Source organism: Pristiophorus japonicus, chromosome 3, assembly GCF_044704955.1.
Source record: "Pristiophorus japonicus isolate sPriJap1 chromosome 3, sPriJap1.hap1, whole genome shotgun sequence".
NCBI classification, from domain to species: Eukaryota; Metazoa; Chordata; class Chondrichthyes; family Pristiophoridae; genus Pristiophorus; species Pristiophorus japonicus.
The window spans coordinates 330,789,060-330,860,797 of NC_091979.1; the positions used below are offsets into that span (position 1 = coordinate 330,789,060).

Genomic DNA, 71,738 nt, shown 5'->3' on the forward strand with positions numbered 1-71,738 from the left:
CCAGGGGAGGGGAACCAGTGAGTGCAGAACTGAACCCAGCCAGAGTCAGTATCTCCAGGGGAGGGGAGCCAGTGTGTGTAGAACTGCACCCAACCAGAGTCAGTACCTTCAGGGGAGGGGAGCCAGTGAGTGTAGAACTGAACCCAGCCAGAGTCAGTACCTTCAGTGGAGGAGAACCAATGAGTGTGGAACTGAACCCAGCCAGAGTCAGCATCTTTAGGGGAGGGGAACCAGTGAGTGTAGAACTGAACTGAACCAGAGTCAGCACCTTCAGAACAGGGGAACCAGTGATTGCACAACAGAACACAGCCAGAGTCAGTACCTTCAGGGGAGGGGAACCAGTGAGTGTAGAACTGAACCCAGCCAGAGTCAGCACCTTCAGGGGAGGGGTACCAGTGAGTGTAGAACTGAACTCAACCAGAGTCAGCACCTTCAGGGGAGCAAAACCAGTGAGTGTAGAACTGAACCCAGCCAGAGTCAGTACCTCCAGGGAAGGGGAACCAGTGAGTATAGAACTGAACCCAGCCAGAGTCAGTACCTCCAGGGGAGGGGGACCAGTGAGTGTAGAACTGAACCCAACCAGAGTCAGTACATTCAGTGGAGGAGAACCAATGAGTGTAGAACTGAACCCAGCCAGAGTCAGTACCTTCAGGGGAGGGGAGCTAGTGAGTGTAGAACTGAACCCAGCCAGAGTCAGTACCTTCAGTGGAGGAGAACCAATGAGTGTGGAACTGAACCCAGCCTGAGTCAGCATCTTTAGGGAGGGGAACCAGTGAGAGTAGAACTGAACTGAACCAGAGTCAGCACCTTCAGAACAGGGGAACCAGTGATTGCACAACAGAACACAGCCAGAGTCTGTACCTTCAGGGAAGTGGAACCAGTGAGTGTGGAACTTAACCCAACCAGAGTCAGTACCTTCAGGGGAGTGGAACCAGTGAGTGTACAACTGAACGCAGCCAGAGTCAGTACTTTCAGGGGAGGGGAACCAGTGAGTGGAGAACTGAACTCAACCAGAGTCAGCACCTTCAGGGGAGGGGAACCAGTGAGTGTAGAACTGAACCCAGCCAGAACCAGCACCTTCATGCGAGGGGAACCAGTAAGTGTAGAACTGCACCCAGCCAGAGTCAGTACCTCCAGGGGAGGGGAGCCAGTGAGTGTAGAACTGCACCCAACCAGAGTCAGTACCTTCAGGACAGGGGAGCCAGTGATTGTAGAACTGAACCCAGCCAGAGTCAGTACCTCCAGAGGAGGTGAGCCAATGAGTGCAGAACTGAACCAGGCCAGTGTCAGTACCTGCAGGGGAGGGGAACCAGTGAGTGTAGAACTGAACCCAGCCAGAGTCAGTACCTTCAGAGGAGGGGAACCAGTGAGTGTAGAACTGAACCCAGCCAGAGTCAGTACCTTCAGTGGAGGAGAACCAATGAGTGCACAACTGAACCCAGCCAGAGTCAGTCCCTTCAGAGGAGGGGAACCAGTGAGTGTAGAACTGAACCCAGCCAGAGTCAGTACCTTCAGAGGAGGGGAACCAGTGAGTGTAGAACTGAACCCTGCCAGAGTCAGTACCTTGAGAGGAGGGGAACCAGTGAGTGTAGGGCTGAACCAAGCTAGAGTCAGTACTTACAGGGGAGGGGAACCAGTGAGTGTAGAACTGAATCCGCCAGAGTCAATATTTTCTCGAGAGGGGAACCAGTGAGTGGAGAACTGAACTCAACCAGAGTCAGCACCTTCAGGGGAGGGGAACCAGTGAGTGAAGAACTGAACCCAGCCAGAACCAGCACCTTCACTCGAGGGGAACCAGTAAGTATAGAACTGAACCCAGCCAGAGTCAGTACCTTCAGGTGAGGAGAACCAGTGAGTGTAGAACTGAACCCAGCCAGAGTCAGTTTCTTCAGCGGAGGGGAACCAGTGAGTGTAGAACTGAACCCAGCCAGAGTCAGTACCTCCAGGGGAGGGGAACCAGTGAGTGTAGACCTGAACCCAGCCAGAGTCAGTACCTCCAGGGTAGGGGAACCAGTGAGTGTAGAGCTGAACACAGCCAGTATCAGAACCTCCAGAGGAGGGGAGCCAATGAATGTAGGACTGAACCCAGCCAGAGTCAGTACCTGCAGGGGAGGGGAACCAGTGAGTGTAGAACTGAACCCAGCCAGAGTCAGTACCTTCAGTGGAGGAGAACCAATTAGTTCAGAACTGAACCCAGCCAGAGCCATCACCTTCACCAGAGGGGAACTATTGAGAGTAGAACTGAACTGAACCAGAGTCAGTACCTTCAGAAGAGGGGAACCAGTGAGTGTGGAACTGAACCCAGCCAGAGTCAGCACCTTCAGGGGAGGGGAACCAGTGAGTGTAGAACTGAACTGAACCAGAGTCAGCACCTTCAGAACAGGGGACCCAGTGAGTGTGGAACTGAACCCAGCCAGAGTCAGCACCTTCAGGGGAGGGGAGCCAGTGAGTATAGAACAGAACCCAGCCAGAGTCAGTACCTCCAGGGGAGGGGAACCAGTGAGTGTAGACCTGAACCCAGCCACAGTCAGTACCTCCAGGTAGGGGAACCAGTGAGTGTAGAACTGCACCCAGCCAGAGTCAGTACCTCCAGGGGAGGGGAACCAGTGAGTGCAGAACTGAACCCAGCCAGAGTCAGTATCTCCAGGGGAGGGGAGCCAGTGTGTGTAGAACTGCACCCAACCAGAGTCAGTACCTTCAGGGGAGGGGAGCCAGTGAGTGTAGAACTGAACCCAGCCAGAGTCAGTACCTTCAGTGGAGGAGAACCAATGAGTGTGGAACTGAACCCAGCCAGAGTCAGCATCTTTAGGGGAGGGGAACCAGTGAGTGTAGAACTGAACTGAACCAGAGTCAGCACCTTCAGAACAGGGGAACCAGTGATTGCACAACAGAACACAGCCAGAGTCAGTACCTTCAGGGGAGGGGAACCAGTGAGTGTAGAACTGAACCCAGCCAGAGTCAGCACCTTCAGGGGAGGGGTACCAGTGAGTGTAGAACTGAACTCAACCAGAGTCAGCACCTTCAGGGGAGCAAAACCAGTGAGTGTAGAACTGAACCCAGCCAGAGTCAGTACCTCCAGGGAAGGGGAACCAGTGAGTATAGAACTGAACCCAGCCAGAGTCAGTACCTCCAGGGGAGGGGAACCAGTGAGTGTAGAACTGAACCCAACCAGAGTCAGTACATTCAGTGGAGGAGAACCAATGAGTGTAGAACTGAACCCAGCCAGAGTCAGTACCTTCAGGGGAGGGGAGCTAGTGAGTGTAGAACTGAACCCAGCCAGAGTCAGTACCTCCAGGGGAGGGGAGCCAATGAGTGTAGACCTGAACCCAGCCAGAGTCAATACCTGCAGGGGAGGGGAACCAGTGAGTGTAGAACTGAACCCAGCCAGAGTCAGTACCTTCAGGGGAGGAGAACCAATGAGTGTGGAACTGAACCCAGCCAGAGTCAGCATCTTTAGGGGAGGGGAACCAGTGAGTGTAGAACTGAACTGAACCAGAGTCAGCACCTTCAGAACAGGGGAACCAGTGATTGCACAACAGAACACAGCCAGAGTCAGTACCTTCAGGGGAGGGGAACCAGTCAGTGTAGAACTTAACCCAACCAGAGTCAGTACCTTCAGGGGAGTGGAACCAATGAGTGTTGAACTGAACCCAGCCAGAGTCAGTACCTTCAGGGGAGGAGAACCAATGAGTGTGGAACTGAACCCAGCCAGAGTCAGCATCTTTAGGGGAGGGGAACCAGTGAGTGTAGAACTGAACTGAACCAGAGTCAGCACCTTCAGAACAGGGGAACCAGTGATTGCACAACAGAACACAGCCAGAGTCAGTACCTTCAGGGGAGGGGAACCAGTCAGTGTAGAACTTAACCCAACCAGAGTCAGTACCTTCAGGGGAGTGGAACCAATGAGTGTTGAACTGAACCCAGCCAGAGTCAGCACCTTCAGGGGAGGGGTACCAGTGAGTGTAGAACTGAACTCAACCAGAGTCAGCACCTTCAGGGGAGCAAAACCAGTGAGTGTAGAACTGAACCCAGCCAGAACCAGCACCTTCAGGCGATGGGAACCAGTAAGTGTAGAACTGAACCCAGCCAGAGTCAGTACCTTCAGGTGAGGAGAACCAGTGAGTATAGAACAGAACCCAGCCAGAGTCAGTACCTCCAGGGGAGGGGAACCAGTGAGTGTAGACCTGAATCCAGCCACAGTCAGTACCTCCAGGTAGGGGAACCAGTGAGTGTAGAACTGCACCCAGCCAGAGTCAGTACCTCCAGGGGAGGGGAACCAGTGAGTGCAGAACTGAACCCAGCCAGAGTCAGTATCTCCAGGGGAGGGGAGCCAGTGTGTGTAGAACTGCACCCAACCAGAGTCAGTACCTTCAGGGGAGGGGAGCCAGTGAGTGTAGAACTGAACCCAGCCAGAGTCAGTACCTTCAGTGGAGGAGAACCAATGAGTGTGGAACTGAACCCAGCCAGAGTCAGCATCTTTAGGGGAGGGGAACCAGTGAGTGTAGAACTGAACTGAACCAGAGTCAGCACCTTCAGAACAGGGGAACCAGTGATTGCACAACAGAACACAGCCAGAGTCAGTACCTTCAGGGGAGGGGAACCAGTGAGTGTAGAACTGAACCCAGCCAGAGTCAGCACCTTCAGGGGAGGGGTACCAGTGAGTGTAGAACTGAACTCAACCAGAGTCAGCACCTTCAGGGGAGCAAAACCAGTGAGTGTAGAACTGAACCCAGCCAGAGTCAGTACCTCCAGGGAAGGGGAACCAGTGAGTATAGAACTGAACCCAGCCAGAGTCAGTACCTCCAGGGGAGGGGGACCAGTGAGTGTAGAACTGAACCCAACCAGAGTCAGTACATTCAGTGGAGGAGAACCAATGAGTGTAGAACTGAACCCAGCCAGAGTCAGTACCTTCAGGGGAGGGGAGCTAGTGAGTGTAGAACTGAACCCAGCCAGAGTCAGTACCTCCAGAGGAGGGGAGCCAATGAGTGTAGACCTGAACCCAGCCAGAGTCAATACCTGCAGGGGAGGGGAACCAGTGAGTGTAGAACTGAACCCAGCCAGAGTCAGTACCTTCAGTGGAGGAGAACCAATGAGTGTGGAACTGAACCCAGCCTGAGTCAGCATCTTTAGGGAGGGGAACCAGTGAGAGTAGAACTGAACTGAACCAGAGTCAGCACCTTCAGAACAGGGGAACCAGTGATTGCACAACAGAACACAGCCAGAGTCTGTACCTTCAGGGAAGTGGAACCAGTGAGTGTGGAACTTAACCCAACCAGAGTCAGTACCTTCAGGGGAGTGGAACCAGTGAGTGTACAACTGAACGCAGCCAGAGTCAGTACTTTCAGGGGAGGGGAACTATTGAGTGTAGAACTGAACCCAGCCAGAGTCAGTACCTCCAGGGGAGGGGAACCACTGAGTGTACAACTGAACCCAGCCAGAGTCAGTGCCTCCAGGGGAGGTGAACCAGTGAGTGTACAACTGAATCCAGCCAGAGTCAGTGCCTCCAGGGGAGGGGAACCAGTGAGTGCAGAACTGAACCCTGCCAGAGTCAGTACTTTCAGAGGAGGGGAACCAGCGAGTGTAGAACTGAACCCAGCCAGAGTCAGTACCTTCAGTGGAGGGGAACCAGTGAGTGTAGAACTGAACCCAGCCAGAGTCAGTTTCTTCAGTGGAGGGGAACCAGTGAGTGTAGAACTGAACCCAGCCAGAGTCAGTTTCTTCAGTGGAGGGGAACCAGTGAGTGTAGAACTGAACCCTGCCAGAGTCAGTACCTTGAGAGGAGGGGAACCAGTGAGTGTAGAACTGAACCCAGCCAGAGTCAGTACTTACAGGGGAGGGGAACCAGTGAGTGTAGAACTGAATCCGCCAGTCAATATTTTCTCGACAGGGGAACTAGTGAGTGTAGAACTGAACTCAACCAGAGTCAGTACCTTCAGGGTAGGAGAACCAGTGAGTGTAGAACTGAACCCAGCCAGAGTCAGTACCTCCAGAGGAGGGGAGCCAATGAGTGTAGACCTGAACCCAGCCAGAGTCAATACCTGCAGGGGAGGGGAACCAGTGAGTGTAGAACTGAACCCAGCCAGAGTCAGTACCTTCAGAGGAGGGAAACCAGTGAGTGTAGAACTGAACCCAGCCAGAGTCAGTTTCTTCAGTGGAGGGGAACCAGTGAGTGTAGAACTGAACCCAGCCAGAGTCAGTTTCTTCAGTGGAGGGGAACCAGTGAGTGTAGAACTGAACCCAGCCAGAGTCAGTACCTGCAGGGGAGGGGAACCAGTGAGTGTAGAGCTGAACCCAGCCAGAGTCAGAACCTTCAGGGGAGGGGAACCATTGAGTGTAGAACTGAACTGAACCAGAGTCAGCACCTTCAGAACAGGGGACCCAGTGAGTGTGGAACTGAACCCAGCCAGAGTCAGCACCTTCAGGGGAGGGGAACCAGTGAGTGTAGAACTGAACCCAACCAGAGGCAGTCCCTTCAGTGGAGGAGAACCAGTGAGTGTAAAACTGAACCCAGCCAGAGTCAGTACATTCAGGGGAGGGGAACCAGTGAGTGTGGAACTGAAACCAGCCAGAGCCACCACCTTCAGCGGAGGGGAACGATTGAGTGTAGAACTGAACCCAGCCAGAGTCAGTACCTTCAGGGGAGGGGAACCAGTGAGTGTAGAACTGAACCCAGCCAGAGTCAGTACCTTCAGAGGACGGGAACCAGTGAGTGTAGAACTGAACTGAACCAGAGTCAGCACCTTCAGAACAGGGGAACCAGTGAGTGCACAACAGAACGCAGCCAGAGTCAGTGCCTCCAGGTGAGGGGAACCAGTGAGTGTAGAACTGAAACCAGCCAGAGTCAGTACTTTCAGGGGAGGGGAACTATTGAGTGCAGAGCTGAACCGAACCAGAGTCAGTACCTTCAGAATAGGGGAACCAGTGAGTGTGGAACTGAACCCAGCCAGAGTCAGCACCTTCAGGGGAGGGGAACCAATGAGTGTAGAACTGAACCCAACCAGAGGCAGTACCTTCAGTGGAGGAGAACCAGTGAGTGTAAAACTGAACCCAGCCAGAGTCAGTAGATTCAGAGGAGGGGAACCAGTGAGTGTAAAACTGAACCCAGCCAGAGTCAGTAGATTCAGGGGAGGGGAGCCAGTGAGTGTAGAACTGAACTGAACCACAGTCAGCACCTTCAGAACAGGGGAACCAGTGAGTGTAGAACTGAACTGAACCAGAGTCAGCACCTTCACTCACTGGTTCCCCTGTTCTGCAGAACTGAAACCAGCCAGAGTCAATACTTTCAGGGGAGGGGAACTATTGAGTGTAGAACTGAACCCAGCCAGAGTCAGTACTTTCAGGGGAGGGGAACCAGTGAGTGTAGAACTGAACCCAGCCAGAGTCAGTATCTCCAGGGGAGGGGAGCCAGTGTGTGTAGAACTGAACCCAGCCAGAGTCAGTACCTCCAGGGGAGGGGAACCAGTGAGTGCAGAACTGAACCCAGCCAGAGTCAGTATCTCCAGGGGAGGGGAGCCAGTGTGTGTAGAACTGCACCCAACCAGAGTCAGTACCTTCAGGGGAGGGGAGCCAGTGAGTGTAGAACTGAACCCAGCCAGAGTCAGTACCTTCAGTGGAGGAGAACCAATGAGTGTGGAACTGAACCCAGCCAGAGTCAGCATCTTTAGGGGAGGGGAACCAGTGAGTGTAGAACTGAACTGAACCAGAGTCAGCACCTTCAGAACAGGGGAACCAGTGATTGCACAACAGAACACAGCCAGAGTCAGTACCTTCAGGGGAGGGGAACCAGTGAGTGTAGAACTTAACCCAACCAGAGTCAGTACCTTCAGGGGAGTGGAACCAATGAGTGTTGAACTGAACCCAGCCAGAGTCAGCACCTTCAGGGGTGGGGTACCAGTGAGTGTAGAACTGAACTCAACCAGAGTCAGCACCTTCAGGGGAGCAAAACCAGTGAGTATAGAACTGGACCCAGCCAGAGTCAGTACCTCCAGGGAAGGGGAACCAGTGAGTATAGAACTGAACCCAGCCAGAGTCAGTACCTCCAGGGGAGGGGAACCAGTGAGTGTAGAACTGAACCCAACCAGAGTCAGTACATTCAGTGTAGGAGAACCAATGAGTGTAGAACTGAACCCAGCCAGAGTCAGTACCTCCAGAGGAGGGGAGCCAATGAGTGTAGACCTGAACCCAGCCAGAGTCAATACCTGCAGGGGAGGGGAACCAGTGAGTGTAGAACTGAACCCAGCCAGAGCCACCACCTTCAGGGGAGGGGAACCAGTGAGTGTAGAACTGAACCCAGCCAGAGTCAGTACCTTCAGTGGAGGAGAACCAATGAGTGTGGAACTGAACCCATCCTGAGTCAGCATCTTTAGGGAGGGGAACCAGTGAGAGTAGAACTGAACTGAACCAGAGTCAGCACCTTCAGAACAGGGGAACCAGTGATTGCACAACAGAACACAGCCAGAGTCTGTACCTTCAGGGAAGTGGAACCAGTGAGTGTAGAACTTAACCCAACCAGAGTCAGTACCTTCAGGGGAGTGGAACCAGTGAGTGTACAACTGAACGTAGCCAGAGTCAGTGCCTCCAGGGGAGGGGAACCAGTGAGTGTAGAACTGATACCAGCCAGAGTCAGTACTTTCAGGGGAGGGGAACTATTGAGTGTAGAACTGAACCCAGCCAGAGTCAGTACCTCCAGGGGAGGGGAACCACTGAGTGTACAACTGAACCCAGCCAGAGTCAGTGCCTCCAGGAGAGGGGAACCAGTGAGTGTACAACTGAATCCAGCCAGAGTCAGTGCCTCCAGGGGAGGGGAACCAGTGAGTGCAGAACTGAACCCTGCCAGAGTCAGTACTTTCAGAGGAGGGGAACCAGCGAGTGTAGAACTGAACCCAGCCAGAGTCAGTACCTTCAGGGGAGGGGAACCAGTGAGTGTAGAACTGAACCCTGCCAGAGTCAGTACCTTGAGAGGAGGGGAACCAGTGAGTGTAGAACTGAACCCAGCCAGAGTCAGTACTTACAGGGGAGGGGAACCAGTGAGTGTAGAACTGAATCCGCCAGAGTCAATATTTTCTCGACAGGGGAACCAGTGAGTGTAGAACTGAACTCAACCAGAGTCAGTACCTTCAGGGTAGGAGAACCAGTGAGTGTAGAACTGAACCCAGCCAGAGTCAGTTTCTTCAGCGGAGGGGAACCAGTGAGTGTAGAACTGAACCCAGCCAGAGTCAGTACCTGCAGGGGAGGGGAACCAGTGAGTGTAGACCTGAACCCAGCCAGAGTCAGTACCTCCAAGGTAGGGGAACCAGTGAGTGTAGAGCTGAACCCAGCCAGAGTCAGAACCTTCAGGGGAGGGGAACCATTGAGTGTAGAACTGAACTGAACCAGAGTCAGCACCTCCAGAACAGGGGACCCAGTGAGTGTGGAACTGAACCCAGCCAGAGTCAGCACCTTCAGGGGAGGGGAACCAGTGAGTGTCGAACTGAACCCAACCAGAGGCAGTCCCTTCAGTGGAGGAGAACCAGTGAGTGTAAAACTGAACCCAGCCAGAGTCAGTACATTCAGGGGAGGGGAACCAGTGAGTGTGGAACTGAAACCAGCCAGAGCCACCACCTTCAGCGGAGGGGAACGATTGAGTGTAGAACTGAACCCAGCCAGAGTCAGTATCTTCAGGGGAGGGGAACCAGTGAGTGCAGAACTGAACCCAGCCAGAGTCAGTACCTTCAGGGGAGGGGAACCAGTGAGTGTAGAACTGAACCCAGCCAGAGTCAGTACCTTCAGAGGACGGGAACCAGTGAGTGTAGAACTGAACTGAACCAGAGTCAGCACCTTCAGAACAGGGGAACCAGTGAGTGCACAACAGAACGCAGCCAGAGTCAGTGCCTCCAGGTGAGGGGAACCAGTGAGTGTAGAACTGAAACCAGCCAGAGTCAGTACTTTCAGGGGAGGGGAACTATTGAGTGTAGAACTGAACCGAACCAGAGTCAGTACCTTCAGAAGAGGGGAACCAGTGAGTGTGGAACTGAACCCAGCCAGAGTCAGCACCTTCAGGGGAGGGGAACCAATGAGTGTAGAACTGAACCCAACCAGAGGCAGTACCTTCAGTGGAGGAGAACCAGTGAGTGTAAAACTGAACCCAGCCAGAGTCAGTAGATTCAGGGGAGGGGAACCAGTGAGTGGGGAACTGAAACCAGCCAGAGCCACCACCTTCAGGGGAGGGGAACTATTGAGTGTAGAACTGAACCGAACCAGAGTCAGTACCTTCAGAAGAGTGGAACCAGTGAGTGTAGAACTGAACCCAGCCAGAGTCAGTACCTTCAGGGGAGGGGAACTATTGAGTGTAGGGCTGAACCCAGCCAGAGTCAGCACTTACAGAGGAGGGGAACCAGTGAGTGTAGAACTGAACTGAACCACAGTCAGCACCTTCAGAACAGGGGAACCAGTGAGTGCAGAACTGAAACCAGCCAGAGTCAGTACTTTCAGGGGAGGGGAACTATTGAGTGTAGGGCTGAACCGAGCCAGAGTCAGTACTTACAGAGGAGGGGAACCAGTGAGTGTAGAACTGAATCCGCCAGAGTCAGTATTTTCTCGAAAGAGGTACCAGTGAATGCAGAACTGAAACCTGCCAGAGTCAGTACTTTCAGGGGAGGGGAACTATTGAGTGTAGAACTGATCCCAGCCAGAGTCAGTACCTTCAGAGGACGGGAAGCAGTGAATGCAGAACTGAACACAGCCAGAGTCAGTACCTCCAGGGGAGGGGAACTATTGAGTGTAGAACTGAACCCAGCCAGAGTCAGTACCTTCAGAGGAGGGGAACCAGTGAATGCAGAACTGAACACAGCCAGAGTCAGTACCTCCAGGGGAGGGGAACCAGTGAGTGTAGAACTGAACCAAGCCAGAGTCAGTACCTCCAGGGGAGGGGAACCAGTGAGTGTACAACTGAACCCAGCCAGAGTCGGTGCCTCCAGGGGAGGGGAACCAGTGAGTGCAGAACTGAACCCAGCCAGAGTCAGTACCTTCAGGGGAGTGGAACCAGTGAGTGTACAACTGAACCCAGCCAGAGACAGTACCTTCAGGAGAGGGGAACCAGTGAGTGTAGAACTGAACCCTGCCAGAGTCAGTACCTCCAGGGGAGGGGAACCAGTGAGTGTAGAACTGAACCCAGCCAGAGTCAGTACCTCCAGTGGATGGGAACCAGTGAGTGTAGAAATGAACCCAGCCAGAGTCAGTACCTTCAGGGGAGGGGAACCAATGAGTGTAGAACTGAACCCAGCCAGAGTCAGTACCTTGAGAGAGGGGGAACCAGTGAGTGTAGAAATGAACCCAGCCAGAGTCAGTACCTACAGTGGAGGAGAATCAGTGAGTGTAGAAATGAACCCAGCCAGAGCCACCAACTTCAGCGGAGGGGAACTATTGAGTGCAGAACTGAACCCACCCTGTCTCTGTTTATATTACATTAGACCCTGTCTCTGTTTATTTTACACTCGACCCTGTCTCTGTTTATATTGCACTAGACCCTGTCTCTGTTTCTATTACACTACACCCTGTCCCTGTTTAAATTACACTCGACCCTGTCCCTGTTTATATTACACTAGACCCTGTCTCTGTTTATATTACACTAGACCCTGTCTCTGTTTATATTACACTAGACCCTGTCTCTGTTTATATTACACTAGACCCTGTCTCTGTTTATATTACACTAGAACCTGTCCCTGTTTAAATTACACTCGACCCTGTCCCTGTTTATATTACACTAGACCGTGTCTCTGTTTATATTACACTAGACCCTGTCTCTGTTTATATTACACTAGACCCTGTCTCTGTTTATATTACACTAGACCCTGTCTCTGTATATATTACACTAGACCCTGTCTCTGTTTATATTACACTCGACCCTGTCCCTTTTTATATTACACTAGACCCTGTCTCTGTTTATATTACACTAGACCCTGTCCCTGTTTATATTACACTAGACCCTGTCTCTGTTTATATTACACTAGACCTTGTCTCGGTTTGTATTACACTCGACCCTGTCTCTGTTTATATTACACTAGACCCTGTCTCTGTTTATATTACACTAGACCCTGTCTCTGTTTATATTACACTCGACCCGGTCTCTGTTTATATTACACTAGACCTTGTCTCTGCTTTTTTTTCTCGAGACCCTGTCCCTATTTATATTACACTGGACACTGTCCCTGTTTATATTACTCTAGGCTCTGTCTCTGTTTATATTACACAAGACCCTGTCTCTGTTTATGTTACACTAGACCCTGTCTGTTTATATTACACTCGACCCTGTCTCTGTTTATATTACACAAGACCCTGTCTCTGTTATTATTACACTAGACCCTGTCTCTGTTTATATTACACTACGCCCTGTCTGTTTATATTACACTAGACCCTGTCTCTGTATATATTACACTAGATCCTGTCTCTGTTTATATTACACTAGACCATGTCTCTGTTTATATTACACTCGACCCTGTCTCTGTTTATATTACACTAGACCCTGTCTCTGTTTATATTACACTAGACCCTGTCTCTGTTTATATTACACTAGACCCTGTCTCTGTTTATATTACACTAGACCCTGTCTCTGTTTATATTACACTAGACCCTGTCCCTGTTTAAATTACACTCGACCCTGTCCCTGTTTATATTACACTAGACCGTGTCTCTGTTTATATTACACTAGACCCTGTCTCTGTTTATATTACACTCGACCCTGTCCCTTTTTATATTACACTAGACCCTGTCTCTGTTTATATTACACTAGACCCTGTCTCTGTTTATATTACACTAGACCTTGTCTCGGTTTGTATTACACTCGACCCTGTCTCTGTTTATATTACACTAGACCCTGTCTCTGTTTATATTACACTAGACCCTGTCTCTGTTTATATTACACTCGACCCGTCTCTGTTTATATTACACTAGACCTTGTCTCTGCTTTTTTTTCTCGAGACCCTGTCCCTATTTATATTACACTGGACACTGTCCCTGTTTATATTACTCTAGGCTCTGTCTCTGTTTATATTACACAAGACCCTGTCTCTGTTTATGTTACACTAGACCCTGTCTCTGTTTATATTACACGAGACCCTGTCCCTGTTTATATTACACTAGACCCTGTCTCTGTTTATATTGCACTAGACCCTGTCCCTGTTTATATTGCACTAGGCCCTGTCTCTGTTTATATTACACAAGACAGTATCTCTGTTTATAAATCGAGGTATAGAGTACAAAAGCGTGGATATTATGATGAACCTGTACAAAACACTGGTCCGTCGTCAACTGTTGTATTTTGCCCAATTCTGGGCACCACACTTTAGGAACAATGTGAAGGCCTTCGAGAGGGTTCAGAAAAGATTTACAAGAGTGAATCCAGGAACGAGGGACTTTAATTACCGGGACAGACTGGAGAAGCTGGGATTGCAAGGGGGATAGAGTATAAAAGCAGTGAAGTACTGCTAGAACTGTACAGGGTATTGGTGAGGCCACACCTGGAGTACTGCGTACAGTTTTGGTCTCTGTATTTAAGGAACTATATACTTTTATTCGAGGCAGTTCAGAAAAAGTTCACTTGGTTGAATCCTGAGATGAAGGGGATATCTTATGAAGAAAGGTTAAGTAGTTTGGTCCTATACTCATTGGAGAATGAGAGGTGATCTTATTGAAACATATAAGATACTGAGGGGGCTCGACAAGGTAGATACAGAGAGGATGTTTTCACTCATGGGGGAATCTAGAACAAAGGGGTATAGTTTCAGAATAAGGGGTCACCCATTTAAAATTGAGATGATGGGGAATTTCTTCTCTCAGAGGGTTGTAAATCTCTGCCCCAGAGAGCTGTGGAGGCTGGGTCATTGAATATATTTAAGGCGGAGATAGACAGATTTTTGAGCGATAAGGGAGTAAAGGATTATGGGGAGCGGGCGGGGAAGTGGAGCTGGGCCCATGATCAGATCAGCCATGATCTTATTGAATGGCGGAGCAGCCTCGAGGGGCCAAATGGCCGACTCCTGCTCCTATTTCTTATGTTCTCCTTAGAGCAGGGAAGATTGAGAGGAGATTTGATCGAGGTGTTCAAAATCATGAGGGGTCTTGCCAGAGGAGATAGAGAGAAACTGTTCCCATTGGCAGAAGGGTCGAGAACCAGAGGACACAGATTGAAGGTGATTGGGAAAAGAACCAAAGGCGACACAAGAAGACACCTTTTTGCGCAGCGAGTGGTTAATATCCAGAATGCACGGCCTGAGAGGGTGGTGGAGGCAGACTCAATCACGGCTTTCAAAAGGGAATTGGATAAATACCTGAGAGAAAACATGAGCAGGGCTGTGGGGTAAGGGCGGGGGAGTGGGACTAGCTGAGGTGCTCTTGCAGAGAGCTGACACGTGCTCGACGGGCCGAATGGTCATGTTCCGTGCTGTAACCATTCTCTGATTCTATGGTTCTAACTCTCTCAGCACAAGCCTCTATTCCCTTCTCCCTCATATACTGAACCTAAGTGCATCGATACTGGAAACACAGAGAGACCAATCCAGAGCCGCTCTGTATCAGGGTGGACACTGGATACGGAAGTCGCTCCCTGGCCTCCTGTGGGTCTGTTTGTTGCATCAGTTTGAGCTGGAGTGGAGAGGGAGGAGAAGCTGCTGGGTTTCACCCCCAGTACCTCTGGGCCCAGTCAGGCCCAACAATTTCCAATGAGAGACTGTCAACGGCGGTGGATTCTAGGGGAGATTACTGTCCTCACAATGTAGAAGAGTATTGTTTTAGGAACAAGTATTTCTGTCGAGGCTTTCAATGTACAGATTTGTTTTAATCCATTCTTGGGGTGTGGGAGTCGCTAGTAAGGCCAGAATATATTTCCAATTTCCATTTGCCCCTTGACAAGGTGATGGTGGGGCTTCTCGAACCGCTGCAGTCCGTGTGGTGAAGGTCCTCCCACAATGCTGTTAGGTGAGGAGTTCCAGGATTTTCACCCAGTGACGATGTAGGAATGGCGATATATGCCCAAGTCAGGATGTGAGACTTGGAGGGGAACTTGGAGGTGATGGATTTCCCATGCACCTGCTGCCCCGGTCCATCTAGGTGGTAGAGGTTGTGGGTTTGGGAGGTTCTGTCAAAGTTCTGGTTGAGTTGCAGATGTATAAAGTCCCTCACCTGGCCACCTCTCTCTCCTCCCATAGAGGTCAGAGTCTTGTCTAGGCCCAGACCGGGTGGTGGGTTCCTGTCCCTGAAGGACATTAGTGACCAGTTGGGTTATTACAACAATCCGACAGCTTTCATGGTCACTTTTTTTCTGCTGACGGCCGCACAAATAACCAGGTTCTTTCAGCTCAATTTCACAACCTGCCTTTGTGTTTTTGTGAGTTCTCTCTCACCCACCCTTTTTCCTGTTTGAAATTCACTTTACAGGGTATTAAAAGGGGAGGATTTGTCGACCAAAGGTTCAAACCAAGCATCACATTAAGATCTGACGGAGTCACTCGATTCATCGGGAACGGAATATCATCGGCGTCTGACCATGGAAGCAAAAAGCACCGTTCACAGCGGGGAGAAACAGTACACGTGCTGTGTGTGGACAAGGCTTCAGCCGATATTCTAACCTGGAGAGACACAAGCGCAGTCACATTGGGGAGAAACTGTGGGGACTGTGGGAAAGGTTTCAACTCCCCGTCCCAGCTGGAAACACATCAGCGAGTTCACACCGGGGAGAGGCCGTTCACCTGCCCCGTATGTGGGAATGGATTCACTCGATCATCTGACCTGCTGATACACCAGCGAATTCACACCGGGGAGAGACCGTTCACCTGCTCTGAGTGTGGGAAGGGATTCACTCGGTCATCCCACCTGCTGACACACCAGCGAGTTCACAAGTGACTGCAGGGGTTGGAATCTGCTGTTATTGCTGCTGTTAATCATATCCCAACTGAACCATGCTCATTCTGACAGTTGGTGTTTGTTTCCGCTGATGTTAATAACCCTATAACTGGGCTGGACTTTAATATTTGGGATATAGACAAATAAATTAGTGTTGCTTTCAACACATTGCTATGGATGTTTGTCTTTCCCACCCGAGTGTTTAGCATCACCTAGCTGGAGCTCAGAGAGGACAATCTGAGGGGAGGATCAGATGGGGGGGTGCGGGGGGAGAACTTCAGCCTGGACACAGTCCTTCAGGACCACACTGAGAGGGGCAAACGGGACTTTGGTCTTTCTCATCTCTCTTCACTGACAGCAAAGTCGCCGTGTGGGTTAATCTTGAAACGTGTAAGGTGTGGATGATATCCACCCAAGGGTGTTTAAAGAGATGGGACGGGTGCTCTGTCAGCCCCTTGCCCATATCTCCAACAGCTCAGTAGAGTCATGGGTTGTTCCCTGAGATTGGAAGGAAGCACATGTAGTTCCCATTTTCCAAATTGGGCACAAGTCTGAGCTCGGGAACTGAAGGCCCATCAACGTGACCTCGATCACTGGGAAGGTGCTCGAAGGGATCCTGAGAGATGCTGTTTTCCATCATGGGGAAAGGGAAGGGGCCATTAGAGATACTGAACACAGATTCCAGTAAACATGGTCATCTCTTACTTGAGTTTGTAAAGAAGTTGTTAGGTTGGTGGATGGGGGAATCTGGTTAACATTGTCTACCTCAGGGGGTCAAACTCATTTTTTACGGTGGGCCTGATCCAATATCCTGGCACTTGGCCATGGGTCACATTCAGCAAAAGCTATTAAAATAGGAATAAATGAAGATAAACTACATCGGAATTTACATTTAGATTGTATTTACTTCCGCTGCTCCCAATCCCTGGCACCTCTTAACTTGAGCATTCATGAACTGACCCTGCTCAAACTATAACCACAAGGATATCGGGACATTGTTCTGCCTGTGACCACAAGGCTATGTCACTGCCACACACAGATAGCGTTTCCTTGTTTCACATCTCCATACAAACACCATCACTTCACACATCCCCTTTCTACACAATGGCAGCAGACATGAGCAAGGACATGAGGCTTATTAAAAGACACATTTCATTACAGCAAAGGTTACACTGGGAGAAATGTTCAGTTATTTCCCATTACAGGCAAAATGCCGGACAAACCAGCAGCACACTGGCACCTGAACAGTGTCTCTTCGGCCTACAGGCTTTTCTTAAATAGATTTGGATATAAACTTAAACCAGGTTTGCAGGCGTGATGCTCTATTCACACATTGAAGGTGGAAGAGATGCTGTGGGGCACACGCTAAGTCCAGTAGCTGGAAGTGATTAACAGACTGGGTTTTGTGTTTAGTGATCCCGGGCATGTTACCAATACCAGCAAAGATGAAGATCATGGAATAAAAGGGACAGTAGCAGCATGGATACGCAGTTGGTTAAGTGACAGGAAACAGAGAGTTGTGGGGAAGGGTTGTTTTTCAGACTGTAGGAAGGTACACAGTGGTGTTCCCCAGGGCTCAGTACTCGGGCCACTGCTTTTCTTGATCAATATTCATGACACAGACTTGTGTGTACAGAGTACAATTTCCAAATCTGCAGATAAATCAAAACTTGGAAATATAGTGAACAATGTGGAGGATGATGATAGACTTCAGGAGGACACAGACAGGCTGGTGAAATGGGCCGACACGTGGCAGATGAAACTTAACACAGAAAAGTTTGAAGCGATACATTTTGGTGGGAAGAACGAGGAGAGGCAAAATAAACTAAAGGGTACAATTTTAAAGGGGGTGCATGAATAGAGAGACCTGGGGGTATATGTGCACAAATCACTGAAGGTGGCAGAGCAGCTTGAGAAAGTGGTTAAAAACGCTTACAGGATCCTGGGCTTCACAGAGACATTGGGGACAAAAGCAAGGGCGTTCTGATGAATTTTTATAAAACACTGGTTCAGCTTTAACTGGAATATTGTGTCCAATTCTGGGCACCGCACATTAGGATGTGAAGGCCTTAGTGAGAGTGCAGAAAAGATTTATGAGAATGATTCACGGGATGAGGGACTTCAGTGACGTGGATAGACTGGAGAAGCTGGGGTGGTTCTCCTTGGAGCAGAGATGGTTGAGAGGAGATTTGATCGAGGTGTTCAAAATAATGAGGGGTCTGGACAGAGTAGATCGAGAGAAATTGTTCCCATTGGTGGAAGGGTCGAGAACCAGAGGACACAGATTTAAGGTGATTGACAAAAGAACCAAAGGCGATATGAGGAAAAACATTTTTACGCAGCGAGTGGTTAGGATCTGGAATGCACGGCCTGAGAGGGTGGTGGAGGCAGACTCAATCACGGCTTTCAAAAGGGAGTTGAATAAGTATCTGAAGGAAAAAAATTGCAGAGCTATGGGGAAAGGGCAGGGGAGTGGGACTAGCTGAAGTGCTCCTGCAGAGAGCCGGCACAGGCTCGACGGGCTGAAAGGCCTCCTTCTGTGCTGTAACCATTCTATGATTCAGTACCCCAGCAACTTCCTCGTTTACCATCACTTTGGCAAAGTCCTGTTAAACACCGATGTAAAGTACTCATTTAGTACCTCAGCCATGCTTTCTGCCTCATCAATAGGTCTCCAGTTTGGTCCCCAATCGGCCTCACCACTCCTGACAACTCTTTTACTGTTAATATGCCTTCAGAAGACCTTTGGATTGACCTTTATGTTAGCCGCCACTCTGTTCTCAACTGTCTCTTTGCCCCTCGTATGTCCTTGTTCACTTGTCCTCTGTACTTTGTATATTCAGCCTGATTCTCCCTTGAGGGTGCTCCAAGATGGTTCCTGGGGTGGAAACTCCTTTCTGAGCTGCTCAACTGTATCCGTGATCATCCTCTGGGCTTCTTCCCCAAATCTCCTTTCTTCCACTCCTTATGTTATCCTGCCCCTGATCGTGAAGGTATTTCAGTCCAAGTTCCCAGTTCCCCAAGTTCCAAGTGTTTTATGTCTGAGAGCTTGCATCGGCTGGATCTCTGAACAAACTTGATTATACTTCACTGTTGAACAGGACTTTGTTGCTCTGCCGACGACACTGTTTGACTCATCGGCTGTGGCTTTGCTCTGCTTTTAGTCGCTTCAAGTCTTGGCTCTGAATTCTTAGTCACATTGGTTCCCGGTCTACTGGACATGGGTGGACATCGCTCGACTACATTTCTGCACTGGACTACACTGGATTACATCGCTACGTTTCTGCACTGGACTGCACTGGATTACACCGCTACATGTCTGCACTGGACCACACTGGATTACATCGCTATGTTTCTGCACTGGGCTACACTGGATTACACCGCTACATGTCTGCACTGGACCACACTGGATTACACCGCTACATGTCTGCACTGGACTACACTGGATTACATCGCTACGTTTCTGCATTGGACTACACTGGATTACATCGCTACATTTCTGCACTGGACTACACCGCTACATGTCTGCATTGGACTACACTGGATTACATCGCTACGTTTCTGCACTGGACTACACTGGATTACACCGCTACATGTCTGCACTGGACCACACTGGATTACACCGCTACATGTCTGCACTGGACTACACTGGATTACATCGCTACGTTTCTGCATTGGACTACACTGGATTACATCGCTACGTTTCTGCACTGGACTACACTGGATTACACCGCTACATGTCTGCACTGGACCACACTGGATTACACCGCTACATGTCTGCACTGGACTACACTGGATTACATCGCTACGTTTCTGCATTGGACTACACTGGATTACATCGCTACATTTCTGCACTGGACTACACCGCTACATGTCTGCATTGGACTACACTGGATTACATCGCTACGTTTCTGCACTGGACTACACCGCTACATGTCTGCATTGGACTACACTGGATTACATCGCTACGTTTCTGCACTGGACTACACTGGATTACATCACTATGTTTTGGCACATATTCCAGAATCATTCTGGAATGTAAAGATAAACCCCAGCTTCGATTCTCCACTGCTCACCACCTTTTTAAACCCCTCTCCCCAGTCTTCACCCTCATCTTCTTTGTCTCTAAGATTGAGACCATCCGTTCGGCCGCCTCTGTCTCTTCCCTTCCTTCCCCTAGCCCATTGGGCCAAATTCCTCGAAGGATCTCCCCTGCCCTAGACCTGACCTCACATCTTTCTCCAGTTTCACTCCGATCTCCCCTCATGACCTTTCCGAACACAGGAGGCCCACTTCCTGCTCCCTTGACCCTATTCCCACCAAACTGCTGACCACCCAACTTCCTTTTCTGGCTCCCATGTTAGTTCACATTCTCTCTCCTCAGGTACTGTCCCCTTCTCCCTCAAATCTGCTGTCATCACCCCTCTCCTCAAAAAAACAATGCTCAACTTCCCCTTTCCTCTCCAAAGTCCTTGAACATGTTGTCGCCTCCAAAATCCGTGCCCATCTTTCCCGGAATTCCATGATTGAATCCCTCCAATCCGGTTCCCGCCCCTGCCACAGGGACCGAAACAGCTCTCATCAAAGTCACAAATGACATCCTTTGTGACTGTGACAAAGGTAAACTATCTCTCCTCATCCTTATTAACTTATCTGCAACCTTTGACACAGTTGACCACTCCATCCTCCTCCAACGCCTCTCCACCATCGTCCAGCTGGGTGGGACTGTACTCGCCTGGTTCCATTCTTATCTATCTAATCGTAGCCAGAGAATCACCTGCAATGGCTTCTCTTCCCACGCCCGCATCGTTACTTCTGGTGTGCTCCAAAGATCTATCCTTGGCCCCCTCCTATTTCTCATGTACATGTTGCCCTTTAGCAAAATCATCCAAAAACATAGTGTCAGTTTCCACATGTACGCTGATGACGTCCAGTTCTACCTCACTACCACTTCTCTCGACCCTTCCATGCTCTCTAAATTGTCTGACTGCTTGTCCAATATCCCATTGCATATTGGGAAGATCGAAGCAATTGTTATTGGTCCCTGCCACAAACTCCGTTCCCTAGCCACTGACTCCATCCCTTTCCTTAACTTCTGTCTGAGGCTGAACCAGACTGCTCGCAACCTTGTTGTCAGATTTGACTCTGAAATGAAATTTTTACCACATATCCACAGCATAACTAAGATTGACTATTTCCACCTCTGTAACATTGCCCGTTTCCACCCTTGCCTCAGCTCATCCGCTATTGAAGCCCTCATCCATGCCTTTGTTACCTCGAGACATGACATTTCCAATGCGCTCCTGGCTGGCCTCCCACATTCTATCCTACGTAAACTAGAGGTGATTCAAAACTCGGCTAACTCACACACGTCCCGCTCACCCATCACCCCTGTACTCATTGACCAACATTGGCTTCCACAACCCCCCGAGATATCTGTGCTCCTCTAATTCTACCCTCTTGAGCATCCCTAATTATAATCACTCCACCATTGGTGGCCGTGGCCATGCCCTCTGTTGCCTCAGCCCCAAGCTCTGGATCGTTCTGCCTAAATGTCTCTACCTCTCTTTCCTCCTTCAAGATGCTCCTTAAAACATACCTCTTTGACCAAGCTTTTGGACACCTGCGCTAATTTCCATTTATGTGGCTCAGTGTCAATTTTTTTTCTCAACACTTCTGTGAAGCGCCTTGGGATGTTTCACTATGTTAAAGGCGCTATATAAATACAAGTTGTTGTTGTTACAAACAGATTATAGCTAAACTCTTGCAAAAGGTGGGCCAAAGAAGCTTCATAATCTCATCAATAGGGCACTAAATCGTCAGCAAAATATTTGTTTGCATATATTGCACCGTGATTTGCTTCCTTGTTTTGAGAAATACTTGACAATGGGCCAGATTTTGCAGTCAACACTTGCACTTGCCCACACATTTTCTGTGGGGATTTGCACTGGAACTTGCTGTGATTAAAAAGCCATTTTGTGCAGCGTCCTCTACAGGGGATCTGGGACCTGTGTGAACAGGGAAAGCAAGTTTCTCTGGAACAATCTTGCCTCTCCCTAAGTTGTAAATCCCCTGTCCAACACACTCTCCCTCCTGGTCACACCTCGTTGTTTAAAATCCAGATTCATCGCATTCTCGGATATTTCTCCATTTCACGCCTGAACTTGCTGCGTGATGCTGGTGTTCGGCCCCAGTCACTGTTTGCCCTCCAGTACCTTGCCAAATGGTAATTCTGAGCTTGTGGGTCTATACTGAAGGTGCTGCATGATGGAGGGGAACGAGGGGGGTTCGGCCCCAGTCACTGTTTTCTGCAATCAATCTATGTACCTTTAACTAACAGTGACATGGAAAGAGGGAAATTAATGATCTTTTCAGCACCTGGCTAGCTCAGAGGAAGAAAACAAATAAGGCCATGAATCTGAGTTGGGAAATACAATTAGAGAAACATGGTTCAATATATAAACTAAACTATTTCAAATCAAATCAATTGTTACAATGAATATATTCATTTCATGTCAAGTGGGAAACAAGTGATGTCTGGGCTGTGCAGGAGCGTTTGCTCCCGATTACACAACGTGTCTCCGCTCCAAATTAATTTCCTTCAGTGTTGCCAGAGCAAATAGCGATTATGGTGGATGCCCTTACCCAGAGGGCGCCGCGTGGTTGAATAGGCCCTATCTCCATCAGTGGGGGCGCAACGCGCAGGCACGGAGACCGGAGCATGCGCAGTGTGGTTCCCGGAGACTGAGCGGGGCGAGCGCGGCCTCAGCAACACGCAGTGTGGGTCCCAGGCCCCAGGCCCCAGGCCCAGGAAACCCCGCCCGCCCGGGGGCCCGGGGGCCCGGGGGCAGCGAGAGCCTCCCCCCCCCCCCCCACACCTTGCATTGATCCAGCAATCGCGGCCGCTGTGTCCCGGGGGGGGGGCTCCCTGGCCTCCCTGGCCCCCCCTGTGTGTGTTTGAGTGGGAGTGGAGGAGGAGGCCGCTGTGTCCCGGGGGGGGCTCCCTGGCCTCCCTGGCCCCCCCTGTGTGTGTTTGAGTGGGAGTGGAGGAGGAGGGGGCCGCTGTGTCCCGGGGGGGGCTCCCTGGGCTCCCTGGCCCCCCCTGTGTGTGTTTGAATGGGAGTGGAGGAGGAGGGGGCTGCTGTGTCCCGGGGGGGGCTCCCTGGGCTCCCTGGCCCCCCCTGTGTGTGTTTGAGTGGGAGTGGAGGAGGGGGCTGCTGTGTCCCGGGGGGGGGGCTCCCTGGCCTCCCTCCTGTGTGTGTTTGAATGGGAGTGGAGGAGGAGGGGGCTGCTGTGTCCCGGGGGGGGGCTCCCTGGCCCCCCCTGTGTGTGTTTGAATGGGAGTGGAGGAGGAGGGGGCCGCTGGGTCCGGGGGGGGGCTCCCTGGGCTCCCCCCTGTGTGTGTTTGAATGGGAGTGGAGGAGGAGGGGGCCGCTGTGTCCCGGGGGGGGCTCCCTGGGCTCCCCCCTGTGTGTGTTTGAATGGGAGTGGAGGAGGAGGGGGCTGCTGGGTCCCGGGGGGGGGCTCCCTGGCCTCCCCCCTGTGTGTGTTTGAATGGGAGTGGAGGAGGGGGCTGCTGGGTCCCGGGGGGGGCTCCCTGGCCTCCCCCCTGTGTGTGTTTGAATGGGAGTGGAGGAGGAGGGGGCCGCTGTGTCCCGGGGGGGGCTCCCTGGCCTCCCCCCTGTGTGTGTTTGAATGGGAGTGGAGGAGGGGGCTGCTGGGTCCCGGGGGGGGCTCCCTGGCCTCCCCCCTGTGTGTGTTTGAATGGGAGTGGAGGAGGGGGCTGCTGGGTCCCGGGGGGGCTCCCTGGCCTCCCCCCTGTGTGTGTTTGAATGGGAGTGGAGGAGGAGGGGGCCGCTGTGTCCCGGGGGGGGCTCCCTGGCCTCCCCCCTGTGTGTGTTTGAATGGGAGTGGAGGAGGGGGCCGCTGTGTCCCGGGGGGGGGCTCCCTGGGCTCCCTGGCCCCCCCTGTGTGTGTTTGAATGGGAGTGGAGGAGGGGGCTGCTGGGTCCCGGGGGGGGCTCCCTGGGCTCCCCCCTGTGTGTGTTTGAATGGGAGTGGAGGAGGAGGGGGCCGCTGTGTCCCGCCCCCGGTGCTGGGCCCAACAATTGCCCATGTGGGGCTGTCAATGGAGGTCGGTTCTGGGGGAGGTTACATTGTTAAACACACCCTGTCCGCACAATGTCACACAATTGTTTTAGGAACAAGTATTTCTGGAGAGGCTCAACAAGGTGAAGGCAGAGAGGATGTTTCCACTCACCGGGGACTAAAACTAGGGGCCACAGTCTCAGAATAGGGGGCCGCCCAGTTAAACGCCCAGTTATCTTCTCTCGGAGGGTTGTAAATCTGTGGAATTCTCTGCCCCAGAGAGCTCTGGAGGCTGGGTCATTGAATATATTTAAGGCAGAGACAGACAGATTTTTGAGTGATAAGGGAATAAAGTGTTATGGGGACCGGGGCAGGGAAGTGGAGCTGAATCAATGATCAGATCAGCCATGAAATGGAATGGCGGAGCAGGCTCGAGGGGCCAAATGACCCACTCCTGCTCCTATTTCTTATGTTCTAATCCATTTTACATATACAGATTTTTTATTTGTTCCGGGATGTGGCCGTCGCTGGCAAGGCCAGCATTTATTGTCCGTTCCTAATTACACTTGAGAAGATGCTGGTGAGCTGCCGACTTGAACCGCTGCAGTCCGTGTGGTGAAAGTGCTCCCACAGTACTGTTAGGGAGGGAGTTCCAGGATTTTGACGATGAAGGAACGGCGATGTATGACCAAGTAAGGATGGTGTGTGACTTGGAGGGGAACTTGCAGATGATGGTGTTCCCATGCGCCTGCTGCCCTTTTCCTTCAGGGTGGCGTCCCTGATTTCCCACATAAGAATTAGGAGCAGGAGTCAGCCATCTGGCCCTTCGAGCCTGCTCCACCAGTCAATAAGACCATGGCTGATCTTCGACCTGAACTGGACTTTCCCAACCGATCCCCATATCGCTGAGAAACATTAGTGAGATTTTAATGACAATCCAGCAGCTTTCATGGTTACTATATTTCTAGACCCTGTCCCAGAAATTCCCTGATTGATTAAGCTCAATTTTACAACCTGCCTTTGTGTTTTTGTGGGTTCTCTCTCACACTCCCTTTTACCTCTTTTATATTTATTTTACAGGATATTAGAAAGGGAGGATTTATAGATGGGAAATTTAACACCAACATCACATCAAGATCTGACACAGTCAGTCTATTCATCGGGACCTGAATACATCAAATAGAACATGGAAGCAAAAAGCAGTGTTGACAGAGGGGAGAAACCGTACACGTGTTGTGTGTGTGCACAAGGATTCAGCCGATCCTGTGGCCTGGCCAAACACAAACGCAGTCACACTGGGGAGAAACCATGGAAATGTGGGGACTGTGAGAAAGGATTCATTTTCCCATCTGAGCTGGAAACTCATCGACATAATCACACTGGGGAGAGGCCGTTCAATTGCTCTGAGTGTGGGAAGGGATTCACTCAGTCATGTGACCTGCTGACACACCAGCGAGTTCACACTGGGGAGAGGCCGTTCACCTGCTCCGAGTGTGGGAAGGGATTCATTTCTTCATCTCTCCGATGGAGACACCAACTTGTTCACACAAAATTGAGACCTTTTAAATTTTCTGACTGTGAGAAGAGCTTTAAAAGCAAAAACCATCTGGTTACACATGAGCGAGTTCATACTGGGGAGAGGCCGTTCATCTGCTCCAAGTGTGGGAAGGGATTCAGTTGTTCATCCCAGTTGCTGAGACACCAGCTTGTTCACACCAACATGAGACCTTTTAAATGTTCTGACTGTGAGAATAGCTTCAAAAGTAAAAAGAATCTACTGATACACCAGCGACTTCATTCTGCGGAGAGACCGTTCACCTGCTCTGAGTGTGGGAAGCGATTCACAAATTCAACCAACCTGCTGACACACCAGCGGGCTCACACTGGGGAGAGGCCATTCACCTGCTCTGAGTGTGGGAAGGGATTCACAAATTCAACCAACCTGCTGAGACACCAACTGGTTCACACCAATGTGAGACCTTTTAAATGTTCTGACTGTGAGATGAGATTTAAAAGCAAAACGGTTTTGCTGATACACCAGCGAGTTCATGCTGAGGAGAGGCCATTCACCTGCTCCGAGTGTGGGAAGGGATTCACTTGTTCATCTCATCTTCAGATACACCAACGACTTCACTCTGAGGAGAGGGCATTCACCTGCTCCGTGTGTGAGAAGAAATTTGCTTGTTCGTCCAGCCTCACGGAACATCAACTTGTTCACACTGATAAGAGACCTTTTAAATGTTCTAACTGTGAGAAGAGCTTTAAAAGCAAAAGGGTTCTGCTGGCACACCAGCGCACTCACACTGGGGAGTGGCCGTTCACCTGCTCCTTGTGTGGGAAGGGATTCAACAGTAACTCCCAACTTCTGAGACACCAGCACACTCACACTGGGGAGAGGCCGTTCACCTGCTCAGTGTGTGGGAAGGGATTCACTCATCCGTACAACTTGCTGAGACACCAGCGAGTTCACAAGTGATTGCAGGGGTTGGAATCTGCTGTTATTGCTGCTGTTAATCATATCTAGGACTGAACCATGTTCAATGACAATTGGGTTTACTCCTACTGTGGAAGCCCACCACTGACCCTGCTGGGGTTATAGGCTCAGGAAGTGGGGCCGTCAGGAGTGGGCTGTAAGAAAGCTGGGTTTCGGTATCCGGACAAATACCTGTATATGGCGAGGTACCAGAGGAATCCTTATTGGTTAAGATTTGGAATGCACTGCGTGGAAAGGTGATGGAGGCAGACTCAATCACAGATTTCAAAAAGGAATTGGATAAGTAACTGTCGGAAAAACATTTGCATGGTTCCGGGGATAGTGCTCTTGCAGAGGGCTGCCAAAGGCTCAACGGGCCGAATAGCCTCCTTCTGTGCTGTAACATTCTATGATTCTATACTAAGGAACCATCAGGGGTTCTACCGGCCAGCGTAGGCCGAGGGGGAATGCTGCCTGATTCCCCAAACTGTTTCACATTGAACCCAGTTCAGATCCAGATCAATTCAGTTTACAGAAGAATAGAGAGAAATATCGCCCCCAACTGTAGGAGACAAAAGCAGCCATTGGAGAATCTAAGAGATCTTTGGAAAAGAAGAGAGTGCTCAATTATGGTAATCATTGCAAAAGCTTTTCCAGCTACGTCAGGAGGCAGAAGACCATTAAAGATGGTTTAGTGCAGGGGTGGGCCATTATTTGGGCTGGAGGGCCACTGAACAAGTTTTGCTGAGCTGTTGAGGGCCGCCCACCAATGTTCCCCCCCCTAAGGTGGGCGGCCGCACGGTCACGCACCAATCGCGGGGTCCCACCAGTTCCCGCCGCTGGAAGAGACACTGTGCAGCAGATTTAAAGGGACCACGTCACCAGCTCCCGCCGGTGGAAGGGACACGGTGCAGCAGATTTAAAGGGACAGGGTCACCGGCTCCCGCCGCTGGAAGAGACACTGTGCAGCAGATTTAAAGGGACCACGTCACCAGTTCCCGCCGCTGGAAGAGAAACCGTGCAGCAGATTTAAAGGGACAGGGTCACCGGCTCCCACTGCTGGAAGAGACACTGTGCAGCAGATTTAAAGGGACAGGGTCACCAGCTCCCACCGCTGGAAGGGACACGGTGCAGCAGATTTAAAGGGACAGGGTCACCAGCTCCCGCCGCTGGAAGAGAAACCGTGCAGCAGATTTAAAGGGACTGCGCATGTTGGTGAGAACAAAGTGCTAAATTGGTAAATTTGAAACGGTCCCACTCTTATTGTTGAGCATCACACCATTTCTACCCTCCCAATAATTTATAAACATAAAGCCAGATACTATCTTAAATACACAAAATGTGGCCTGAAATAGTAAAATCTTCCGTCACTAAATGAATGAAATGATCGATCGATCGATTATCTGTTGTACTGAATGTCTACGGGGCTCTTTGGCAGAGCAGCTTGAGTATTTTGAAGCACAAGTCGCTCTTTGTGGACACAGTTCCTGCTTCACAAACCTAACGAACGTAATAAATAATTAACGGACACTGGCACAGCTGCCAGTTCAACAAATGGCAGCACAGAATGGTGGGATGTGGGTTTGTGCCCATTGTCCCTCACACAGCAAGTCCGCAATCTCCACTGGACTGTCGGGAAGGAGGAGGGGTCAACAGAAAATGAGCATGTCCCACTAGGCAGTAAATGTGGAGGGTGAGATACCACGGGTCACAGTCAGAGATCTGGGAGCAAGTGGGCCACCTTTTCTCTCAGCTGAGAATGCACTGGTTGTGGGCAGGGACCGAAAGTCTAAAAACACCCAACACAGAGTAAAAGGCAAAAGGAAACTTCAAAGGGTTTGTTGAAAGTAAGAAAATACTATATTTGTAAAATAAATGCAGGTAGTTCATTAACTAAACTCTTATTTACTCAAACAATCATATTCCAATAAGTGATATTGCAGCTTGTTATTGATAATTAGAGATGTACTTTATATGTAAATAGTGTGTGAGGTTTAAAAGCACATCGCTTCCCATTTGGCCATTCATGTTGCTGCGGAACTGCTCAGACTGTTTCCATGGTTATTTTTTTTCCTTTTGGCCATTTTTAGCAGTTGTCCTTCTATTTCTGCTCCTAATTCTTATATTCTATTTTCTTATGCTTAGCTCTCTCTATAGCATGCTGCTTCCACTGTTTAACATGCACATAGTCCTGTGTTGTAGCTTCACCAGGATGGCACCTCATGCTGCTCCTCCTGGCTTGACAGTAGTAGTAGAGTGAGGGATGTGCCGGGTCATGAGGCCGTTCGTTTGCTCCGTATGCAGGAAGGGATTCGCTCATACGTCCCACCTGCTGAAGCACCAGTGAGTTCACACTGGGGAGAGGCCATTTACCTGCCCCGTGTGCGGGAGAGATTCATCCATTCACCCAACCTGCGGGCGCATAAGCTTGATCACACTGGCGAGTGGCCATCGCGATGTTCCGACTGTGGGAAGGACTTTAAAAGCTTCTGGCAGCTGAACAGACACCAGAGAAAGATCGTTCACCTGCTGCGTGAGTGAGAAGGTTTTCAGTGATCCATCCAACCTGCGAGCACACCAGTGCCTTCACACTGTTGAGAGATCATGTAAGTGTTCTGACTGAGGGAAGAGCTTTAGCAGACACAGGAATCTATCACACTGCTCCCTGTGTTCAAAACGATTCACTCTGTTATCCACCCTGCTGAGACACCGGCGAGCTCACACTGACGAGAGACCTTTTAAATGTCCTGACTGTGGGAAGGACGAGAAAAGCTCCAATAACCTGCTGAGACACCGGCGAGCTCACACTGTTCTGTAGCGCAGGGCCCTGCAGATGGCTGGGGCACCATGATTGTGGAACGGATGAATGTTTTATAAATTTTGTACTACTGTTTAATCTTTCAAACTGTTGTGCTCGCTGACCTACATTCCTCCCGGTTAAGCAACGCCTCGATTTCAAAATTATCATCCTTGTTTTCAAATCCCTCCATGGCCTCTCCCCTCCCTATCTCTGTAATCTCCTCCAGCCTCACAACCCATGAGATATCTGCGCTCCTCTAATTCTGACTGCTTGAGCATCCCTGATGCTAATCGCTTAACCTTCTGTTGCTTCGGCTCTAAGCTCTAAAATTCGCTCCCTAAACTTCTCCGCCTCTCATTCCTCCTTTTAAGACGGTCCTGAAAACCTATGTCTTTGTCACCTGTCCTAATATCTACTTATGTGGTTTGGTGTCAAGTTTTTGTCTTATAACACTCTGTGAAATTCCTTGGGACGTTTTACACATTAAAGGCGTTATCTAAATACAAGTTTTTGTTGTTGCTGATTACCTTGATTTGACCGTTCATGCTATTATATAGAATGTACCACACAGAAACATGTCATTTGGCCAAACTGGTCTATTTTGTGCTTTAAACTTCACACAACCCTCCTCCCACCCTATCAACATATCCTACTATTCCTCTGCAGTGAAGAGTTCCAGTCATGGGTTGCCTTCTAATGTCTGTCCAAAGGGCCAATGTGTGAGCGTATGCAGTGATTGTTAGCAGCCTAGTCAACCGTGGGGGCATCACAGTCCAAAAACCCCCCTTTGTAGACTTGGCCTTTGCTGCTGGGGTGAGTGGACAGTGATCAGTAGCAGGAGCCCAGGGCACTGAGGCTAACTGCAGTCTCCCAAACTGCAGCCCAGGCTGGGATCAGCTGACAACCCCCACAGTGAGCAGCTGGAGTGTGCAACATATCCTGGTCTGCACTGGGGAGGTCAACGGTCAGCACACAATGTCGTCAACCTTGACCCCCAGCCTCCCTCACTCAGGAGAGCCAAGTTGCGTTGATGTCATGACGCCTGCACTTTTCATCACGTCACACGTTCCAGCGCGGGTCACCCTCGGTCGCTCGCCCACTGTTCCCGTGATCTCGCTCCCCATTGGTCGGAAACTCCTGCCAATCAGGCCGTGGGCCCGGGTCACGTGTCCCTCGAGCGGCGCCGCCCAACGGCCGGCGGCGGAGAGAAGGTTCCGGAGCGGGGAGGAGGAGGAAGTCGCGGTGGGGAGGCTTTCTAAACACCCGGGGTAAGCCTCAAGCCCCGAACAAGAACCTGCGGCTCCAGCGTTTGCCCCGGGTGGCAGCTGCGGGGCTTTCTCCCGGTGACAGGCCCCGGCAACGGCCGCCATCTTGGGGCAGACTCTGCTGAGGGGCAGTGACGTCACGGGGCTGCAGGACGCTGATTGGTTGGTGAGCTTAACAGCTGCGTCACAAACACATACATTTAACACCCAGACACAAAAGGAGCAATGAAGGCAGGTGACCAAAAGCTTGGTTAAAGAGGCGGGTGACAAGGAGCGTCTTAAAGGAGGAAAGAGAGGGAGAGGTTCAGGGAGGGAGTTCCCGAGCTTGGGGCCCAGGCAGCTCAAGGCACGGCCACCGCTGGTGGAGCGATTATAATCCAGGATGGTCAAGAGGGCAGAATTTGAGGAGCGCAGACGTCTCGTGGGGTTGTGAGGCTGAAAAAGAGGGATTTGTAAACAGGGAGGAGAATTTTGAAATCGAGGCGTTGTTTAACCAGGAGCCAATGTAGGTCAGTGAGCGCAGGGGTGGTGGGTGATCGGGACTTGGTGCGAGTTAGGGCACAAACTGCCGAGTTTTGGATGATCTCAAGTTAACATAGTGTAGAATGTGTGAGGCCAGGAGTGAGTGTAGAATGTAGGAGGCCAGGAGTGAGTGTAGAATGTGTGAGGCCAGGAGTGAGTGTAGAATGTGTGAGGCCAGGAGTGAGTGTAGAATGTGTGAGGCCAGGAGTGAGTGTAGAATGTAGGAGGCCAGGAGTGAGTGTAGAATGTGTGAGGCCAGGAGTGAGTGTAGAATGTGTGAGGCCAGGAGTGAGTGTAGAATGGGTGAGGCCAGGAGTGAGTGTAGAATGTGTGAGGCCAGGAGTGAGTGTAGAATGTAGGAGGCCAGGAGTGAGTGTAGAATGTGTGAGGCCAGGAGTGAGTGTAGAATGTGTGAGGCCAGGAGTGAGTGTAGAATGTGTGAGGCCAGGAGTGAGTGTAGAATGTGTGAGGCCAGGAGTGAGTGTAGAATGTGTGAGGCCTGGAGTGAGTGTAGAATGTGTGAGGCCAGGAGTGAGTGTAGAATGTGTGAGGCCAGGAGTGAGTGTAGAATGTGTGAGGCCAGGAGTGAGTGTAGAATGGGTGAGACCAGGAGTGAGTGTAGAATGTGTGAGGCCAGGAGTGAGTGTAGAATGTAGGAGGCCAGGAGTGAGTGTAGAATGTGTGAGGCCAGGAGTGAGTGTAGAATGTGTGAGGCCAGGAGTGAGTGTAGAATGTGTGAGGCCAGGAGTGAGTGTAGAATGTGTGAGGCCTGGAGTGAGTGTAGAATGTGTGAGGCCAGGAGTGAGTGTAGAATGTGTGAGGCCAGGAGTGAGTGTAGAATGTGTGAGGCCAGGAGTGAGTGTAGAATGTGTGAGGCCAGGAGTGAGTGTAGAATGTGTGAGGCCAGGAGTGAGTGTAGAATGTGTGAGGCCAGGAGTGAGTGTAGAATGGATGAGGCCAGGAGTGAGTGGAGAATGTAGGAGGCCAGGAGTGAGTGTAGAATGTGTGAGGCCAGGAGTGAGTGTAGAATGTGTGAGGCCTGGAGTGAGTGTAGAATGGGTGAGGCCAGGAGTGAGTGTAGAATGTGTGAGGCCAGGAGTGAGTGTAGAATGTGTGAGGCCAGGAGTGAGTGTAGAATGTGTGAGGCCAGGAGTGAGTGTAGAATGTGTGAGGCCAGGAGTGAGTGTAGAATGTGTGAGGCCAGGAGTGAGTGTAGAATGGATGAGGCCAGGAGTGAGTGGAGAATGTAGGAGGCCAGGAGTGAGTGTAGAATGTGTGAGGCCAGGAGTGAGTGTAGAATGTGTGAGGCCTGGAGTGAGTGTAGAATGGGTGAGGCCAGGAGTGAGTGTAGAATGTGTGAGGCCAGGAGTGAGTGTAGAATGTGTGAGGCCAGGAGTGAGTGTAGAATGTGTGAGGCCAGGAGTGAGTGTAGAATGGATGAGGCCAGGAGTGAGTGGAGAATGTAGGAGGCCAGGAGTGAGTGTAGAATGGGTGAGGCCAGGAGTGGAGTGTAGAATGTGTGAGGCCAAGAGTGAGTGTAGAATGGGTGAGGCCAGGAGTGAGTGTAGAATGGGTGAGGCCAGGAGTGAGTGTAGAATGTGTGAGGCCAGGAGTGAGTGTAGAATGGGTGAGGCCAGGAGTGAGTGTAGAATGGGTGAGGCCAGGAGTGAGTGTAGAATGTAGGAGGCCAGCCAGGAATGAGTTGGAGTAGTCAAGTCTGGAGGTAACAAAGACGTGGATGAGGGTTTCAGCAGCTGAAGAGCTGAAGCAGGTGCTGAAGTGGGCGATGTTACGGAGGTGGAAAAAGGCGGTTTTAGTTATGCCGCGAATATGTGGCTCAACTCATTTCAGGGTCAAATGTGACACCGAGGTTGCGAACAGTCTTGTTCACTCTCCGATTGATGTTCGGGAGAGGAATGGAGTCAGTGGTTGGGGAGAGGGATGGAGTCAGTGGTTAGGGAGAGGGATGGAGTCAGTGGTTAGGGAGAGGGATGGAGTCAGTGGTTAGGGAGAGGGATGGAGTCAGTGGTTAGGGAGAGGGATGGAGTCAGTGGTTAGGGAGAGGGATGGAGTCAGTGGTTGGGAGAGGGATGGAGTCAGTGGTTAGGGAGAGGGATGGAGTCAGTGGTTAGGGAGAGGGATGGAGTCAGTGGTTCGGGAGAGGGATGGAGTCAGTGGTTAGGGAGAGGGATGGAGTCAGTGGTTAGGGAGAGGAATGGAGTCAGTGGTTAGGGAGAGGGATGGAGTCAGTGGTTCGGGAGAGGGATGGAGTCAGTGGTTCGGGAGAGGGATGGAGTCAGTGGTTAGGGAGAGGGATGGAGTCAGTGGTTCGGGAACACAGTTCATGGCGGGGACCAAAGATAATGGCTTCCGTCATCCCAATATTTGGAGAAAATTTCTGCTCATCCAGTACTGTATAAATCTAATTTATAACTATATTTAATTAGTAACTAAACTAGATAAAATAATTCAGTAATAAAACTAAAATAATAAAAAATAATGAATTGACTAATCAAATAAAAACAGAAAAAGCTGGAAATCTCAGTGGGTCGGGCAGCATCAGTGGAGAGAAGCAGAGCCAACGTTTTGGGTCTATGACCCGTCGTCAGAACTGGCAAAAGTTTCAAATGTAACAGATTCTGAAGGAAGTGCTGGGGACCTAGGAGGGGGAGGGGAGGGGAGGGGAGGGAGGGGGGGAGGGGATGGGGGAAGTTGAAGGGGAGGGGAGGGAGGGGGGGAGGGGATGGGGGAAGTTGAAGGGGACGGAAGGGGAGGAGGGAAGGGGAAGGCGGGGGAAGGGGAAGGGGGCGGAAGGGGAGGGGGTGGAATGGGGGGGAAGGGGAGGGGAGGGGAGGAGGGGAAGGGGGGAGAAGGGGAGGGGGGGAAGGGGAGGGGAGGCAGAAGCGATGATGGACCAAACTGATCTAGTAATGGCACAAGTTAGGAAACAAAATATGAGTCCAGATAGGGTGAGAATGCCTGAATAATTACCAGCTGCCATGGAAACCGGGAGAAGTTTGTAACAAAAAAGGGAGGAAAGGGAACAAAATATGGGCCGAGATTATTGTCTGAAATGACTGAATCCAGAAAGCTGTAAAGTGCCTGAGCGAACGATGAGGTGCTGTTCCTTGAGATTGCGTTGAGCTTCATTGGAAAAGTGTAGAAGGCCGAGGACGGAGAGGGCAGAGTGGGAGCGGAGAATTAAAGTGACAGGCGACCGGAAGCTCAGGGTCACACTTACAGACTGAACGGAGGTGCTCCGCCAAGTGCTCACCCAAGCTGCATTTGGTCTCCCCAGTATAGAGGAGACCACATCGTGAGCAGCAAATACAGAATACTACATTGAACAAAGAACAAGTAAATCGCTGTTTCACCGGGAAGGTGTGTTTGGGGCCCTGGACAGTGGGAAGGGAGGGAGTAAAAGGGCAGGTGTTGCATCTCCTGCACTTGCATGGAATGGTGCCCTGGGAAGGGGAGGGGGTGCTGGGGGTGACTGCGGAATGGACCAGGATGTCGCGGAGGGAGCGGTCCCTTTGGAATGCTGGGAGGGAAGATGTGATTGGTGGTGCGATCACACTGGAGGTGGTGGGAATGGCGGAGGCTGGTGGGGTGAAAGGTGAGGACAAGGGGAAACCTATCGTGACTCTGAGGGAGGGGAAGGGGTGAGAGTAGAAGTGTGGGACATAGAACGGACACTGTCGAGGGCCATGTTAACCATGGCGGAGGGGAATCCTCGGATGAGGAAAAAGGAAGACATTTCAGAGGCACTGGTGTGGAAGGTGACGTCGTCAGAGCAGATGTGACAGAGACGGAGAAACTGGGAGAATGGAATGGAATCCTTACAGGATGTGGGATGGGAGGAAGTGTAGTCAAGGTAACTGGGAGTCTGTGGGCCTATCGTGAATGTTTGTCAATAGTCTATCCTCTGAAATGGAGACGGAGAAGTGGAGGAAGGGAAGGGGAGAGTCAGAGATGGACCATGTGAAGGTGAGGGAAGGGGGGAAATTGGATTCAAAGTGAATGAAATTTTCAAGTTCAGGGCGAGAGCAGGAAACGGCACCGATACAGTCATCAATGTACCGGAAAAAGAGGTGAGAGAGGGACCCGAGTAGGACTGGAACACAGAATGTTCCACATTTCCCTATCGAAAATTCAGGCATAGCTAGAACCCATGTGGGTTCCCATAGCAACACCTTTAATAGGAGGAAATGAGTGGAGTTAAAGGAGAAGTTGTTCAATGTGAGAACAAGTTTGGCCAGGCGGAGGAGGGTGGGGGATGGGGACGGGTTGGGCTTCTGCTCGAGGAAGAAGCGGAGCGCCCTCAGGCCATCCTGGTGGGTGATGGAAGTGTAGAGGGATTGGACATCCATAGTGGAAAGGGGACGGTTGGGGCCAGGAAACTGTTAAAGTGGCGGACGGCAACGGAAGAGTCACTGACAAGGGGAGAAAAAATAGAATCAAGATAGGAAGAAACAAGTTCTGTGGGGCAGGAACAGGCTGAAACGATGGGTCTGCCAAGACAGTCCTGTTTGTGGATCTTGGGAAGGAGGGAGAAGTGGGCTGTGTGGGGTTGGGGATCTATGAGATTGGTGGCTGTGGAGGGAAGATCTCCAGAGGAGATGAGGTCAGTGACGGTCGGGTAAATGAAGGCTTGATGTTCGGTGGTGGGGTCATGGTCTGGGGGAGATAGGAGGAAGTGTCAGAGAGTTGGTGAAAGTAGCTTTGCCAAATAACAACAGCGCCACCCTTGTCAACAGGTTTAATGACAATGTCGGGGTTGGATCTGAGTGAGCGGAGTGCTGCAGGTTCAGAGGGAGGAAGGTTGGAGGGAGTGAGGGGAGCAGTGAGATGGCCGATGTCCCATCGGCAGTTTGCAATGAAGAGATTTAGAGAGGGCAAGAGGCCAGAGAGAGGGGTCCAGGTAGAGCGAGAATTCTGAAAAAGGGAGAAAGGGTCAGCTGTGCAGGGGGCAGACTCCTGGCCGAAGAAGTGGACACGGAGGCGAAGGAGGCAGAAGAAGAGCTCAGCATCGTGTCGAGCTCGAAATTCATCGAGGTGGGGACGTAAGAGGATGAAGCTCAGGCCTTTGTTGAGGACTGATCGTTCGGGGTCAGAGAGGGGAAGGTCAGAGGGGATTGTGAAAACACGGCAGGGGTAAGATTGGAAGAAGGGATGGGATCAGAGGGAAGTGAAGGGGAAGAAGGTTCCTTAGAGCCGTTGGTATCCAAGAGTTGTTGAAGAAAGAAGGTTAGATAGACATGGCAGGGCAGGTGGTTTGTCATAACTGCAGCATGTGGGAGTTTGTGGGGAGCATGGCGATCCCGAGCGCCCACGTGTGGTGTAAGTGTCTGTAGCTCGAGGAACTTTGGTTCAGAGTTGTTGAACTGGAGTACGAGGAGCAGACATTGCAGGGCATCAGGGAGGCGGAGAGTTTGTTCAATGGTCAGGGGCGGGAGGCATAGAACATAGAAAATAGGTGCTGGAGTAGGCCACTCAGCCCTTCAAGCCTGCACCACCATTCAATAAGATCATAGCTGATCATTCACCTCAGTACCCCTTTCCTGCTTTCTCTCCATATCCCTTGATCCCTTTAGCCATAAGGGCCATATCTAACTCCCTCTTGAATATATCCAATGAACTGGCATCAACAACTCTCTGCGGCAGGGAATTCCACAGGTTAACAACTCTCTGAGTGAAGAAGTTTCTCCTCATCTCAGTCCTAAATGGCTTACCCCTTATCCGAAGACAATGTACCCTGGTTCTGGACTTCCCCCAACATCGGGAACATTCTACCCGCATCTAACCTGTCCAGTCCCGTCAGAATTTTATATGTTTCTATGAGATCCCCTCTCATCCTTCTAAACTCCAGTGAATACAGGACCAGTCGATCCAGTCTCTCCTCATATGTCAGTCCAGCCATCCCGGGAATCAGTCTGGTGAACCTTCGCTGCACTCCCTCAATAGCAAGAATGTCCTTCCTCAGATTAGGAGAGCAAAACTGAACACAATATTCCAGGTGGGGCCTCACCAAGGCCCTGTACAACTGCAGTAAGACCTCCCTGCTCCGATACTCAAATCCCCTAGCTATGAAGGCCAACATACCATTTGCCTTCTTCACCGCCTGCTGTACCTGCATGCCCACTTTCAATGACTGATGTACCATGACACCCAGGGCTCGTTGCACCTCCCCTGTTCCTAATCTGCCGCCATTCAGATGATATTCTGCCTTTGTGTTTTTGCCCCCAATGTGGATAACCTCACATTTATCCACATTATACTGCATCTGCCATGCATTTGCCCACTCACCTAACCTGTCCAAGTCACCCTGCAGCCTCTTAGCATCCTCCTCATAGCTCACACCGCCACCCAGCTTAGTGTCATTGCAAACTTGGAGATATTACACTCAATTCCTTCATCCAAATCATTAATGTATATTGTAAATAGCTGAGGTCCCAGCACTGAGCCCTGTGGCACTCCACTAGTCACTGCCTGCCATTCTGAAAAGGACCCGTTTATCCCGACTCTCTGCTTCCTGTCTGCCAAACAGTTCTCTATCCACGCCAGTAAATTACCCTCAATACCATGTGCTTTAATTTTGCACACCAATCTCTTGTGTGGGACCTTGTCAAAAGCATTTTGAAAGTCCAAATACACCAAATCCACTGGTTCTCCCTTGTCCACTCTACTCGTTACATCCTCAAAAAATTCCAGAAGATTTGTCAAGCATGATTTCCCTTTCATAAATCCATGCTGACTTGGACCGATCCTGTCACTGCTTTCCAAATGCGCTGCTATTTCATTTTTAATAATTGATTCCAACATTTTCCCCACTACTGATGTCAGGCTAACCGGTCTATAATTACCCGTTTTCTCTCTCCCTCCTTTTTTAAAAAGTGATGTTACATTAGCTACCCTCCAGTCCATAGGGTCTGATCCAGAGTTGGTAGACTGTTGGAAAATGATCACCAATGCATCCACTATTTCTAGGGCCACTTCCTTAAGCACTCTGGGATGCAGACTGTCAGGCTGGGGATTTATCGGCCTTCAATCTCATCAATTTCCCAAACACAATTTCCCACTTAATAAGGATATCCTTCAGTTCCTCCTTCTCACTAGACCCTCGGTACCCTCGTACTTACGGAAGGTTATTTGTGTCTTCCTTCATGAAGACAGAACCAAGGTATTTGATCTGCCATTTTTTTGTTCCTCATCATAAATTCACCTGAATCCGACTGCAAGGGACCTACGTTTGTCTTCACTAAGCTTGTTCTCTTCACATATCTATAGAAGCTTTTGCAGTCAGTTTTTATGTTCCCGGCAAGCTTCTTCTCGTACTCTATTTTCCCCCTCTTAATTAAACCCTTTGTCGTCCTCTGCTGAATTCTAAATTTCTCCCAGTCCTCAGGTTTGCTGCTTTTTCTGGCCAATTTGTATGCCTCTTCTTTGGATTTAACACTATCCCTAATTTCCCTTGATGGCCACGGTTGAGCTACCTTCCCCATTTTATTTTTACTCCAGACAGGGATGTACAATTGCTGAAGTTCATCCATGTGATTTTTAAATGTTTGCCATTGCCTATCCACCGTCAATCTTTTAAGTGTCATTTGCCAGTCTATTCTAGCCAATTCACACCTCAAACCATCAAAGTTACCTTTCCTTAAGTTCAGGACCCTAGTTTCTGAATTAACTGTATCACTCTCCAGTTTAATAAAGAATTCTACCACATTATGGTCACTCTTCCCCAAGGGGCCTCGCACAACAAGATTGCTAATTAGTCCTTTCTCATTACACATCACCCAGTCTAGGATGGCTCGCTCCCGAGTTGGTTCCTCGACATATTGGTCTAGAAAACAATCGCCAATACACTCCAGGAAATCCTCCTCCACCGCATTGCTACTAGTTTGGTTAGCCCAATCAATATGTAGGTATGGGGACACAGGATGTAGTGATGGAGGAGCCTCAGCCCTTGACATTGTCCAACAGGTATGGTGCCTGTATGCATGAGGAAAATGACTGCAGGGAGGATGTGCAAACTAACCACATCACCGTTGTGTTTCCTGCCCGGTGCCAGGGTTCAGGATATCTCCTCGTGGCTGGGGAAGAACTTGAAATGGGAGAGGGAGGATCCAGTTGTCTACGTAGGAACTGATGATGTGGGTAGAACCAAGAATGAGATTAATAAAAACATAAGAAATAGAAGCAGGAGTAAGCCACTTGGCCCCTCGAGCCTGCTCCGCCATTTAATATCATAGCTGATCTGATCGTGCACTCAGCTCCACTTCCCTACCCACTGCCCAGAATCCTTTATTCCCTTATCGCTCAAAAATCTCTCTATCTCCACCATCAACATATTCAATGACCCAGCTGCCACAGCTCTCTGGGGCAGAGAATTCCACAGATTTACAACCCACCGAGAAAAGAAGTTCAGTTTTAAATGGGTGACCCTTTATTCTGAGACTATGCCCCCAAGTTTTAGTTTCCCCAATGAGTTCTGCTGACGGCATTTGAGGAGCTAGGATCCAAATAAGAAGCAGAACCTCAAAGATAATAATCCCTGCATTGTTACCCGAGCCACGAGCAAAGTGGTACAAACATATTCAAGGTTTAAATGCGTGGCTCAAAGAATGGTGTGGGAGGAAGGAGTTTCAGTTCATGGGACACTGGCACCAGTACTAGGGAAAGAGGGAACTGTTCCATTGGGATGGGCTCCAGTGTCCTGGCGAATCGAATGACTAGGGCAGTAGCCAGGGCTTTAAACTAATGAAGAGGTTTCAGGAAAGAGTAAATTTAAAAGCAGCAAGAGAAATGTCAAGTCTCTAGAGCAGAGTTTTGGGTAAAAATAAGCCGAGTGGGTCAGGAAGGGACAGAGAAATTAACAAAGGTAATAAAGCTTCAGTGACTGAGGTGACATCAGGGAAGACTAGAAATAAGTTAAATCTAAAGGCACTATATCTGTGCGCAAAGTATTTTTAATTCGTTCATGGGATGTGGGCGTTGCTGACAAGGCCGGCATTTATTGCCCATCCCTAATTGCCCTTGAGAAGGTGGTGGTGAGTCGCCTTCTTGAACTGCTGCACAGATGAAATTAATAGATTTGATCTAATAGCCATTAAGAAAACGTGGTTGGGAACTAAATATTGCAGAATACTTAACTTTCAGAAGAGATAGGCTAAATGGAAAAGGAGAAGGGGTAGCCCCGATAATAAAGGATGGGATAAAGACGAGAGAGAGAAAAGATCTTGATTTTCTGAGCTAAGAAATAGGATCAGTTTGGGTGGTGCTAAGAAACAGCAAGGGGCAGAAAACATGGGTGGGAGTTGTTTACCAGGCCCCCCAAACAGTAGTTGTAAAGTAGGGCAGAGTATAAATCATTAATCTATATATAGACTGGGCAAACCAAATCTGCAGTAATAGTGTGGAGGACGATTTCATGGCATGTGTACAAGATAGTTTTCCAGATCAGTATGTTGAGGAACCAACTGGGGAACAGGCTGCTTTAGACCTAGTATTGTGCAATGGGAAAAGGGTCATTAATAAGCTTGTAGTAAAGGAGCCTTTAGGGAAGAGTGACCATAATAATGGAGCCAAAAAGAGCAGTAAGCCTGAGGATTGGGAGGGTTTTAGAATTCAGCAAAGGAGAAATAAGAAATTGATAAAGGGAGAATAGAATCTGAGAGTAAACTAGACATAAAAACAAACGGTGAAAGCTTTTATAGGTATGTAAAAAAGAAAAGATTAGAGAAAGTAAGTCTGGGTGCCTTACAGGCTGAGACAGGAGAAATTATAATAGGGAATAAGGAAAAGACAGATAAATTAAACAACTACTTTGTGCCTGTCTTCACAGAAGACTCAAAAAACCTCCCTGAAATAGTGAAGTATCAGGGGTCTAGTGAGAATGAGGTACTGAAAGATATTGGTATTGGTAAAAAAAAATAGTACTGGAATAATGAATGGGACTGAAAACCAATAAATCCCCTGGACCTGGTGGCCTACATCCTAGGGGTTTGAAAGAGGTTGCTTTAGAAACAGTGGATACATTGGTTGTCATCTTCTCAAATTCCATAGATTCTAGAACAGTTCCCATGATTTGGAGGGTAGCTGATGTAACCCCAATATTTGCTTTTTGTGGTATACATCAATGATCTAGACTTAAATATAGGTGCTATGATTAAGAAGTTTGCAGATGATATAAAAACAGGCCGTGTGTTTGATAATAAAGAAGAAAGCTGCAGACTGCAGGAAGATATCGATCAACTGGTCAGGTGGGCAGAACAGTGGCAAATGGAATTCAATCCGGAGAAGTGTGAGGTAATGCATGTGGGGAGGGCTAACAAGGAAAGGGAATACACATTAAATGGTAGGACACTGAGAAGTGTAGAGGAACAGATGGACCTGGGAGTGCATGTCCACAGATCCCTGAAGATAGCAGGTCAGGGAGATAAGGTGGTTAAGAAAGCATACGGAATGTTTGCCTTTATTAACCGAGGCATAGAATATAAGAGCAGGGAGGTTAAGCTTGAACTGAATGAAACACTGGTTAGGCCACAGCTGGAGTACTGCGTGCAGTTCTGGTCACCGCATTACAGGAAGGACATGATTGCACTGGAGAGAGTACAGAGGAGATTTACGAGGATGTTGCCGGGAGTGGAGAATCTTGGCTATGAAGACAGATTGGAGATGCTGGGTTTGTTTTCCTTGGAACAGAGGAGGCTGAGGGGAGACCTCATTGAGGTGTATAAAATTATGAGGGGCCTAGATATAGTGGATAGAAAGGACCTATTTCCCTTAGCAGAGCGGTCAACAATCAGGGGACACAAATTTAAAGTAATTAGTAGAAGGTTCAGAGGGGATTTGAGGGGAAATTTCTTCATGCAGTGGGTTATGGAGGTCTGGAACTTACTGCCTGAAAGTGTGTTTGAAGTACCGTAACCTGCAGGAATACAGATCTGTTGCTGGAAAGTGGGATTAGGCTGGATAGACACTTGTTGGCTAGCATGGACACCATGGGCTGAAATGGCCTCCTTCTGTGCTGTAAACATCGATGATTCTATTTAAGAAAGGAGGGAGAGAGAAAATGAGGAAATATAGACCAGTTAGCCTAATATCAGGAACAGGGGAAATGATAGAATCTATTATTAAGGAGGTGGTAACGGGGCATTTAGACAATAATAATAAGATTGGGCAGAGTCAACATGGATTTATTAAAGGGAAATCATGTTTGACAAATCATACTAAGCTTAAATAAAGGAGACTACAAAGGTATGAGGGCAGAGTTGGCTAAAGTGGACTGAGAAAATAGATTAAAGTGTAGGAACAGTGGCGTACATTTACGGAGATATTTCACAACTCTCAAGAAAAATATATTCCAGTGAGGGGGAAAGGGTGTAAGAGAAAAGATAGCCATCCGTGGCTAACTAAAGAAATAAAGGACGGGATCCAATTAAAAACAAGGGCACACAAAGTGGCCAAAACTAGTGGGAGGACAGAAGATTGGGAAGCTTTTAAAAGCCAGCAAAGAATGACTAAAAAAATGATTAAGAAAGGGAAGATAGACTATGAAAGTAATCTAGCACGAAATATAAAAACAGATAGCAAGAGTTTCTACAAGTATATAAAAAGGAAAAGAGTGGCTAAAGTAAATGTTGGTCACTTGGAGGACGAGACCAGGGAATTAGTAATGGGGAACATGGAGATGGCAGAAACTCTGAACAAATATTTTGTATCAGTCTTTACAGTAGAGGACTAAAAATATACCAAACGTGGATAGTCTAGGGGCTATAGGGGGGGAGGGAGGAACTTAACACAATCACAATCACTAAGGAGGTGATACTCAGTAAGATAATGGGACTAAAGGTGGATAAATCCCCTGGACCTGATGGCTTGCATCCTAGGGTCTTAAGAGAAGTAGCGGCAGGGATAGTGGATGCACTGGTTGTAATTTACCAAAATTCCCTGGATTCTGGGGAGGTCCCAGCAGATTGGAAAACTGCAAATGTAACGCTCCTATTTTAAAAAGGAGGCAGACAAAAAGCAGGAAACTATAGACCAGTTAGCCTAACATCTGTGGTTGGGAAGATGTTGGAGTCCATTATTAAAGAAGCAGTAGCAGGACATTTGGAAAAAGATAATTCAGTCAGGCAGAGTCAGCATGGATTTATGAAGGGAAGTCATGTTTGACAAATTTGCTGGAATTCTTTGAGGATGTAACAAACAGGGTGGATAAAGGGGAACCAGTGGATGTGGTGTATTTGGACTTCCAGAAGACATTTCCCAAGGTGCTACATAAAAGGTTACTGCACAAGGTAAAACCCCCCGGGGTTGGGGGTAATATATTAGCATGGATAGAGGATTGGCTAACTAACAGAAAACAGAGAGTCGGGATAAATGGTTCATTCTCTGGTTGGCAACCAATAACTAGTGGGTTGCTGCAGGGATCAGTGCTGGGACCCCAACTATTTACAATCTATATTAATGACTTGAATGAAGGGACCGAGTGTAATGTAGCCAAGTTTACTTACAATACAAAGGTGTGAGGAGGACACAAAAAATCTGCAAAAGGACATAGACAGGCTAAAAGTGAGTGGGCAAAAATTTGCCAGATGGAGTATAATGTTGGAAAGTGTGAGGTCATGCACTTTGGCAGAAAAAAAATCAAAGAGCAAGTTATTATTTAAATGGAGAAAAATTGCAAAGTGCTGCAGTACAGCGGGACCTGGGGGTACTTGTACATGAAACACAAAGATGTTAATTATTCAGGTACAGCAAGTGATCAGGAAGGTCAATGGTATCTTGGCCTTTATTGCAAAGAGGATGGAGTATAAAAGGAGTGAAGTCTTGCTACAGTTATACAGGGTATTAGTGAGGCCGCACCTGGAGTACTGCGTGCAGTTTGGTTTCCATATTTAAGAAAAGATATACTTGCTTTGGGGCAGTTCAGAGAAGGTTCACTCGGTTGATTCCGGAGATGAGAGGGTTGACTAAGGAGGAAAGGTTGAGTAGGTTGGGCCTCTACTCATTGTAATTCAGAAGAATGAGAGGTGAACTTATTGAACTGTATAAGATTATGAGGGAGGCTTGACAAGGTGGATGCAGCGAGGGTGTTTCCACTGATGGGGGAGATTAGAACTACGGGGCATAATCTTAGAATAAGGGGCCGTCCATTTAAAATTGAGCTGAGGAGGAATTTCTTCTCTGAGGGTTGTAAATCTGTGGAATTCGCTGCCTCAGAGAGCTGTGGAAGCAGGGTCATTGAATAAATTTAAGATGGAGATAGACAGTTTCTTAACCGATAAGGGAATAAAGGGTGAAGGGAATAAAGGGTTATGGGGAACGGGCAGAGAAGTGGACCTGATTCCGTGATCGGATCAGCCATGATCGTGTTGGGTGGCGGAGCGGGCTCGAGGGGCTGTATGGCCTACTCCTGCTCCTGTTTCTTATGTTCGTTTGTGCTTATGTTCTACACTCTCTCGTTAGACACTCCCAGGGCAGGTACAGCCAAGGTTAGTTACAGAGTAAAGCTTCTTCTACACTTTCCCATCAATCACTCCCAGTGCAGGTACCGCATGCAGTAGATACAGAGCAAAGCTCCCTCTACATTGTTCCATCAAACACTCCCAAGGCAGATAGAGCACAGGTTAGAAGCAGAATAATGCTCCATCTCCATCTCCAGAATAATGCTCCATTAGAATAAATACGTGGCTTGAGCAGTGGTGCAAGAAGGAGGGATTCAAATTCCTGGGACATTGGAACCAGTTCTGGGGGAAGTGGGACCTGTACAAAAGGGACGGTCTGCACTTGGGCAGGACTGGAACTGATATCCTAGGGGTAACATTTGCGAATGCAGTTCGAGAGTGTTTAAACTAATATGGCAGGGGGATGGGAACCTATGCAGCGAGACAGGGCGAAGTAATATGGAGTCAGAAACAGATGGTAGAAAGGTAAAAAGCAATAGTGGAAGGCCGAGTAAACAAAGACAAAAACAAAAAGGGCCACACTACATCATAATTCTAAAAGGACAAAGGGTGTTAAAAAAACAAGCCTGAAGGCTTTGTGTCTTAATGCAAGGAGTATCCGTAATAAAGTGGATGAATTAACTGTGCAAACAGATGTTAACAGATATGATGTGATTGGGATTACGGAGACGTGGCTCCAGGATGATCAGGGCTGGGAACTCAACATCCAGGGGTATTCAACATTCAGGAAGGATAGAATAAAAGGAAAAGGAGGTGGGGTAGCATTGCTGGTTAAAGAGGAGATTAATGCAGTAGTTAGGAAGGACATTAGCTTGGATGGTGTGGAATCTATATGGGTAGAGCTGCAGAACACCAAAGGGCAAAAAACATTAGTGGGAGTTGTGTACAGACCTTCAAACAGTAGTAGTGATGTTGGGGAGGGCATCAAACAGGAAATTAGGGGTGCATGCAATAAAGGTGCAGCAGTTATCATGGGTGACTTTAATATGCATATAGATTGGGCTAACCAAACTGGAAGCAATACGGTGGAGGAGGATTCCCTGGAGTGCATCAGGGATGGTTTTCTAGACCAATATGTCGAGGAACCAACTAGGGGGGAGGCCATCTTAGACTGGGTGTTGTGTAATGAGAGAGGATTAATTAGCAATCTCGTTGTGCGAGGCCCCTTGGGGAAGAGTGACCATAATATGGTGGAATTCTACATTTGGATGGAGAATGAAACAATTAATTCAGAGACCATGGTCCAGAACTTAAAGAAGGCTAACTTTGAAGGTATGAGGCGTGAATTGGCTAGGATAGATTGGCGAATGATACTTAAGGGGTTGACTGTGGATGGGCAATGGCAGACATTTAGAGACCGCATGGATGAACTACAACAATTGGATATTCCTGTCTGGCGTAAAATAAAAAAGGGAAGGTGGCTCAACCGTGGCTATCAAGGGAAATCAGGGATAGTATTAAAGCCAAGGAAGTGGCATACAAATTGGCCAGAAATAGCAGTGAACCTGGGGACTGGGAGAAATTTAGAACTCAGCAGAGGAGGACAAAGGGTTTGATTAGTGCAGGGAAAATGGAGTACGAGAAGAAGCTTGCAGGGAACATTAAGACGGACTGCAAAAGTTTCTATAGATATGTAAAGAGAAAAGGGTTAGTAAAGACAAACGTAGGTCCCCTGCAGTCAGAATCAGGGGAAGTCATAACGGGGAACAAAGAAATGGCAGACCAATTGAACAAGTACTTTGGTTCGGTATTCACTAAGGAGGACACAAACAACCTTCCGGTTATAAAAGGGGTCAGGGGGTCGAGTAAGAAGGAGGAACTGAGGGAAATCCTTATTAGTCGGGAAATTGTGTTGGGGAAATTGATGGGATTGAAGGCCGATAAATCCCCAGGGCCTGATGGACTGCATCCCAGAGTACTTAAGGAGATGGCCTTGGAAATAGTGGATGCATTGACAGTCATTTTCCAACATTCCAAAGACTCTGGATCAGTTCCTATCGAGTGGAGGGTAGCCAATGTAACCCCACTTTTTAATAAAGGAGGGAGAGAGAAAACAGGGAATTATAGACCGGTCAGCCTGACATCGGTAGTGGGTAAAATGATGGAATCAATTATTAAGGATGTCATAGCAGCACATTTGGAAAGAGGTGACATGATAGGTCCAAGTCAGCATGGATTTGTGAAAGGGAAATCATGCTTGACAAATCTTCTGGAATTTTTTGAGGATGTTTCCAGTAGAGTGGACAAGGGAGAACCAGTTGATGTGGTATATTTGTACTTTCAGAAGGCTTTCGACAAGGTCCCACACAAGAGATTAATGTGCAAAGTTAAAGCACATGGGATTGGGGGTAGTGTGCTGACATGGATTGAGAACTGGTTGTCAGACAGGAAGCAAAGAGTAGGAGTAAATGGGTACTTTTCAGAATGGCAGGCAGTGACTAGTGGGGTACCGCAAGGTTCTGTGCTGGGGCCCCAGCTGTTTACATTGTACATTAATGATTTAGACGAGGGGATTAAATGTAGTATCTCCAAATTTGCGGATGACACTAAGTTGGGTGGCAGTGTGAGCTGCAGAGTGGCTTGGATAGGTTAGGTGAGTGGGCAAATGCATGGCAGATGAAGTATAATGTGGATAAATGTGAGGTTATCCACTTTGGTGGTAAAAACAGAGAGACAGACTATTATCTGAATGGTGACAGATTAGGAAAAGGAGAGGTGCAACGAGACCTGGGTGTCATGGTACATCAGTCATTGAAGGTTAGCATGCAGGTACAGCAGGCGGTTAAGAAAGCAAATGGCATGTTGGCCTTCATAGCGAGGGGATTTGAGTACAGGGGCAGGGAGGTGTTGCTACAGTTGTACAGGGCCTTGGTGAGGCCACACCTGGAGTACTGTGTACAGTTTCGGTCTCCTAACTTGAGGAAGGACATTCTTGCTATTGAGGGAGTGCAGCGAAGGTTCACCAAACTGATTCCCGGGATGGCGGGACTGACATATCAAGAAAGACTGGATTAACTGGGCTTGTATTCACTGGAGTTCAGAAGAATGAGAGGGGATCTCATAGAAATGTTTAAAATTCTGATGGGTTTAGACAGGTTAGATGCAGGAAGAATGTTCCCAATGTTGGGGAAGTCCAGAACCAGGGGTCACAGTCTAAGGATAAGGGGTAAGCCATTTAGGACCAAGATGAGGAGAAACTTCTTCACCCAGAGAGTGGTGAACCTGTGGAATTCTCTACCACAGAAAGTTGTGGAGGCCAATTCACTAAATATATTCAAAAAGGAGTTAGATGTAGTCCTTACTACTAGGGGGAATCAAGGGGTATGGCGAGAAAGCAGGAATGGGGTACAGAAGTTGCAAAAAAAAATGTTCAGCCATGAACTCATTGAATGGTGGTGCAGGCTCGAAGGGCCGAATGGCCTACTCCTGCACCTATTTTCTATGTTTCAATCTACACTGTCCCATCAAACACTCCCAGGGCAGGGACAGCACGGGTTAGGTGCAAAGTAAAGATCCCTGTGCACTGTCCCATCAAACAGGTTAGATGGAGAAAATGTCCCTCTATACCTTCCCATCAATCACTCCCAGGGCAGGCGCAGCACAGTTTCGATACAGAGCAAAGCTCCTAGATAAAGCATAAAGCTCCCTCTACCCTGGTCCGTCAAACACGCCCACGGCGTACAGCATGGGTTAGATACAGTGTAAAGCTCCCTCTGCATTGTCCCATCAAACTCCCAGGGATGGGACAGCTCGCGTTAGATACAAAGCAAACATCCATCTACACTAATCCAGCAAGTATTCCTCGGGCAGGTAAAGCACGGGGTAGATCGAGTAAAGCTCCCTTGACACTGTACTACCAAACACTTCCAGGGCAGGTACATTGAAAATAGGTGCAGGAGTAGGCCATTTGGCCCTTCGAGCCTGCACCACCATTCAATAAGATCATGGCTGATCATTCCCTCAGTACCCCTTTCCTGCTTTCTCTCCATACCCCTTGATCCCTTTAGCCGTAAGGGCCATATCTAACTCCCTCTTGAATATATTCAATGAACTGGCATCAACAACTCTCTGCGGCAGGGAATTCCACAGGTTAACAACTCTCTGAGTGAAGAAGTTTCTCCTCATCTCAGTCCTAAATGGCTTACCCCTTATCCTAAGACTGGTTCTGGCCTTCCCCAACATTGGGAACATTCTTCCAGCATCTAAACTATTCAGTCCCATCAGAATTTTATGTTTCTATGAGATCCCCTCTCATCCTTCTAAACTTCAGTGAATACAGGCCCAGTTGATCCAGTCTCTCCTCATATGACAGTCCTGCCATCCCGGGAATCAGTCTGGTGAACCTTCGCTGCACTCCCTCAATAGCAAGAATGTCCTTCCTCAGATTAGGAGACCAAAACTGAACACACTATTCCAGGTGAGGCCTCACCAAGGCCCTGTACAACTGCAGTAAGACCTCGCTGCTTCTATACTCAAATCCCCTAGCTATGAAGGCCAACATACCATTTGCCTTCTTCACCGCCTGCTGTACCTGCATGGCCAACTTTCAATGACTGATGTACCATGACACCCAGGTCTCGTTGCATCTTCTCTTTTCCTAATCTGCTGCCATTCAGATAATATTCTGCCTTTGTGTTTTTGCCACCAAAGTGGATAACCTCACATTTATCCACATTATACTGCATCTGCCATGCATTTGCCCACTCACCTAACATGTCCAAGTCACCCTGCAGCCTCTTAGCATCCTCCTCACAGCTCACACCGCCACCCAGCTTATTGTCGTCCGCAAACTTGGAGATATTGCACTCAATTCCTTCATCTAAATCATTAATGTATATCATAAATAGCTGGGGTCCCAGCACTGAGCCCTGCGGCACCCCACTAGTCACTGCCTATCATTCTGAAAAGGACCCGTTTATCCCGATTCTCTGCTTCCTGTCTGCCAACCAGTTCTCTATCCACGTCAGTACATTACCCCCAATACCATGTGCTTTAATTTTGCACACCAATCTCTTATGTGGGATCTTGTCAAAAGCCTTTTGAAAGTCCAATACACCACATCCACTAGTTCTCCCTTGTCCACTCTACTAGTTACATCTTCAAAAAATTCCAGAAGATTTGTCAAGCATGATTTCCCTTTCATAAATCCATGCTGACTTGGACCGATCCTGTCACTGCTTTCCAAATGCGCTGCTATTTCATCTTTAATAATTGATTCCAACATTTTCCCCACTACTGATGTCAGGCTAACCGGTCTATAATTACCCGTTTTCTCTCTCCCTCCTTTTTTAAAAAGTGGTGTTACATTAGCTACCCTCCAGCCCATAGGAACTGATCCAGAGTCGATAGACTGTTGGAAAATGATCACCAATGCATCCACTATTTCTAGGGCCACTTCCTTAAGTACTCAGGGATGCAGACTATAGGCCTTCAATCCCATCAATTTCCCGAACACAATTTCCCGTCGAATACGGATTCCCTTCAGTTCCTTCTTCTCACTAGACCCTCGGTCCCCAAGTATTTCCGGAAGGTTATTTGTGTCTTTCTTCGTGAAGGTAGAACCAAAGTATTTGTTCAACTGGTCTGCCATTTCTTTGTTCCCCATTATAAATTCACCTCAATCTGACTACAAGGGACCTACGTTTGCCTTACTAATCTTTTTCTCTTCACATATCTACAGAAGCTTTTGCAGTCAGTTTTATGTTCCCGGCAAGCTTCCTCTCATACTCTATTTTCCCCCTCCTAATTAAACCTTTTGTCCTCCTCTACTGAATTCTAAATTTCTCCAAGCCCTCAGGTTTGTCTGGCCAATTTATATGCCTCTTCCTTGGATCGAACACGATCCTTAATTTCCCTTGTTAGCCACGGTTGAGCCACCTTCCCCGTTTTATTTTTACTCCAGACAGGGATGTACAATTGTTGAAGTTCATCCATTTGATCTTTAAATGTTTGCCTATCCACCGTCAACCCTTTAAGTATCACTCGCCAGTCTATTCTCGCCAATTCACGTCTCATACCATCGAAGTTACCTTTCCTTAAGTTCAGGACCCTAGTCTCTGAATTAACTGTGTCACTCTCCATCTTAATAAAGAATTCTACCATATTATGGTCACTCTTTCCCAAGGAGCCTTGCACAACAAGATTGCTAATTAGACCTTTCTCATTACACATCACCCAGTCTAGGATGGCCAGCCCTCTAGTTGGTTCCTCGACATATTGGTCCAGAAAACCATCCCTAATACACTCCAGGAAATCCTCCTCCACCACATTGCTACCAGTTTGGTTAGCCCAATCAATATGTAGATTAAAGTCGCCCATGATAACTGCTGTACCTTTATTGCACGTATCCCTAATTTCTTGTTTGATGATGTCCCCAACCTCACTACTACTGTTTGGTGGTCTGTACACAACTCCCACTAGCGTTTTCTGCCCCTTGGTATTCCGTAGCTCCACCCATACCAATTCCACATCATCCAAGCTAATGTCCTTCCTTACAATTGCATTAATTTCCTCTTTAACCAGCAACGCCACCTCACCTCCTTTTCCTTTCTGTCTATCCTTCCTGAATGTTAGATACAGAGTAAAGTTCCCTCTACACTGTCCCATCAGACACTCGCAGGGCAGGTACAGCATGGGTTAGATACAGATTAAAGCTCTCTTTATACGATCCCATCAAACACTCCCAGGGCAGGTGCAACACGGGTTAGATGCAAAGAAAAGCTCCCTCTACACTGTCCCTTCAAATGCTCCCGCGGCAGGTGCAGTATGGGTTAGATACAGAGTAAAGTTCCATCTACACTGTCTCATCAAACACTTCCAGGGCTTGTACAGCATGGGTTAGGTAAAGAGTAAAGCTCCCTCGACACTGCCCCATCAAACATTTCATGAGCAGGTACGACACGGATTCCACACAGAGTAAACCTCCCTCTGCTCTGTCCTATCGAACATTCCCAGGCAGATACAGCAAGAGTTAGATACAAAGTAAAACTCCATCTACTGTTCCATTAAACACTACCAGAATGGGACAGCTCACAGTAAATACAAAGCAAAGATCCCTCTACATTGTCCTATCAAACACTCCCAGGGCAGGTACAGCACGGGTTAGATACAGAGTAAAGCTCCCTCTACACTGTCCCATCAAACACTCCCAGGGCAGGTACAGCACGGGTTAGATACAGAGTAAAGCTCCCTCTACACTGTCCCATCAAACACTCCCAGGGCAGGTACAGCACGGGTTAGATACAGAGTAAAACTCCCTCTACACTGTCCCATCAAACACTCCCAGGGCAGGTACAGCACGGGTTAGATACAGAGTAAAGCTCCCTCTACACTGTCCCATCAAACACTCCCAGGGCAGGTACAGCACGGGTCAGATACAGAGTAAAGCTCCCTCTACACTGTCCCATCAAACACTCCCAGGGCAGGTACAGCACGGGTTAGATACAGAGTAAAGCTCGTTCTACACTGTCCCATCAAACACTCCCAGGGCAGGTACAGCACGGGTTAGATACAGAGTAAAGCTCCCTCTACACTGTTCCTTCAGGGGAGGAGAGGGAGGGGAACCAGTGAGTATAAAACTGAACCCAGCCAGAGTCATCACCTTCAGGGGAGGGGAACCAGTGAGTCATTGTGATTGTGGTATGTTCCTTCCCCCCTATAGCCCCTTGACTATCCACTGTAGGAATATTATTAGTGCCCTCTACCGTAAAGACTGATACAAAATATTTGTTCAGAGTTTCTGCCATCTCCATGTTCCCCATTACTAATTCCCCGGTCTCGTCCTCTAAGGGACCAACATTTACTTTAGCCACTCTTCCTTTTTATATACCTGTCGACACTCTTGCTATCTGTTTTTATATTTCGTGCTAGTTTACTTTCATAGTCTATCTTCCCTTTCTTAATCATTTTTTGTCATTTTTTGCTGGCTTTTAAAAGCTTCCCAATCTTCTGTCCTCCCACTAGTTTTGGCCACTTTGTATGCCCTTGTTTTTAATTGGATACCGCCCTTTATTTCTTTAGTTAGCCCCGGATAGATATCTTTTCTCTTACACCTTTTCCTCCTCACTGGAATATATTTTTCTTGAGAGTTATGAAATATTTCCTTAAATGTACACCACTGTTCATCAACCCTCCTACACTTTAATCTATTTTCCCAGCCCACTTTAGCCAACTCTGCCCTCATACCTTTGTAGTCTCCTTTATTTAAGCTTATTTCACTGGTTTGAGATCCAACTTTCTCATCCACCATCTGAATTTGAAATTCAACCATGCTATGATCACTCATTCCAAGGGCTCCTTTATTAGGAGATTTCTGAACCCAGCCAGAATTGGAGGTGAAAACTGGGAGTGGAGGAGAAATGCGTGTTGGTTTGGATTTCAGCACAGCAGGAGGGACAATGTGTGGGACAGGGATTTACAGCTTTGAAAGAACAAGAGAGGAAAGAATGTTCCATGGAAACTAGATGTGTCTATTCTAAATTTCCGTCTTGTACTGACAGTGATTAGTTTTGTTGTCTCCTTTTACAGCGTATTAGAAGGGGAGATTTTCAGACAGGAAACACAAACCAAACATCACGTCAAGATCTGACGGAGTCAATCGATTCATCAGGACCTGAATATCATCGGCCTTTGAAAGTGGAAGGAGAAATGTTTGTCTGTTCTGCCTGTGGGAAAAGATTTCAAATATCAGTGTGACTGGAAAAGCACCAAGACATACACACCCGAGTGAGTGTTCCAGTGCACTGCCTGTGGAAAGAGCTATAACCAGTTACACAGCCTGAAAAAACATCGCACCATTCACAGCGGGGAGAAACTGTAAACGTGTTCTGTGTGTGGACCAGGCTTCAACTGATCGTCCAACCTGGAGAGACACAAGGATACCCGCATCACGGAGAAACCGTGGGAATGCGGTGACTGTGGGAAGGGATTCAGATCACCATCTGAGCTGGAAATTCATCGACGCAGTCACACTGGGGAGAGACCGTTCACCTGCTCAGAGTGTGGGAAGGGATTTATCGGTCATCCCAACTTGTAGCTCACCAGCGAGTTCACACTGGGGAAAGGCCGTTCACCTGCGAAGAGTGTGGGAAGCGATTCACTCGGTCATTCAACCTGCTGACACACCAGCGAGTTCACACTGGGGAGAGACCATTCAGCTGCTCAGAGTGTGGGAAGGGATTCATCGGTCATCCCATCTTGTAGCTCACCAGCGAGTTCACACTGGAGAGAGGCCGTTCACCTGCTCAGAGTGTGGGAAGGGATTCACTACGTCATCCGACCTGCTGACACACCAGCAAGTTCACAATTATCTACAGGGGTTGGAATCTGCTGTTAATCACATCCCGACTGAACCATGTTCATTCTGACAGTTGGGGTTTGTTTCTGCTGATGTTAATAACCCTATAACTGGGCTGGACTTTAATATTCTGTATATATTGCTGATTGTGTTCTCGGGGCTGCAGTGTCCATTTAAGAAATGCTGTGTGTTATTGAAAACATAGAAAATAGGTGCAGGAGTAGGCCATTCGCCCTTCGAGCGAGCCTTTATTCAGCAACTCTCAACAGAAATTCAGTTTGCAATAAAATTATGAACTTTTACTGCAATACTAAATTGATCTTTGGTACAAAATCTACAATAGTGTGTGAAACTTTCCATTGAATAAAATCTCCAATTAGAAAGAGCTTGCTGACAATTGTTACTGACTTGCACATTACACACAGTGGCCCCTCCATTATCCACCAGAAAGAAGGGGAATGGGAATTGGTGGGAATCAGTGTCCCCAAATGTTGCCCCTCCGTCTGGTGTAGCAATCCCCTCGGCACGGGAATGGAGACAAGTCCAGACCAAAACTGTGAGCTGTACTCCAGGTGTGGTCTTACCAACGCCCCGTACAGTTGTAGCAGGACTTCCCGACTTTTATACTCCATCCCCCTTGCAATAAAGGCCGGCATTCCATTTGCCTTCCTGATTACTTGCTGCAACTGCATACTAACTTTGAGCTACATGTACTAGAACCCCCAGATCCCTCTGTACTGCAGCATTTTGTAATCATCGGCATTTAAATAATTTGCTTTTTCATTTTTCCTACCAAAGGGGATTACCACATTATAGTCCATCTGCCAGATTCTTGCCCACTCACTGAGCCTCTCTGTCCCTTTGCAGATTCTTTGCGTCCTCCTCACAACTTGCTTTCCCACCTATCTTTGTATCATCAGCAAACTTGGCTACATTACACTTGGTCCCTTCATCCAAGTCATTAATATAAATTGTAAATAGTTGAGGCCCCAGCACTGATCCCTGTGGCACCCCACTAGTTACAGTTTGCCAACCTGAAAATGACCCATTGATCCTGACTCTGTTTTCTGTTAGTTAGCCAATCCTCTATCCATCCTGATATATTACCCCCAACCCTGTGAGCTCTTAGCTTGTGCAGTAATCTTTTGTGTGGTATCTTATCGAATGCTTTCTGGAAATCCAAATGTACGACATCAACTGGTTCTCCGTTAACCACTCTGTGCGTTACATCCTCAAACAACTCCAGAAAATTTGTCAAACATGATTTCCCTTTCATAAAACCATGCTGACTCTGCTTGACTGCAATATGATTTTCTAAACGTCGTGCTCTACTTCCTTAATGATCGATTCCGGTATTTCCCAATGACAGATGGTAGGCTAACTGGTCTATAGTCTCCTGCTTTCTGTCTTCCTCCTTTCTTCAATAGGAATGTTACATTTGCAGTTTTCCAGTCCACTGGGACCTCTCCAGAATTCAGGGAATTTTGGTAGATTACAACCAATGCATCCACTGTCTCTGCAGCCACTTTTAAGACCCTAGGATGCATGTCATCATGTCCAGGGGACTTGTCCACCTTTGGTCCCATTAGTTTGATGAGTACTTTATCTCTAGTGATAGTCACTGTTTTAAGTTCCCACGTGCCTCACCCCCCCCACACCCCCCCCACACCCTCCCACCAACCCCAGCGCCAATAGCTCCCTGATTATCAACTATTGGGATGTTTTTAGTGTCCTCTACCATGAAGACCGAAAGAAAATATTTGTTGAAAGCCTCTGCCATTTCCGTCTTTCCCATTATTAAATCTCCAGTCTCATCCTCTAAAGAACCAACGTTTACTTTAGCTACTTGTTTCCTTTTTATATCCCTGTCGAAGCTCTTACTGTCTGTTTTTATATTTCTTGCTAGTTTGCTCTCATCTGCTATCTTCCCTGTCTTTTTAGTCTTTTGCTGGTTTCTAAATGTTTCCCAATCCTCTGACCTTCCACTGTCCTTCGCAACATTATATGCCTTTTTTTTCAATTTGATCCCATCCTTTACTTCCTGAGTGAGCCAGGGATGGTTCATCCTTCTCTTCGCATCTTTATTTCTCACTTGAATAAATCTTTGTTGAGAGTTATGGAATATCTCCTTAAATGTTTGCCACTGCGTTTCTAGTCTTACCCTTTAACGTATTTTCCCAGTGCACTTGGTGTCAGAGACAAGGGTTGGTTTATATCACATGGGAGGAGATGGGTGTCAGTGACTGTGGGATTGGTTCAACCTTCTTTGACCTGACCAAGGCCTTTGACACTGTCAACCGTGAGGGATTATGGAGTGTACTCTTCAAATTCCCCTGTCCTCAAATTTGTCAGCATTCTCTGCTTGCTTCGTGATAACATGCAAGCTGTGATCCTGACCATTGGATCACCACAGACCCAGTTCATGTACGGACCGGGGAGAAGCAAGGCTGTGTCATTGCACCGATGCTCTTCTCGATCTTCCTTGCTGCAATGCTACATCTCACCGTCAGTAAGCTTCCCGCTGGAGTGGAGATAATCTACAGAACAAACGGGAAACTGTTCAACCTCCATCGCCTTCAGACCAGATCCAAGGTGGTGCCATCCTCTGTCAGCGAGTTACAATATGTAGATGATGCTTGTGTCTGTGCTCACTCGGAGGTCGCACTCCAAACCAGCGTCAACACGTTCACCGTAGCGTCTGAGAGCATAGGTCTTACACTAAACATCTGTAAAACAAAGGTGCTCTATCAACCTGCCCCCGCCCCACAGCACTGCACCCCACACCCCCCACCCGATTATCAAAATCCTTGATGAGGCCTTGGACAATGTGGACCATTTTTCATAACTCGGGAGCCTACTGTAAACAAGGGCAGATATCGATGACGTGGTCCAACACTGCCTTCAGTGTGTCAGCACAGCCTTTGGTCGCATAAGGAATAGTGTTTGAAGACCAGAACCTTAAATTAAAACTAGCACAAAGCTCATGGTCGACAGAGCAGTAGTGATACCTGCCCTCAGACACGCTTCTCAGACATGGACTATGTACAGCAGGCACATCAAAGCACTGGAGAAGTTCCATCAACACTGCCTCCGGAAGCCTGCAAATCCATTGGTAGGATAGGTGCACCAACATCTGTTCTCACGCAGGCCAACATCCTCAGCATTGAAGCATTGACCATGCTCGATCAGCTACCATGGACGGGCCACATTGTCCATATGCCCGATACAAGATTCCCAAAGCAAGAGCTCTGCTCGACAGCCTCAACACGGTAAACGAACCCCCGGGGGGCAGAGGAAACGCTTCAAGAACACCCTCAAGGCCTCTTTGTAGTTGCTCAACATCCCCACCGACACCTGGGAATCCCTGGCGCAAGATCGCTCAAAATGGAAGAGAATAATCCGTGAGGGCGTCGAACACTTCGAGTCTCTCCACCTGGAGCAAGCGGAGACCAAACGCAGACAGCAGGAGGAGCGCACGACAACCCAAGCACTTCAACAAACCGGCACTTCAACCAACGTACTTTCAACCACCGTCTGTCCAACCTGCGACAGAGACTGTAGCTCCCGCACTGGACTTAACAGACATCTGAGATCTCGTTTTAATGTGGAAACAAGTCATCCGCAACTCCGAGGGACTGCCTATGATGATGATGGTTGGTTTATATCAGACAGGAGATTGGTGTCAGTGACTGTGGGGTGGGCTGATATCAGACAGGAGGAGATTGGTGTCAGTGACTGTGGGGTGGGTTTCTCTCAGACAGGAGGGGATTGGTGTCAGTAACTGTGGGGTGGGTTTATATCAGACAGGAGGAGATTGGTGTCAGTGACTGTGGGGTGGGTTTATATCAGACAGGAGGAGATTGGTGTCAGTGACTGTGGGGTGGGTTTCTCTCAGACAGGAGGGGATTGGTGTCAGTAACTGTGGGGTGGGTTTATATCAGACAGGAGGAGATTGGTGTAGGTGACTGTTGTCTTGGTTTTTCTCAGGCAGGTGGGGATTGGTGTCATGGAAGCATAGCAGTTTACAACACAGAACGAGGCCATTAGGCCCATCATATCTGCGGCCAAAAAAGAGCTATCCAGTCTTATCCAATTTCCAGCTCTTGGTCCGTAGCCCTGTAGGTTACGGCATTTCTGGTGCATATCCAGGTACTTTTGTAAATGCGATTAGGGTGTCTGCCTCTACTGCTCTTTCAGGCAGTAAGTTCCAGACTCGCTCCTCCCTCTGGAGCTTATGCGAGAACTGTGTAAAACAGTAGTTCAGCCACAGCTCAAGTACTCACACAGTTCTGTTCACCACATCACCCTCTTTGGCCAGCATGGGCATCTCACCCACTTGAGCCAGCCCGTGCTCACCCAATTGGTCCATCCCAGGCTCAACTTATTGGGCCAGCACAGTCTCATGCTATTGGACCAACCCGGACTCACCCTTTTGGACCAGCCCGCGCTCACCCTATTGGGCCAGCACAGACTCACCCTATTGGGCCAGCTCGGGTGCACCCTTATGGGCCAGCACAGACTCACCCTATTGGGCCAGTACAAAAGGCCCAGTGACCAGCAGAGAGGATCAGCAGCTCATTGATTTTGTTCTCACTCTGCGCATAGCGGGTGTAAAACTGAACCAAACCATGTAAGGTGAAAATGCATTGTCACAGTCACACTGGGGGAGGCCGTTCACCTGCTCTGAGTGTGGGAAAGGATGCACTCAGTCGGTAAAGGTTACACAGGCAGATAGGGAATGGGTGACCATTGGGCAGAACAGTGGAAAGGTGGAGCAGGGGTTCCCTGCGGTCATCTCACTCTAAGACAGATATACTGTTTTGGGTACAGTTGGGGGAGATGCCTCATCAGCAGAAGGCAGCAGCAGCCAAGTTCATGAAACCATGGCTGGCTCTGCTGCACAGGAGGGCAGGAAAAGGAGTGGTATATATAGTGGTCGGGGATTCTGTTATTCGGGGAATAGATAGACGTTTCTGCGGCCGCAACCGAGACTCCAGGATGGTTTGTTGCCTCCCTGGTGCAAGGGTCAAAGATGTCTCGGAGCGGTTGCAGGACATTCTGGAGGGGAAGAGTGAACAGCCAGTTGTCATGGTGCATATAGGTACCAACAATATAGGTAAAAAATGGGACGAGGTCCTGCAAGCTGAATTTAGGGAGCTAGGAGTTAAATTAAAAAGTAGGACCGCAAAGGTAGTAATCTCAGGATTGCTACCAGTGCCACGTGCTGGTAAGAGTAGGAATCGCAGGATAGCGCAGATGAATACTTGGCTTGAAGAATGGTGCAAAGAGGGAGGGATTCAAATTCCTGGGACATTGGAACCGGTTCTGGGGGAGATGGGACCAGTACAAACCGGATGGTCTGCACTTGGGCAGGACCGGAATCCGTATCCTAGGGGGAGAGTTTGCTACTGCTGTTGGGGAGCGTTTAAACTAATATGGCAGTGGAATGGGAATCTATGCAGGGAGACAGAGGGAAGGAAAATGGGGGCAGAAGCAAAAGGTAGAAAGGAGATATGGAAAAGTGGAGGGCAGAGAAATCAAAGGCAAAAATCAAAAACGGCTACATTGGAACATAATTCTAAAAGGATAAAGAGTGTGTCTCAATGCGAGGAGTATTCGTAATAAGGTGGACAAATTAACTGTGCAGATAGCTGTTAACGGATATGATATAACTGGGATTACGGAGACATAGCTCCAGGATGATCAGGGCTGGGAACTCAACATCCAGGGGTATTCAATATTCAGGAAGGATAGACAGAAAGGAAGGGGTGGGATAGCGTTGCTGGTTAAAGAGGAGATTAACGCAATAGTAAGGAAGGACATTAGCTTGGATGATGTGGAATCTGTATGGATAGAGCTGCGAAACACCAAAGAGCAGAAAACACTAGTGGGAGATGTGTACAGACAACCAAACAGCAGTAGTGAAGTTGGGGATGGCATCAAACAGGAAATTAGGGATGCGTGCAATAAAGGTACAGCAGTTATCATGGGTGACTTTAATCTACATATAGATTGGGCTAATCAAACAGGTAGCAATACGGTGGAGGAGGATTTCCTGGAGTGTATAAGAGATGGTTTTCTAGACCAATATGTCAAGGAACCAACCAGAGGGCTGGCCATCCTAGACTGGCTGTAACAAGCGAGGACTAATTAGCAATCTTGTTATGCAAGGCCCCTTGGGGAAGAGTGACCATAATATGGTAGAATTTTTCATTAAGATGGAGAGTGACACAGTTAATTCAGAGACGAGGGTCCTGAACTTAAGGAAAGGTAACTTCGATGGTATGAGACATCAATTGGCTAGGATAGACTGGCAAATGATACTTAAAGGGTTGACGGTGGATAGGCAATGGCAAACATTTAAAGATCACATGGATGAACTTCAACAATTGTACATCCCTGTCTGGAGTAAAAATAAAATGGGGAAGGTAGCTCAACCGTGGCCATCAAGGGAAATTAGGGATAGTGTTAAATCCAAGGAAGAGGCATATAAATTGGCCAGAAAAAGCAGCAAACCTGAGGACTGGGAGAAATTTAGATTTCAGCAGAGGAACACAAAGTGTTTAATTAGGAGGGGGAAATAGAATATGAGAGTAAGCTTGCAGGGAACATAAAAACTGACTGCAAAAGCTTCTATAGATATGTGAAGAGAAAAAGATTAGTGAAGACAAATGTATGTCCCTTGCAGTCAGATTCAGATGAACTTATAATGGGGAACAAAGAAATGGCAGACCAATTGAACAAATACTTTGGTTTTGTCTTCACGAAGCAAGGCACAAATAACCTTTCGGAAATACTAGGGGACCAAGGGTCTAGGAGAAGGAGGAACTGAAGGAAATCCTTATAAATCAGGAAATTGTGTTGGGGAAATTGATGAGATTGAAGGCCGATAAAGCCCCAGGGCCTGATAGTCTGCATCCCAGAGTACTTAAGGAAGTGGACCTATAAATAGTGGATGTATTGGTGGTCATTCCCCAACATTCTATAGACTCTGGAACAGTTACTGTAGATTGGAGGGTAGCTAATGTAACCCCACTTTTAAAAAAATGAGGGAGAGAAGAAACAGGGAATTATAGACCGGTTAACCTGACATCAGGAGTGGGAAAATATTGAAATCAATTATTAAAGATGAAATAGCAGCGCATTTGGAAAGCAGTGACAGGATCAGTCCAAGTCAGCATGGATTTATGAAAGGGAAATCATGCTTGACAAATCTTCTAGAATTTTTTGAGGATGTAACTAGTAGAGTGGACAAGGGAGAACCAGTGGATGTGGTGTATTTGGACTTTCAAAACGCTTTTGACAAGGTCCCACACAAGAGATTGGTGTGCAAAATTAAAGCACATGGTATTGAGGGTAATGTACTGACATGGATAGAGAACTGGTTGGCAGACAGGAAGCAGAGAGTCGGGATAAACGGGTCCTTTTCAGAATGGCAGGCAGTGACTAGTGGAGTGCCGCAGGGCTCAGTGCTGGGACCCCAGCTATTTACAATATACATTAATGATTTGGATGAAGGAATTGAATGTAATATCTCCAAGTTTGCAGATGACACTAAGCTGGGTGGCAGTGTGAGCTGTGAGGAGGATACTAAGAGGCTGCAAGATGACTTGGACATGTTAGGTGAGTGGGCAAAGGCATGGCAGATGCAGTATAATGTGGATAAATGTGAGGTTATCCACTTTGTTGGTAAAAACCGGAAGGCAGACTATTATCTGAATGGTGACAGATTAGGAAAAGGGGAGGTGCAATGAGACCTGGGTGTCATGGTACATTAGTCATTGAAAGTTGGCATGCAGGTACAGCAGGCGATGAAGAAGGCAAATGGCATGTTGGCCTTCATAGCTAGGGGATTTGAGTATAGGAGCAGGGAGGTCTTACTGCAGTTGTACGGGGCCTTGGTGAGGCCACACCTGGAATATTGTGTTCAGTTTTGGTCTCCTAATCTGAGGAAGGATATTCTTGCTATTGAGGGAGTGCAGCAAAGGTTCACCAGACTGATTCCCGGGATGACAGGACTGACATATGAAAAAAAACTGGATCCACTCGGCTTATATCCACTGGAATTTAGAAGAATGAGAGGGAATCTCATAGAAACATATACAATTCTGACGAGACTGGACAGGTTAGATGCAGGAAGAATGTTCCCGATGTTGGGGAAGTCCAGAACCAGGGGTCACAGTCTAAGGATAAGGGGTAAGCCATTTAGGACCGAGATGAGGAGAATCGTCATCACTCAGAGAATTGTGAACTTGTGGAATTATCTACCACAGGAAGTTGTTGAGGCCAATTCGTGAGATATATTCAAAAGGGAGTTAGATGTGGCCCTTACGGCTAAAGGGATCAAGGGGTATGGAGAGAAACCAGGAATGGGGTACTGAAGTTGCATGATCAGCCATGATCATATTGAATGGTGGTGCAGGCTCGAAGGACCGAATGGCCTACTCCTACACCAATATTCTATGGTTCAATGTTTCTGCTGAGACACCAGCGAGTTCACAAGTGACTGCAGGGGTTGGATTCTGCTGTTATTGCTGCTGTTAATAGCATCCTGACTGAACCATGTTCATTCTGTCAGTTGGGGTTTGTTTCTGCTGACGTTAATAACCCTATAGCTGTGCTGGAGTTTAATATTTTGATATTTCAAATAACAGTATGTCGATATTTGATGTCTCCAAGATAAGATGAGACTAATTGATGTCCTGTTATCGACTGCACCATTTTGGGACTTTACTCCTTTCTAACTCTGTATTATTTCAGTTCTCCTACCTTCGGTTACTCTCAGGGACAAGTCCCAGTTCCTCTTACCTTCCAGAGTCCTTGTCTTAGTATCGAGGGAAGGTATCAGTAACGCACCCGGGATCATCAAACACAAACCCCAGTCTGTTAATCACTTTCAGATACTGGACTTAACGTGTGTCCCACAACATCCCTCTCAACATCGATGTGTGAATAGAGCATCACGCCTGCAAACCTGGATTCAATTTAAATTTGAATGCAGTCAGCAAACATATTTTTAACAATACGTACATGTAAACTGATCACATCAAATAATTGGCAAAGGTTTAGAGTCACCAAGATGAAGAAGTAAACAATAACCCAGCTCTATATTCACAGGAGAAAGTCTGGTATCTAACTCCTGGTGAGATGAGACTGAATCACTTTCTATACACAACAGCATCCACTCCAAGTGTCCCCACAGTCAGTGTTGAGTCAGGGGGATCCACTCCCAGTGACCCCACAGTCAGTGTTGAGTCAGGGGGATCCACTCCCAGTGTCCCCACAGTCAGTGTTGAGTCAGGGGGATCCACTCCCAGTGTCCCCACAGTCAGTGTTGAGTCAGGGGTATCCACTCCCAGTGTCCCCACAGTCAGTGTTGAGTCAGGGGGATCCACTCCCAGTGTCCCCACAGTCAGTGTTGAGTCAGGGGGGATCCACTCCTAGTGTCCCCACAGTCAGTGTTGAGTCAGGGGGATCCACTCCCAGTGTCCCCACAGTCAGTGTTGAGTCAGGGGGGATCCACTCCCAGTGACCCCACAGTCAGTGTTGAGTCAGGGGGATCCACTCCCAGTGTCCCCACAGTCAGTGTTGAGTCAGGGGGATCCACTCCCAGTGTCCCCACAGTCAGTGTTGAGTCAGGGGGATCCACTCCCAGTGTCCCCACAGTCAGTGTTGAGTCAGGGGGATCCACTCCCAGTGTCCCCACAGTCAGTGTTGAGTCAGGGGGATCCACTCCCAGTGTCCCCACAGTCAGTGTTGAGTCAGGGGGGATCCACTCCTAGTGTCCCCACAGTCAGTGTTGAGTCAGGGGGATCAACTCCCAGTGACCCCACAGACAGTGTTGAGTCAGGGGGATCCACTCCTAGTGTCCCCACAGTCAGTGTTGAGTCAGGGGGATCCACTCCCAGTGTCCCCACAGGCAGTGTTGAGTCAGGGGGATCCACTCCCAGTGACCCCACAGTCAGTGTTGAGTCAGGGGGATCCACTCCCAGTGCCCCCACAGTCAGTGTTGAGTCAGGGGGATCCACTCCCAGTGTCCCCACAGTCGGTGTTGAGTCAGGGGGATCCACTCCCAATGACCCACAGTCAGTGTTGAGTCAGGGGGATCCACTCCCAGTGTCCCCACAGTCAGTGTTGAGTCAGGGGGATCCACTCCCAGTGTCCCCACAGTCAGTGTTGAGTCAGGGGGATCCACTCCCAGTGTCCCCACATTTAGTGTTGAGTCAGGGGGATCCATTCCCAGTGTCCCCACAGTCAGTGTTGAGTCAGGGGGATCCACTCCCAGTGTCCCCACAGTCAGTGTTGAGTCAGGGGGATCCACTCCCAGTGTCCCCACAGTCAGTGTTGAGTCAGGGAGGATCCCCAGGCTCAGGCTGAACGATTGGTTGAAGGTGTATCCACACAACATGTCACATGGTCCTGTTTGTCCCGCTGTGATTGGTCTTTTTACAAAGGCTGATGATCAGGTGATCCTGATCAATCCGGGAATCTGGCAAATCTGGCCGCGATGTTTGGATGGAGTTTCCCTGCAGATCCTCCCCTTCCAATAGCTGCAATTAATGTTGCTGACAAACATTGTTACTGTGAGTGCAGGATAGAAATACAGAACAGGCCATTCTGGATTCTATACAACATTCTGTCCCTTCCTGTCCCTCCTAAGCTGTAAATTCCTTATTCTAGACACTCTCCCTCCATCCTCACTGTCTAAATTTAACATTCCTTTCATCGTCTGAGATTTTTTATCTCCAGAAATTGCTGAATCTGGCTGGGTGCAATTCCACAGACATTAGTTAACCTCGAGTGCCTCACCATCAGTCGACTCAGTGAGTGCCAGCAGGATTTCCACTGTGGTAGGCATCGCAGCCTCACATCTTGTCCTGAAATTGTGTGTAATAGTGTGTGTGTGAGGGGAGGGTGGGGGTGGGGATGTGTGGGGGAGGGGAGTGTGTGTGGGGGAGGGGGTGTGGGGGAGGGGAGTGTGGGGGAGGGGAGTGTGTGTGGGGGAGGGGAGTGTGGGGGAGGGGGTGTGTGTGGGGAGGGGGTGTGTGTGGGGAGGGGAGTGTGGGGGCGGGGAGTGTGGGTGGGGGAGGGGAGTGTGGGGGAGGGGGGCTGTGGGGGAGGGGAATGTGGGGGAGGGGAGTGTGGTGGAGGGGAGTGTGGGGGAGGGGAGTGTGTGTGGGGGAGGGGAGTGTGTGTGGGGGAGGGGAGTGTGGGGGAGGGGTGTGTGTGTGGGAGAGGGGAGTGTGGGGGAGGGGTGTGTGTGTGGGAGAGGGGAATGTGGGGGAGGGGAGTGTGGGGGAGGGGAGTGTGGTGGAGGGGAGTGTGGGGGAGGGGAATGTGGGGGAGGGGAGTGCGGGGGAGGGGGGCTGTGGGTGAGGGGAATGTGGGGGAGGGGGGCTGTGGGGGAGGGGAATGTGGGGAGGGGAGTGTGGGGGAGGGGAGTGTGGGGGAGGGGAGTGTGGGTGGGGGAGAGGAGTGTGGGGGAGGGGGGCTGTGGGGGAGGGAAATGTGGGGGAGGGGAGTGTGGGGGAGGGGTGTGTGGGGGAGGGAAGTGTGGGGGAGGGGAATGTGGGGGAGGGGAGTGTGGGGGAGGAGAGATGTGGGGGAGGAGAATGTGGGGGAGGGGAGTGTGGGGGAGGGGGCTGTGGGGGAGAGGAGTGTGGGGGAGGGGAGTGTGGGGGAGGGGGCTGTGGGGGAGGGGAGTGTGGGGGAGGGGTGTGTGGGGGAGGGAGCTGTGGGGGAGGGGTGTGTGGGGGAGGTGTGTGTGGTGGGGGAGGGGAGTGTGGGGGAGGGGTGTGTGGGGGAGTGGTGTGTGGTGGGGGAGGGGAGTGTGGGGGAGGGAAGTGTGGGGGAGGGGTGTGTGTGTGGGAGAGGGGAGTGTGGGGGAGGGGATGTGTGTGGGGGAGGGGAGTGTGGGGGAGGGGAGTGTGGGGGACGGGTGTGTGGGGGAGGAGGGGAGTGTGGGGGAGGGGAGTGTGGGGGAGGGGTGTGTCTCGATCATCCCACCTGCTGGTACACGGGTGAATTCACACTGAGGGGGGGAGGCCGTTCAACTGTCCTGTGTGTCGTTTCTTTGTCTGCCTTACCCACAGTCTACTAAAGAGAGCACCATCGGAGCAGGCCGGGGAGCAGAAGGAACAGCGTGGAGGCCTGGCCCAGCAGTCTGAGTGGCCCCGGCCTGTGGCCACCATCGGGGCAGGCCGGGGAGCGGACGCAGGACCTGGCGATGTACCACTCCAGGGAGCAACACATGCTGGAGCAGGAGAGTAACGGCAGTGAAGAGGGACGTCACCAAGATCCAGGTCAGTGATTGGAGCGTGGGCAGGTACAGCAGGAGCAGCGAGGTCGGGACGAAGGAACGTTGAGAGTTTGTAGAGGGACGTGATCAGGACCCAGGAGAGGCGTGAGTCTGGGGCCCAGGAGAGGCGAGGGCCCAGGGGCAGCACGGACCAGCCCACACCGCGATATGTGAGCGCACTGGGTCCGTGCAGCAGAGCAGGTCTCCAGTGGTCCTGGTTAACCCTTGCCCCTGGACCAAGACCGAGCTCTGTCAAGCCCGTGTGGTGGCTGGTGTGCAACGGCCACCCCACGTTAAAACAATCCACCCACAGGCATCTTCCTCCCTTCAGGATTTAGTTCAGACCTGGAAATTTAGGTCCTTCACTGAAACACCTGTGAACGTTTTGATGTGGAGGCAAGTCATCCTTCCCTCGAGGGACTGCCTATGATGATGATGATGATCTTCTGCCAATCATCATAAATCCGTCTCCTCTGGTTCTCGACCCTTCCCCCAATGGGAACAGTCTCTCTATCGACTCTGTCCAGATCCCTCATGATTTTGAACATCTCTATCAATTCTGCTCTCCACCTTCACTGTTCCAAGGAGAACAACCCCAGCTTCTCCAGTCAATCCACGTAACTGAAGTCCCTCATCTCGTGAATCATCCTTGTAAATCTTTTCTGCACCCTCTCTAAGGCATCACATCCGTATGTGCGGTGCCCAGAATTGGATACAATGCTCCAGTTGAGGTTGAACCAGTGTTTTACAAAGGTTCATCATAACTTCCTTGCTTTTGTACTCTGTGATGCCCAGGATCCTGTAAGTTTTTTAACTACTTTCCCAACCTGTCCTGCCACCTTCAGTGATTTGTGTACATATACCCGCAGGTCTCACTGTTCATGCACCCCCTTTAGGATTGTACCCTTTAGTTTATTTTGTCTCTCCTTGTTCATTTAATCATCACTTCTCTCATTTTATTTCTTAACTCAGATTCACGGCCTCAATTTATTTCTTCCTCTCAGCCTCTCAACTACATCTGGCAGAGTAATGTTGGTGAGTGGTGATTGATTGCCCTGGGAACCAATAGGAAGAGAGCTCAGAGATCGGTGGTGTTATGCTCATAATAAAGTAATGTAACTGAGTACTGCAGACAATGAGTAAGTGTGACCTTAGCTCCTTTATTCAGACTCCAGAGTCCAGTACAGCGTGGGAGGCCTGCTTTTATACAGTGCTCCCAAGGGATGCTGGGATCCAACAGGTAAGCCCTCTGGTGCAGTATGATACAGGTTGCTTGGGGTTGCATGCATAACATCACTCCCTCCCAAAGTCAATATTACTAGGGTGAGACGATCTGGGGCTTTTTGCTCCCTTGTTGACCATCTCGGTACAAGTGCAGGTGTGGGTGAGTTGCTTGGTCCTTCACTGGGCTGCTGGGCAGCTGGCCTTGCTGGGCTGTTGGGGATGGTGAGTTCAGTTTTGTGGTCAACCGTGATGTCGGTTGCCACTTGTGTGTGTGTCAGAGGGTCGAAGTTGGTGGTGTCCTCTTCAGGTTGCTCGTGGCTGTCTGTGAATCGCAGTTAGGTTTGGTCCAAATGCTTTCTGCAAGTTAGTCCATTGACAAGTTCGACCTGAAACACCCTACTCCCTTCTTTGGCTATGACAGTGCCAGCCAGGTATTTGGGACCATGTCCATAGTTGAGTACAAATACAGGCTCATTGTGCAAACTTGTCATGCGATATTGAAGTCAATCATGGTGCACACTTTGTTGATGCCGCCTGCCCTCGATGTGATCATGGAGATCAGGATGGACAAGAGAGAGCCTTGTTTTGAGCGCCCTTTTCATGAGCAGCTCGGCTGGGGTACCCCGGTGAGCGGGTGGGGTCTGGTGCGGTTGCTGAGCAGGACTCGGGACAGGTGGGTCTGCAAGAAACCTTCCGACACACGTTTCAAGCTTTGCTATATGGTTTGGACTACCCGTTCTGCCTGGCCATGGGATGCGGGCTGGAACGGGGCAGATGTGACATGTTTGATCCCATTGTGGGTCATGAATTCCTTGAATTCAGCGCTGGTGAAGCACAGCCCATTGTCGTTGACAAGGACATCAGGCAGGCCGTGTGTGGCAAACATGGCTCGTAGGTTTTCGATGGTGGCAGTGGACGTGCTTTCAGACATTATTGCACACACTATCCATTTTGAATAAGCATCCACAACAATCAGAAACATTTTGCCTAGAAACGGGCCCGCAAAGTCAACGTGGATCCTAGACCACGGTTTGGAGGGCCATGACCACAAACTTAGCGGTGCCTCTTTGGGTGCATTGCTCAGTTGAGAGCAAGTGTTGCACTGGCGCACGCAAGACTCTAAATCTGAGTCGATGCCGGGCCACCACACATGGGATCTGGCTATAGCTTTCATCATTACTATGCCTGGGTGGGTACTGTGTAGGTCGTGTATGAACATTTCCGTCTTTCTTAGGCAAAACCACGCAATTACCCCACAAAAAACAGGCTGCCGGTATGGACATTTCGTCTTTGTGCTGCTGGAACGACTTGATCTCTTCATGCACCTCCACTGGGACGCTGGGACCAGCTCCCAGGGACAGTAAAGGATCCTGGCTGGTCCAGGTCCTCATCTGGCGGGCCGTAACGGATGACTTTTCATTTTCAAATGCATCCATCACCAAGAGCAAGTCTGCAGGCTGTGCCATTTCCACCCCGGTGGTGGGCAATGATAGCTGACTGAGAGCATCAACGCAGTTCTCTGTGCCTGGTCTGTGGAGAATTACATAGTTATATGCAGACAGCATGAGCATCCGTCCATCTTTGGATGCGAGCAGAGGCATTGGTGGTAATCCCTTTGCTCTCTGAGAATAGTGATATGAGCAGCTTATGGTCAGTTTCTAGCTCAAACCTGAGACCAAACAGATACTGGTGCATTTTTTCAGCCCGTAAACGCATGTCAGAGCTTCTTTTTCAATCATGCTGTAGGCCCTTTCGGCCTTGGACACACTCCTGGACGCATAGGCGACCGGTCGCAATGTTCCCGATTCATTAGCCTGTTGTAACACACACCCGACCCCATATGAAGACACATTGCAAGCTAGCACTAAACATTTACATGGGTTATACAGAACAAGCAGTTTGTTGGAACATAACAGATTTCTGGCTTTCTCAAATGCAGCCTCTTGTGATTTCCCCCATACCCAGTTGTCTCCCTTGCGTAGCAACACATGTAGGGGTTCGAGCAAGGTGCTTAACCCGGTTTGGAAATTACCAAAATAATTGAGGAGTCCCCGGAATGACTGCAGCTCCGTCATGTTCTGTGGTCTCGACACGTTCTTGATGGCCTCCGTCTCGGCGCCGGTGGGTCTGATGCCGTCTGCCATGATTCTTCTCCCTAATAACTCGAGCTCTGGTGCCAGGAAAACACACTTCGAGCGTTTAAACCTGAGTCCCACACGATCTAGCCGACTTGGAACCTCTTCCACATTCTTCAAGTGTTCGATGGTGTCCCGACCTGTGACCAATATGTCGTCCTGGAAAACCACGGTGCGCGGAAATGACTTTAGCAGACTCATGTTCCTTTGGTAAATTGCCGCAGCCGACCGAATCCCGAACGGGCACCGCTTATAGATAAACAGACCTTTGTGCGTGTTGATGCAGGGGAGGCCTTTCGAAGATTCCCCCAGCTCCTGCGTCATGTAGGCCGAGGTCAGGTCCAATTTGGTGAGCACCTTCCCTCCTGCCAGCGTCGCAAATAGGTTGTCTGCCTTGGGTAGTGGGTACTGGTCCTGCAGCGAAAAACAGTTAATCGTTACTTTATAGACCCCACAAATTCTGACCGTACCATCACTTTTGAGAACCGGAACAATCGGACTGGCTCACTCATTGAACCCACCGGCGCGATGATGCCCTCTCGCTGCAGCCTGTCCAGCTCAATTTCCACTTTCTCTCGCATCATGTATGGCACCGCCCGTGTCTTGTGCTGGATGGGTCGTGTACCGGGAACCAAGTGGATCTGCACCTTCGCCCCCGAGAAACTTCCGATGCCTGGCTCAGACAACGATGGGAACTTGCTCAGAACCTGGGCACATGAGGTGTTGTCGACGGACGAGAGCGCTCGGATGTCGTCCCAGTTCCAGTGGATTTTTCCCAGCCAGCTTCTGCTGAACAGTGTGGGGCCATCTCCTGGTCCTGCAGCGAAAAACAGTTAATCGTTACTTTATAGACCCCACAAATTCTGACCGTGCCATCACTTTTGAGAACCGGAACAATCGGACTGGCTCACTCATTGAACCCACCGGCGCGATGATGCCCTCTCATTGCAACCTGTCCAGCTCAATTTCCACTTTCTCTCGCATCACAATAGTGGGAGTTCGTGCAGCGCCCCATCATAGGATACTTTTACTGCTGCACTGCCAATTACAGGGATCAGCTCTTTAGTGTAAGTTCTCAACTTGCTATGAATGGGGCCCAGCTTGGTCCTTTGTGCCTTGTTGCACCACAGCTTCTCAAAGGCCTTTTTGCTCATGATAGACTGACTCACACCCGTGTCCAATTCCATAGATACTGGAATTCCGTCCAGTTCAACTTTTACCATGATCGGTGGACATTTCGTGGTGAAGGTGTGTACCCCATACACCTCTGCCTCCTCGGTTCGAGTCTCTAGTTCAGTTTGATCCACCATGGATCGATCTTCCTCTGCAACGTGGTGGTCTGCAGGGTTTGCAGCTCGTCTGCACATTCACTGGAGGTGTCCCATTGTCCCACAGCCTTTGCACACACAGTGTTTGAAGCGGCATTGATGGGCTCGATGATCACCTCCGCAGCGCCAACAAGGTGTTAATTGTCTCGCATTCACGCTTGATGGCAGACTCTGGGTCATCTGAGGTCGTGCAGCTGCAGGTGTGTACATTCTGCCATATGCATTCCTGCCTGAAAACTATTTTACTTTGTGCACAGTACTTGCCGAAACCTCTTTATGCAGGAAAATGTGTTTGTTGTTATCGCTGGTGGATATAAATGCCTGGACTATCGTTATGGCTTTGCTCAGGTTCGGTGTTTCAACAGTCAATAGTTTGCGGAGTATAACCTCATGACCAATGCCAAGTACAAAAAGTCTCTTAGCATTTGCTCAAGGAATCCATCGAATTCGTAATGTCCTGCAAGACGCCTTAGTCCGGCGACGTAGCTCACCACTTCCTGGCCTTCAGACCGCTGAAACATGTAGAACACTTTCCTTCAGATTTAGGTGCTCCCAGACCAGCGTACACAGTTCTTCATTGGATTTGGTTGTTGGTTTCACCAGAGCGAGAAGCTTCTTCATGAGGCCATAGGTTGTTGCCCCGCAGACGGTGAGGAGGATCGCACTTCGTTTGGCAGCGTTCTCATCCCCCTCCAGCTCGTTGGTTACGAAGTATTGGACCAGTCGCTCCATGAAGGCCTCTCAATCATTCCCTTCTGAGAATTTCTCCAGGATACCAACAGTTCTCTGCATTTTTGCGTGGTTGTTCGTTATCTCGTCGCCAATTGTTACGCTTACAAAAAAGTAATGCAACTGAGTACTGTAGATAATGAGTAAGTGTGACCTTAGCTCCTTTATTCAGACTCCAGAGTGCTTGTACAGCATGGGAGGCCTGCTTATATACAGTGCTCCCAAGGGATGCTGGGA

At 49.1% G+C, this 71,738-nt stretch overlaps 1 protein-coding gene across 3 annotated transcripts; it reads left to right on the top strand.

The window, feature by feature from the left end:
• Positions 1-23,668: 23,668 nt before the first annotated feature.
• LOC139260396 (zinc finger protein 271-like) lies at positions 23,669-54,170 on the top strand. 3 transcript variants are annotated; one of them, XR_011592793.1, is made up of 3 exons: positions 23,669-24,652; positions 25,041-27,648; positions 53,019-54,170. XR_011592793.1 is itself a non-coding variant. In XM_070876962.1 (2 exons), the coding sequence occupies exon 2, from the start codon at positions 25,147-25,149 to the stop codon at positions 26,434-26,436; it is 1,290 nt and encodes a 429-aa protein (XP_070733063.1). In that variant the 5' UTR covers positions 23,669-24,652; positions 25,041-25,146; the 3' UTR covers positions 26,437-29,718. The 3 variants fall into 3 exon arrangements, 1 of the variants encoding a protein (XP_070733063.1); XR_011592794.1 differs by lacking the exon at positions 53,019-54,170 and adding an exon at positions 28,738-29,718; XM_070876962.1 differs by lacking the exon at positions 53,019-54,170 and having other exon boundaries at positions 25,041-29,718.
• Positions 54,171-71,738: the final 17,568 nt, after the last annotated feature.

Coding starts and splice junctions, on each gene's coding strand:
- LOC139260396 (XM_070876962.1), top strand. CDS start 25,147: ATGGAAGCAAAAAGCAGTGTTGACAGAGGGGAGAAACCGTACACGTGT.